We start from the raw sequence: 72,089 nt of genomic DNA on the forward strand, positions 1-72,089 counted from the left end.
GCAAACAAGTGGACGTCACCCCTTGCTACAAAAAAGTCCTATTCGATCCGTACTGGAAAGCATGAAGAAATGTATAATGGCAGAACAGGAACACCCACTGTACGCAAATTCGTGGTTAAGCCAGTGGACGCAAATTCTACCCGAGAGCAATATTTTGACAAAATAAAAGGCTCTAAAAAGACGTGTGAGTGAAGAAAACCAATAGATGCATTCAACAGCGCACTATGTGACGTAAGGCACATTATTACACAGCGTGAGTCAAGACAGGTTCACTGTTCACTGTTCGATGATTTAGAGGTAAAGGTAACACTAACGATATCTAAGGGAGCTTAGATGTTGACACGTGTTGTTCCTATAATTTTCGAGTTTCGTTGCTTAAATTATCCTCGCTGATTCGCTACTGCAACGTCTAGTGGAGCTTCTACGATTATGTCCCTTCTTCGGCGACCTGAGAGATAATTGTTTGTTTAAATGAAGGGACACTATGCATTGTGAATCGACTATGGACGCTAACAAGCGATTACGTGACGTTCGTTTTGCCAAACCAACACACCAAAGAAAATGCGCTGTCAGAGACATCAAAATCGGATGCGTTTTAATTAATAGAACTACAGACCCTTGACACATGTAAACTATTCTAGTAACACTACACCCCATGGTGATGAAAATTTTGTGAATAACTCGAAAGTTGCTGGATAACTAGATTCAGAACTGTTCGTTTCAGTTGTAAGTACGGCTGAAAGTCAGTTGTGAGGCGTGCGACCATGTCTAATGATTTCCATCACGATTCTAGAAAAGCTGATAGGTGGCAGAAGGAAGTCGCTATATGTTGACGGAACTTCTTTGTTTTCATAACGCGTTTCGGCCTTAGCCTATCATCCTATCATCAGGTGAGCTGCACGATGCAATATGAGTACAATGCTGTGGGAAAGAAGTCTTCGAGTTGTAAGAAATGAAGTTATTATATTCACATAAGGAATGAAATACTGATATGACATGTAGACAGCTAGGAGACGGTTGAAAATAAAGGATTTCCATTAATATGTGGCGACTACTTCTTGTGACCTATCAAATTTTTTAGAATCACAATAAAAAAGGTTCATTTTAACTTATTTTTGAGATATGGTAGTATTCTTTGTTTTTTTTCAGTAACGAAAACATATTTTAGTACGCTTAAATTTCGACAAAATAAACCGAAGCTCAATACAAAGGAGTTTGTGTGAACGAGAATATTTCGCAGCATACTTATTTGGTTAACACTAAAGTTCAGTAATTAACGGTTTGTCCATCTTCAAGGAATTCTAACGTCCAAGAAATTTCAAGGATGTATTTCTTTTCAGGAGCTTTGTAGATGCTCGTAATTACCTTTTGGGTTCCGTTGAGAACATCGGTATTAGTACATTTACGTTGAAACCAAAAATATGAACTGTGGCAAGAGTTTGATTGTGTTTACGAACTAAAAATGGCGAAGAGTCATATTAGTATTACCGCGGGTCTGCTACGGTCGCAGGTTCGAATCCTGCCTCGGGCATGGGTGTGTGTGATGTCCTTAGGTTAGTTAGGTTTAAGTAGTTCTAAGTTCTAGGGGACTGATGACCATAGATGTCAAGTCCCATAGTGCTCAGAGCCATTTGAATCACATTAGTATTACGAGAGCGAAGCAAGTCACTAAACAAGCGATTTAACTCCTGCGTACATTTATTATAATGTTAATAGAACAGTCATTAATGGTATTCATTACCTACTCTCTGCAAGACTTATTTAACAGACCATGCGAATCGCTGTTAGTACGAGACGGAAGACTGCGAGCAGATGAAATATGAAAATGCATTCCTAAAATTTAAAAAAAAGTGCACTGTAAATTAAGATTAGTGGTTTCTCAATAACAATAGGTCATCCGTAATAGCACTGAAAAACGCGTCGCTTTCAAGATACGAAAAATGCGTTTAGTTACAACCATTTCAAGTCTAGTTTGTTCATTCATTCTCCTAATAGTATACTGGATGAGCTGGGCGATTCGATTTATGATGCATTTCATGCGTTAGCACAAGAGTAGGTGTATGCAAAACCCATTGTATGACCTGAGGCATAGCCACACTAGCTGTTTCTGTGTCTTCCGCAGTGGCGCAAACGCGGACGTTTCCTGCTGATACGCTAGGAAGCGCTACCGCAGCAATGCGCATGGCTCCTCATCGATTGGAGGCCAGGCGGTCACGTGATGACGCAGACTGGCGCATCTCTCAGCGACGCTCCTCCGCCATCTGTCCGCTAAAGCTCCAACTATCACCCCGCCATATTGACCTACCCTACGTGACGTAGTCTGTGACGCAGCGGGCATCTCAGAACGAAGCGCAAATGATGATACCATGTTTCCAAGTTTAACTATGGAAAGGAAATCAATTCAAGCATTTAATGAAGGACTATCACCATCAAAAGAATGCTTACTTCTTTACCCCTACACCGTTTTTGCCTTTTTCTCTACGTTGGATTAAAATTTCTCGTTATTGGTATATACAGCACTTTACTTATATTTGATATATTATTTCCCATTACATTAACCCTTGTGTCGTCTTTTGTTTTGCTTCATTACACTAGAGGAAATTTTCACCCACGAAAAACATTTACTCCTAACCAACGAAAACAACTGATATCTGCAATAAATTACTGCGATTTAGGTATAAGGAAATAAAAGGAAAGCTGGAAAAATGAAACGAACACATAAAAAGCCGTTTCTCTATTCCCACTGGTTCTCCTTTCCTGGTTCGTGTTCTTCAGGTACGTGAAACTACCTAAAAAAAATGGAAACAGATAGAAGCAAGGAACGAAGCCAAAGAGATACGGGCAAGTAAATGCGCATGCTCCTTTAATTGATGTGACGGCGAACTGCGGGGCGCCCCTGCAGTGACGTCACGAACTGCAGAGCTGCTGTGTCGCAATGCGCTATGACGTCACGGACACATTACAGCAGTTCCGCCACTTCCCACTAGATGCCTCCACCTACACCATTGCGCTCCAGCTGCCAGAGGATGCACAACTGTTATCTCTGGAAACACGTGCCTTACAACACTCCCGTACTGTGAAGTTCTCTGCCCATGGAATTCAAACGATGTCAGTCAACTTTAGTTGTTCAAACTATTTAGTCAAGTAGAAATACACGTTACTCTGAGTTAGAACGTTTTTCTCAGCTAAATGTTACAGTGGCGAACACGCTTTGCTTTTTTGCTTTTGAGTTCGCTCCTTTGCTTGATTGTTAAACTACGATTTATATGAGATTCGCACAATAATGATAATGGCGACCTACAGGTCAAACCATGTACTGATTTCTCTTTTATCTTGTCTGGGACGTTCATACAGATAATAAACAAAATAGCAAACTATGAAAGCAAATATTTTGCGACAGTCTGTTAATAATGGAGAAGATACTTCAGACGCAGCAATGATTTGCGGTAATGAAATTGCCCCAAGGTTATAAAAAAAAAACCACTTTTGAGTAACGTTCTATTTTCTTCTCTCTTTGCGAAGGAAGCTTACAATAGTCCGAATCTCGTGAGGAAGTTTCAAAGATCTCTTCTGCCTGCTAAGTTACTTGGGCGAAAGCGAAATGAAAATATGGGTGGTGAACATTTCAACTTAATGTAGAAATTATGGACGAAAAAGATACGCACTTAGGAAATATATACAGTTAACGTAAAAATTTTATGTTGTTGGTATGTTTTGCTATCTTGCGAAGACCTTTGTTCGCGTGTACCACAAAATTTTACGTGGTCGAGTAAAATGGCAGTTATGACACCCATAATAGAGGGCAGTGCGTTACATTGACAAACAGCCAGGGAGGATGTAAAACATCTTTCTACACAAGCGACTATTCATTTGGAACCCCACTCCGTCCCCATTCCCCCTTTTCCCCCGAACAATTCTATCAGTGTCAGTGTTCGCTACTAATTGTGATACACACTGTATACGAATCACACTACAGTTAAGTGGAAAGCCTAGAAAATATGAATTTCATGCTTTATCATAAATGGTAACTGTTTTATCCATAATAGCCAATTTTTCTAAAAAAAAAAAAATCTTTGACTGTTGCTGCATTTAGTACAGATATTGTTACAATATTAAGACAAGAAGCCACTTAATATTAAATAATGTTACTGAGAAAACTATTGCAATTAGTTGTACAACATTAACAACATTTTGCAACGGACGTTACGAATAACATTTTTTTCCACAATTGTATACATAAATTGTCTCTTACAATTCAGTGTTCTCAGCAAATGGCACTTCTTGCGTATCTCAGTGAAACGGCGACTTTTTTCACTTGGTTCTGCATGTGGACCTCATTTGGCTTTTAGTTTTCATCCCGCACCAAAGGCCCCATCGTCAAAAACCCCGGCGAAAGCTTTTTTCTACCTAGCTATAATTTACAACAGCTTACTTTTTCCCTCCATTTCACGGCAAGAATCGAAGCATTCCATCGCACTTCATCAGTGGGAATACCGTATCAGTGTTGATAATTACCAAAGAACTTTCTGAACTCGCATTGTCTACAGGAAAAACTGAAGACTAATTATCATTAAATAAACTTCGGCACAACTGTTATGAGACCGCCGGCCGGTGTGGCCGAGTGGTTCTAGGCGCTTCAGTCTGGAACTGCGCGACCGCTACGGTCGCAAGTTCGAATCCTGCCTCGGGCATGGATGTGTGTGATGTCCTTAGGTTAGTTAGGTTTAAGTAGTTCTAAGTTCTAGGGGACTGATGACCTCAGATGTTAAGTCCCATAGTGCTCAGAGTAATTTTTTTTTGTTATGAGACCGGAGTATAAACACGTAACATTTATACACAAATAAATATTCTTAAACAGAAAACAATTCACAATCAGCTCGGTAATATTACAGCTTTTTTTTTCAGGAAATATGTTAGCATTTTTTTACATCTTAACCTGAAGTACTATGTATTGCTTTATTTCACATATTGTTCTATGCAGTCTAACACTGCATGATATTTAACAAAGAAATAAAAGTCTTTACCGAAAACTTTTCTGTGAATAAATATTAACGCTTACTTCGTAAACAGCCTGCAAACAGTGTCCATCGGTTATCTCATCGAGATGATGGTTTCAGCATAATGACGCCACATGCGGTCAATTGATGTTTTGTCTAAAGACCCATGAATACCGTCTGTCTCTCTCGAATGAATTTGATACTTCAATCAAAGCCTGGTGTGCGTGATGTAAGATTCACTACATTGCACAGTGTTCTTCGACAAGGTCTCAAATTATTAATGTCCTGCGTATAGGAACACAAGAGAATATACGTAATAACTGTGTATCAATATTTACAGTTGTGTTTCTGCAAGAAAACCGACAACGGAAAATACTTAAATGATATGGAAGAAACTGATTTTTCCTCTCATACATTACCAGCGTTTCATTCGAAACGTGACAGTTAAAGGAGTTTTTCATTAATACATGCGTATTTTATTATACACAATTTTGAAAATTTATCTACCTAAAGAGCGTTTCCCGTAACACACGCTGTGAAGACGTGTGCCGGTTTGTCATGAAGCTGCATATGCGGAGTAGTCCCACTTGTCGTTACCAGTTACCGTTTCTGTGGAACAGGCCACCTCCCTCGTGGTGTGTGTGGTCTGTCACGTGCTTCAGTGATGAAAATTCGTTGTGTTTAAGTTGATCATATTTCGTTCTTATTTTTTATTTTACTTCTATTGTTCTTTAGCAGGTTATTCTGAGCGTCGTACGTGTTGATTTTAGTTACATTTTCATTGGTCACAATAGTAGTTTCGATTATATAGCAGAGGGCCGAAACAACAACCATAGACGAAACAAAAAATATCCCAGACAATATATTTCCATCAATTACTCAGTCATGAAGAACAATTTTGCTAGTATAATGGACAGTCAAATTAAAAACAATACAGATGGTAAAAAGTAAGTAAAGCGTTTCTGGTTTCGAAAGTAATCGTCATAACTGTTAATACATTTATAGCACTGTGAAACAGTGAGACTGAATAACCTCATTGTACCCAGGAGTACGTTTCTTCGTCCAGAGAAAATCTATGGCCACGAGCATTTTTCTTCAGGGCTCCACAAATACGGCAACTGTATGGGCTGAGATTGGGACTGTATGGGGGATATGAACGAACTTCTCAGCGAAACGTCTGCAGCGTTGTCGAACAATCTTGAAAACGTTTCCCTCCAACAGGAAGATGCCGTCCGTCAACATTGCTGGGCGTTTGGACTCGATGGTGCGCTTCAGTTTTTGCAAAGTATGTACGTCCTGCTGTGCGTTAGTTGTGGTACCGTGTTGCAGATATTCAGCGAACAGCGCGCTCTTGTAGTCAAAGAAAAAGGTCATGATTACTTTTACGTAGCTTGTTGTTTGGACTACGCTGCAGAAGTTGCGCTGGGAAGCCGTTACACGTCCTTCATGCGGTACCGATCTCACACCATGCGTTTTCGTATTTTATGAACCCTGAATAAACACATTCTTGGCCGTCTATTTGATTCGGACGAAAAGGTGCACGGCTGGGTAAAATAACGATTCCTTAGGCAACCACAAACATTTTTGAACAAAATGTGCTGAAACTGACGTTCATCAACTTCAATGCAAGCATGATATCGGCGAACAGGTTTCTGACGCACCCTGGTGTGTTTCGAACCACATCATAGGCAGCTGCAGTTCTGTCAACTAATACCATCTCTGTACCCACTTTGGTCTCATACACAAGTGACTTTAAAGATCCCCATAGGAAATAATCAATGGGATTCAAATCAGGTGACCTTGCAGGCCATGGAATAGGGCCTCCCCTTCCAGTCCGGCGACCAGGAAATAAAGCATTGATGTGGTTCCGGATATCCACAGTGAAGTGAGTCGGTGCACCATCATGTTGTATCCACATCCTCTGACGAACAGCCAAGGGTACGTTCTCCAACAAATCAGGTAGAACTCTTTGCAGGAAGCTCAAGTACAGGTAGCTATTCCTATTGCCAGGTAGACGATTTGGTCCACTGAGATTGTCACCTACAATGGCAGCCGAGATATTCACAGGAAAACGTACTTGGTGGTGTGAAATTACTACAGCGTGAGGGTTTTCCTCGTCCCACACATGGCTGTTCCTGCTGTACGAAATGCCGTCACGATCATATCAGGCCTGGCCAGCGAACAGCACGATTTGGAGGAAATGCGGTCGATCAATGCATTGCTGGAGCAACCACTGACACAATGCGACCCTTAGTGCAAAGTCAGTCACTATCATTGCATGGACAGTTACAGCTAAGTAGGTGTAACTGTTGTTCCCCCACCACATGTTAGTATGTGCAGCATCCATTTAGCTTGCAATACGACGAGTTCTTGTAGTGGGGTCCACTGTAACAAGTTCCGGCGCCTTCTCTTCAAGATCGGAAGTGCGACAGGGCATCAGGTTGCCAGGTCCGTCGTGTCTTCTTTCCAATGAACAATTCTCCCGCATTCGACCGCGGGAAACAAACACTGATCATGACGGATGATCCCTTTTACAAAATAGTTCCCTGCACAACTTTTCAGCCGCGCGGGATTAGCCGAGCGGTCTAGAGGCGCTGCAGTCATGGACTGTGCGGCTGGTCCCGGCGAAGGTTCGAGTCCTTCCTCGGGCATCGGTGTATGTGTTTGTCCTTAGGATAATTTAGGTTAAGTAGTGTGTAAGCTTAGGGACTGATGACCTTATCAGTTAAGTCCCATAAGATTTCGCACACATTTGAACATTTTTGATTTTTGAACAACCTTTCAGCAGCGAGAGCATCGCAAGTACTTCCCCATACATAAGGCACATGTCAGTGAGTTTTGCGAAACTGTACCGGTACTGCTCCACCGTATTATACTGTACATCTCTGAATAGCTCTGAGTAATGAATGGGTCTGTCGCTGATACGTAGCACGTTCTGTTTGGGACAATGTAAATACGGTACAACAGAGCCACCCTATCAACAAGTAAAGTAAATAAAACCTGCATCATGACTTCCTAGTTATCAGGCTAGGCTCGTCCTTATTTCGTTGCAGGAAATAAATAATGTACATGTAAACAAACAGTACAGTACGTGTAAACTCGTACGCATGTTAGTTGTAAATACGCTAAAAAACAATAATGGAAGACAAAGCGGGAAGCAAGGTTACTTCCGTATCTTCTTCAGCTGGCTTCTCCGACCCCAGATTCCCTACCTCAAAATGTTCATCGGAGCATTCTGTATGCCTGTTACACTCTTGCACGCTCTTGCGGAAACACCCTGTAAATATGCATACACAAGCCAGTAGACGGCACAAGAGGTGATACTCTACGAATGTTAAGCCGTTCAGTCAACAGTAATTTAAGAGAAAGACATCGAAGTAGTAAGTATTTGCGCTGTAGTGATAATTATGAAGACTGTCACTCGGTATGTCGTAAATCATCTGAATACTTTCAGGTCAAAGAAGACGTTACTAGCAGCAACGAATACGGTTTGTATCGCCAAACAGTAATTTAGGCCTCACATTAAAGTCGGTGGTTGGTACGACACAGCAGCTGTTTTGTAAATCGACTACAGTGCTTTTCGCTCCACGGCGGCTGTCAACGTTTTAATGGTTGTCATCATATTTTAGTAGAGGCTGTAAACTTTAGTCAGAACTTATTTGCATTTCAGGACTGACGAGTTTCGATCGAAACCAGACGGTGTCACTTTACAGAAGTCGATAATAGCGAAACTTGTACTCGTGATTAAAACTGAAAAAAGGTGTCGTGGCAAAGCCAGATAGCAAAAGAAATGATTTTGCCCACACACTATTAACTATCAAGTTCTTCATTATCGCCGGTAATGATATTTCTATTTATCTTCAGCTAAATCTCACGCAATAGTATTCATTTACATTTATTGGGATACAAAAGTGAGTGGGTGAAGAAAGCGCGACAAAGACTTTTAAAGTTTTATAACTAGTGCCAACTAACCGTTATATCACTGCCAAACCACGCCAGTCAGTATGAAAATTTCTCTAAATACGAAGTTTGATTTTTGTCCTTTAACATCCAGTATCCGTGAATTAATAAACTACTATTACTACTGCTACTACTAAGAAACATACACTACCTGATCTAAAATATTGTAATGGTACTTTGGTTCAAATGGTTCAAATGGCTCTGAGCACTATGGGACTCAACTGCTGAGGTCATTAGTCCCCTAGAACTTAGAACTAGTTAAACCTAACTAACCTAAGGACATCACAAACATCCATGCCCGAGGCAGGATTCGAACCTGCGACCGTAGCGGTCTTGCGGTTCCAGACTGCAGCGCCTTTAACCGCACGGCCACTTCGGCCGGCTAACGGTACTTTGACTACTGCTCCTCCGCCAGAACAAAGATGTGATTTACGATCGCGCATACAGAAGAGCGCTGCGGCAGCGACAGATTTTCATAAGTAATTTTGATCTTCCTTTACTTTTGCGTAGGTGCTTGTTTTAACAACTAGTTCATTACTCTCTTGTTATCTTGTCTGCATACGTTTAAGACGTGTATTTTTGACGCTGATGTTAAAGAATGATTTTAAATGGAAATTAAAATTATATTATGAAACGAACACACGGCGTCTTCAAGTTATTTCAGTAGTGATTCGCAATGGTTATTGCCAAACTTATAAATTAATCTAGACAATGAGAACTTCAAGAAATTTTCATCAGACGGAGACCAAGAGGACCAGCGAACAGTGAAATAAGGACATCCTACAAGAAAATCAAGATGTATTCGAGATGCAGCCACGAAGACTATATTATAATAGATACTACGTTTCTGACAGAATTGTAAGGTAAATTTCAACTTATTTCTGATGCTATTTCCTTACAGTCGCTTTTTGTAGTGTTTCCGACCCGGTCTGCCATTCACAGTCAAATTACAGCACTATCTCAATCAGTAATACGAAGTCCGCCTTATCCGTAACTTGTTGTTGTTGTTGTTGTGGTCTTCAGTCCTGAGACTGGTTTGATGCAGCTCTCCATGCTACTCTATCCTGTGCAAGCTTTTTCATCTCCCAGTACCTACTGCAACCTACATCCTTCTGAATCTGCTTCGTGTATTCATCTCTTGATCTCCCTCTACGGTTTTTACCCTCCACGCTGCCCTCCAATACTAAATTGATGATCCCTTGATGCCTCAGAACATGTCCTACCAACCGATCCCTTCTTCTGGTCAAGTTGTGCCACAAACTTCTCTTCTCCCCAATCCTATTCAATACTTCCTCATTACTTATGTGATCTACCCATATAAATTTCAGCATTCTTCTGTAGCACCACATTTCGAAAGCTTCTATTCTCTTCTTGTCCAAACTATTTATCGTCCATGTTTCACTTCCATACATGGCTACACTCCATACGAATACTTTCAGAAATGACTTCCTGACACTTAAATCAATACTGGATGTTAACAAATTTCTCTTCTTCAGAAACGCTTTCCTTGCCATTGCCAGCCTACATTTTATAGCCTCTCTACTTCGTCCATCATCAGTTATTTTGCTCCCCAAATAGCAAAACTCCTTTACTACTTTAAGTGCCTCATTTCCTAATCTAATTCCCTCAGCATCACCCGACTTAATTAGACTACATTCCATTATCCTTGTTTTGCTTTTGTTGATGTTCATCTTATATCCTTCTTTCAAGACACTGTCCATTCCATTCAACTGCTCTTCCAAGTCCTTTGCTGTCTCTGACAGAATTACAATGTCATCGGCGAACCTCAAAGTTTTTATTTCTTCTCCATGAATTTTAATACCTACTCCAAATTTTTCTTTTGTTTCCTTTACTGCTTGCTCAATATACAGATTGAACAACATCGGGGAGAGGCTACAACCCTGTCTTACTCCCTTCCCAACCACTGCTTCCCTTTCATGTCCCTCGACTCTTATAACTGCCATCTGGTTTCTGTACAAATTGTAAATAGCCTTTCGCTCCCTGTATTTTACCCCTGCCACCTTTAGAATTTGAAAGAGAGTATTCCAGTCAACATTGTCAAAAGCTTTCTCTAAGTCTACAAATGCTAGAAACGTAGGTTTGCCTTTCCTTAATCTTTCTTCTAAGATAAGTCGTAAGGTCAGTATTGCCTCACGTGTTCCAGTGTTTCTACGGAATCCAAACTGATCTTCCCCGAGGTTGGCTCCTACTAGTTTTTCCATTCGTCTGTAAAGAATTCGCGTTAGTATTTTGCAGCTGTGACTTATTAAGCTGATAGTTCGGAAATTTTCACATCTGTCAACACCTCCTTTCTTTGGGATTGGAATTATTATATTCTTCTTGAAGTCTGAGGGTATTTCGCCTGTTTCATACATCTTGCTCACCAGATGGTAGAGTTTTGTCAGGACTGGCTCTCCCACGGCCGTCAGTAGTTCCAATGGAATATTGTCTACTCCGGGGGCCTTGTTTCGACTCAGGTCTTTCAGTGCTCTGTCAAACTCTTCACGCAGTATCATATCTCCCATTTCATCTTCATCTACATCCTCTTCCATTTCCATAATATTGTCCTCAAGTACATCGCCCTTGTATAGACCCTCTATATACTCCTTCCACCTTTCTGCTTTCCCTTCTTTGCTTAGAACTGGGTTTCCATCTGAGCTCTTGATATTCATACAAGTCGTTCTCTTATCTCCAAAGGTCTCTTTAATTTTCCTGTAGGCGGTATCTATCTAATCCCTAGTGAGATAGGCCTCTACATCCTTACATTTGTCCTCTAGCTATCCCTGTTTAGCCATTTTGCTCTTCCTGTCGATCTCATTTTTGACACGTTTGTATTCCTTTTTGCCTGTTTCACTTACTGCATTTTTATATTTTCTCCTTTCATCAATTAAATTCAATATTTCTTCTGTTACCCAAGGATTTCTACTAGCCCTCGTCTTTTTACCTACTTGATCCTCTGCTGCCTTCACTACTTCATCCCTCAAAGCTACCCATTCTTCTTCTACTGTATTTATTTCCCCCATTCCTGTCAATTGCTCCCTTATGCTCTCCCTGAATGTCTGTACAACCTCTGGTTCTTTTAGTTTATCCAGGTCCCATCTCCTTAAATTCCCACCTTTTTGCAGTTTCTTCAGTTTTAATCTACAGGTCATAACCAATAGATTGTGGTCGGAGTCCACATCTGGCCCTGGAAATGTCTTACAATTTAAAACCTGGTTCCTAAATCTCTGTCTTACCATTATATAATATATCTGATACCTTTTAGTATCTCCAGGGTTCTTCCATGTATACAACCTTCTTTCATGATTCTTAAACCAAGTGTTAGTTATGATTATGTTGTGCTCTGTGCAAAATTCGACCAGGCGGCTTCCTCTTTCATTTCTGTCCGCCAATCCATATTCACCTACTATGTTTCCTTCTCTCCCTTTTCCTACACTCGAATTCCAGTCACCCATGACTATTAAATTTTCGTCTCCCTTCACAATCTGAATAATTTCTTTTATTTCATCATACATTTCTTCAATTTCTTCGTCATCTGCAGAGCTAGTTGGCATATAAACTTGTACTACTGTAGTAGGCGTGGGCTTCGTATCTATCTTGGCCACAATAATGCGTTCACTATGCTGTTTGTAGTAGCTTACCCGCATTCCTATTTTCCTATTCATTATTAAACCTACTCCTGCATTACCCCTATTTGATTTTGTGTTTATAACCCTGTAGTCACCTGACCAGAAGTCTTGTTCCTCCTGCCACCGAACTTCACTAATTCACACTATATCTAACTTCAACCTATCCGTTTCCCTTTTTAAATTTTCTAACCTACCTGCCCGATTAAGGGATCTGACATTCCACGCTCCGATCCGTAGAACGCCAGTTTTCTTTCTCCTGATAACGACATCCTCTTGAGTAGTCCCCGCCCGGAGATCCGAATGGGGGACTATTTTACCTCCGGAATATTTTACCCAAGAGGACGCCATCATCATGTAATCATACAGTAAAGCTGCATGCCCTCGGGAAAAATTACGGCTGTAGTTTCCCCTTGCTTTCAGCCGTTCGCAGTACCAGCACGGCAAGGCCGTTTTGGTTATTGTTACAAGGCCAGATCAGTCAATCATCCAGACTGTTGCCCTTGCAACTACTGAAAAGGCTGCTGCCCCTCTTCAGGAACCACACGTTTGTCTGGCCTCTCAACAGATACCCCTCCGTTGTGGTTGCACCTACGGTACGGCTATCTGTATCGCTGAGGCACGCAAGCCTCCCCACCAACGGCAAGGTCCATGGTTCATGGGGGGGGAGGATCCGTAACTTATTCCATCAAAATTCAAACCCCACTCAGATATTCTATTTTGTATTTTCACGGTAGAACCACGAGGAAAGGAAACACTACAGTATCCAGCCAGCTATTAGTGAACTGTAGTATGGGTTGTGCCTACCCATCGCCTTTACGACGGCTTCACCTCTCCTGGAGACACTCAGCAGGGTGTCTGTGGAGAAATAGCACGCAACTATTCTTCAAGAGTCGAAACAGGTAATGATAGCGATGTTTCCCCCGGAGATCTGGAGCAAAGTCGACCTTCTGACCCGTCCCAAATGTGTCCCATTTGGTTCAGGTCATGACTCTGTGCGGGTCAGTCCATTTCAGGAATGTTATTGTCGATAGACCATTGCCTCACAGTTGCTGCTTATGACAAGCTGCATTGTCATGCTGTTACAAACTGCTACCAACTTCGAACTGCTCCTCTACTGTATAGCCGGGCAAAGTGGCCGTGCGGTTCTAGGCACTGCAGTCTGGAACCGCGAGACCGCTACGGTCGCAGGTTCGAATCCTGCCTCGGGCATGGATGTGTGTGATGTCCTTAGGTTAGTTGGGTTTAACTAGTTCTAAGTTGTAGGGGACTAATGACCTCAGAAGTTGAGTCCCATAGTGCTCAGAACCATTTGAACCATATTTTTCTACTGTATATCGTACACAGTGCTATAAGAATGGTTCAGATCTTATCGCATTTAGCGTTTTATTTAGAGCAATAAGGGAACTACATCCTAAACACCGAAAACACCCAGCACGGTCGCATCCATATTTCACTGTTGACGCTAACATATGATGGCAGGCGATATTCTTCAGGCATTCACCAAACCCAAACCGCCCATCGGTTTGCCTGAGGATATAGCGTGATTCATCAGTCCAAACCACACCACTCGTTCCCAGTCATGCGCTGTCCAGAGACGTAGCTCTTTAGACCACCTCAGCTGTCGCTCAGCATTGAATAAAGAAATGTTATTTTTGGGGAGTTGCTCATCCATTGTAACCCAATGTTTTTAACTCCCTACGCACAGTCCCTTTATTAGCTGTAGTGTTGGTAGCATTTTGGAACTCACGAGTGACTCTTTTCGCTGATTTCAGGCGGCTTTTTAAAATCTCTTTCTTGAAACTCGATGGTCTCTGTTCGTCGGTGATTGAGTGCTGCCTGGTACTGGTCAACATAGAACTCCCCACCTCCTTTTGTAGTGGCGAGTCTGCCTCTCGAGAGGGCTAATGGTCAATTCCACGCCCAGAATTGCTACAGAATGTCTCCAGGGACGCTCTTCTGAGCTTAAACACTTCAACTGGCCACCAGACTCCCCGATCATGAACATTATTGAGCATATCTGGTATGCCTTGCAACGTGCTGTTCAGAAGAGATCTCCACTTCCTCGTACTCTTACGGCTTTATGGACAGCCCTGCAGGATTCATGCTGTCAATTCCCTCCAGCGCTACTTCAGACATTAGTTAAGTCCATGCCACGTCATATGGCGGCACTTCTGCATGCTTGCTGGGACCCTACACGATGTTAGGCAGGTGTACCAGTTTGATTGGCTCTTCAGTGTACATCTTTATTCTTCATGTCTACATATTTACTTCTTAACACAGTCATCGTGGCTAATAACACGCTTCTCCCAACGACAGACCAGCTTGTTCAGGCTATCACTGACGAAAGTTTGACTTACTGCTTCATCGCTATCAAAGTGATGTACTCGAAGGAGGTCCTTATTTTTTGGAAACAGATGAAAATTGTATGGGGAAAGTCGGGACTGTATGGAGGAGGGTCGATGTCACTGAACCCAAGGTGACGGCTTGTTGCAGATGTGCAGCGCTCGTGTGGGGTCTAACATTGTTGTGGTAGGTGAACTCTTCAATTCGAAGCTCGATTACAAAACGCTGTTCTCACGCACTGACATAGTCACATTCCACACTGCCTTGTTATACGCTACAATTCGAAGCCGTCTAGCGGCAGAGGACTGCGTATATGTAGAAATGAAGAATAAGGTGTGTAATACTAGTAACGCTTTTTTTATTTAAAACGTTTTAGGAATTTTCATATCAAAAATTTGGAGGCGTTACTTTTCAGCACTCCCTCCTACGTACCGCCACTGCCGAGGAAATGAAAAACCTCACGAACGCGTCAGATCTGCTGTGATGGCCATTGCCAAGATGTTGCTACACAAGGTATGGAACCAACTTGACCACCGCATGGACAGGTGTCATGTGAGCAGAGGAACACTCATAGAACATGTGTAGAGTGCAAAATGGAAATGTCACGAATTTACTGTCTTATTCAGGCATCAATTATATTTGTACATGCAGTACTTTGGAAAATGTAGAGCTTTGAAAACGAACAAACCATTATTAGTAGTCCTGTATTCAGTCGGATTTTATTAAGATTTAAAAGTTGTGCAAAGTTTGGCACACTGCTTTAAGTGGTCAGAAAAGTGAAAATTGTGCACTTTACACACGAAAAAACGTAGTATTCTATGAGCGCAATACCAGCGAGTCACAGTTGGAATAAGACAGCTCATAAGCTCATACGTAGACTTGGGTGTAACAATCTCTAAGGACATTAAATGGATTGGTCACGTAAGTTGAAACATGTTCCAGACTTCGGTATCAATGAGCTTGTCAGTTTCGCGGCGTGTTATGTAACAAGGGCTAAATTTTACAGCTGATATTTTATAGCTCATACGAAAGAATTTAGATCCTACGGAACTGATGGCTATGCACTCACATTTAGAATTTTACGAGAATCCTGTAATGAATTAAAACTCTATATTCTATATTTCAATTCGTGGCAGTGAAATGGGGGGGGGGGTGGGGGGGGGGGTGCAGGGGTAAGTGCCGACGCGACGCCTCTGGCTACAAAACACTCGTGCGACCCACCTTGGAATACTGCTCATATGTGTGGGACTTCCATCAAACAGAACTAATATGGGTTATTGAGCGTATAGAGGGAACAGCACGGATGATCGCAGGGTTGTTTCACTGATGGACGAGTCGTCACGAGGATGCTGAAGAAACTAAACTGGCAGATGCTTGAAGACAGGTGGAAACTATCCCGAGGAAAGTTACATACAACACTTCAAAAGCCAAAAAGCCATCTTTCGCTCCAGAGGGGGTTGCGAGGACAAGATCAGATTATACATAACGCCCATAGAGACGTTAAAATATCATTCTGCCGACGCTCCATGTGTGAATGGAGCGAGAGGACCCCGTAATAACTGATACAACGGGAAGCACCATCTGCCATGCACTTAAAAGTGGTTTGCATAGAACAGCTGCAGATATAAATGTAGATATTTCTTAATAATGAAAATGGTCTGGTCCCTTTTTGTCATCGTAGCATTTACAGAGCGCCGAATCTCGGTCCAGTTCTTTACAACCACATTTGCTGGCATTAGTAGCAAGCAACAGCGAGGTCAGTGTCATTTTTCCCCTTGTAGAAGTTATCATTCAAGAACACGGCAAGGCAGTGATGTGGAGCTGTGGTTAAGACACAGGGCTGGTATTCATAAGCTGCGCAATTTTATTCGTGGTTTAGGGTGCCGGCCGCAAGCCTTAGCCATGACAAAGAGCAAGCAAGGTATATGCAGGTAAAATAAGGTGGGAGGCCGTCTCCTGGTGAGGATAAAATTTGCAGACACCCTGGCACGCCGTGACGTCTTTTTGAGGATCGTCGTGGGTGTGCAGTCGGCAGAACACGGAAGCATAAAAAAAAAATAAAAAAAAAATCTCTCATGCCAATCATGAGCAGGGGTTAATGTAATTGACCTGAGACACAAAGCATTAATACTACTAGGAAGACGACAAACGTTATTTATCATGGTTTTCCCAGAGACGGACACTTACAGTGTGAACTGACAGTTCGATGGGAAAGGGTGAACAAAATGAATGTGAAAATTGCACGAGTATGTTTAATTTATTTCCGGCCTCAAGAGTGTGAACGAGATTTGAGAAATGACGTTCTAGGGTTACCTTCGAGAAACAAACTACTGCCCACAGTGATCCCCCGCGTAATCATTCCAAACTGGAATTAGGAATAAATTACAGAAAGGGATCCAAGAGTAAAGATAAGAATTCAGTACATAAACAACACTCAAAATAATTTTTACTCAAAGATTACCTTAAAACAAATTAATTCATATAAATTTAATGCATTTTTCGTTCGGTACGAATTATTCTACGATAGTGAATAAGTCGCTTCATCGTGTAGAACATAAATGCTGTTCCTCACGTACATTACCTTTCGCTCCTGGATATTACGGCTTCATTTCCCATGTAAATAGCCGTTATTGTTTTCGTATTCTCGAGATGAGTTAACTATTTCAAAGTAAGAATATTGTACAACTTGCAATTGAACTATTGTATACCTGCATATTTCGCGTGACGCACTATAGCGTTAGCAATAACAGATTTGTGGAACGGTAAGATTCCTGCTTGATGTATTCAATGTCATGAGATCGAATTCTGTTAACATCTTCGACTTTTATTAGAATATGCTTTCGTAGTAATTACTGTCACTGGTACTTTATAGCTTTTGTCTATTATTTGTTTCATTACTAATGAGAAATTAATGTAGTTGTATGGTTCTTGACGTATAGTTCCAAGAATAATAAAAGTAAATTCATTACTTAGAGATCTGGAAGTCATGCACAATGCTGCGAAGCAAGTAACCGTAGAAAATAGAAAATAGACTAGACCATAGTGCAGAGCCAGTTCATGAACTCAGTCAAATAGTGAATAAGGATTCAGAGATTAAGGAAAAGAGGACACTGTACATAAAAAAATGTACAGAAAGAAGCAGCGCTAAAAAGATGTGATGTAGCTTTACGAAGTAAAACAAATGCTATTCGCCGTGTTCTTTCGTCAAAGCGGACAAAAATGTCATCTGACACGAAAGAAAAAACCAAATAAAACAAAAATGTAAGCAGTGTGTTATCAATATGCTTTATACGGTGCAGTTGTTACGACTGTTGAACGAAAACAAATGGGTAAAGCGGAATTATAAAGACTTTGCCCCTGCACTGATTTTACGAGCTGTATCACCTAAAGCATATGTGCTTACTTGCGAAGCGAGAAATACCGCTGCCGTGAAGGACAAGGCTTCAGAAATGGATGAAGGTATTTAAATACAGACTGGGTATTCTCGAAGATATCGGTGTATTTATTGGAGGCTAAGTCAAACACTTTACTGCCTAACAGAAACTAGCTGTTTCATTAGACGAAATGAATGTAGATGTACACAGAATAGTCGGAAAACAGAGATAAAGCTTCAGACCTAAACTCCAGTTGTGCCAGTAGGGGTTAGCTTTAAACAGCCTGATAAAAAAAGGAGGTTTGTTAAATATCAGTAATTAGCGGCCGTCCTTTCCCAACAGCTGGAATGCAGAAGGCAATAATTGCATTCCAGACGAGGTGAACAGCCGACATGTCTGCTCAACACAGAAGGCTGGTAGTAGTGGCGGAATGTTGTGCAGATTCTCGCTTGTAGCTCACTGTCTGCTGCGTAGGGTTTTAATCTGCACCATTTCTAAATACGTAAAACCGACAGACAATCACATAAACACAGTTATGCGAATATTCGCAATATTTCAAAGATTCAAAATGTAAAAACATAGTTTTTCGACCGTTTGTATTACATTAATGTGACGAGAAATTTGCAACACACATACTGTAACAATATTTATACAGAATTTAACAAAATTTCAAATTTCGAGAAAAGAAGAGTACATTGTGAATGTTTGCTGGTAGTATTTTCCATAAATAATCTGAAATTTGCTATAAGCGAACGAAAATAAGAATGGCGATACAGCCCGTATTCAGCAACAACATACAACGCTGTTGTAATACTTGTCCAAGCATTATATCACTTCGATTCACGATGTTCTTCATCGTGCATTTGTTTGTCATTGATTCGCTGCAGGACTTTTTGGTCTGTCACCGTCCTTGAACAGTATACTATCACAACACATTTCAAACGATTGCAATCGTTTCATTCCCTTTCCCTCCCATTGCCCACGTTTCGCACCTGCGCACCTGTGCACCTGACACAGCTGCCAATAATTTTTATCTGCTCTCTAGGTTTAAATCTGTGGATGTTCGAAGCAATTTCCTTTTACAATAAGTCCACTTTGATTGTTCAAACTTTGCTACTATTTTTTTCTTACAGCTTTCTTCATTATCTATTCTACTTCCTGGATAGTAAACTTAGTCAACATTTACAACATTCCTTTCTCGAAGATGAACATTTAACAGTCGAGCATATCCACCTCCTGCATGTAACATTACCTTATATTTATTTTTGCTTATGAGCATTTTATAATTATACTCCTATGCACATTCCATTTCATTAAGCACTGAAATCAGTTCTTGTTCACCACTGCTATACCGTCAGCGAGCCAATCATGTTGATTTACTTTTCACATCAGCATAGTGGGCGCTCGTTAGCGTTCCTAATAGACTTGAAGTGTTAGCGTCCATCGGCATGTACACGAAAAAAATACTTGTGAGTAGCCTACTTTATTTGTGTGCAATACATGTCATTTCACTATAGTCACAACATTCCGCAATACTAAATGTAACTACAGCTTTCACATATGCTACAACTGTTGACTATCGGGTCCGTTTTTTGCCCCATTGATGTACTGAAGATCACAGAATACTAATCGCAAACATGGTTGCTTTTGCGATAATTTTAATCTGTGTTTCGCATTTTGTGTCGACGTGCATTCACCATGTTTTCACATTCGGAATACCCTGTAATTGTTTTTTATGGGATCTATGTCGTCATAATTTTTTTCTTCTGTCTCCCTATACCGGTGGTGTAAGTAGGCTGTTTATGTTTTCCTATTGCCAATGTTACGTAGCGCTCTGTATGAAAATCACTGGTTGTGCTGTGTGCAGTCTGTGGCTGGTTGGCATTGTTGTAATACTCGCCATTGTAGTGTTAGGCAGCTGGATGTTAACAGCGCGTAGCGTTGCGCAGTTGGAGGTGAGCCGCCAGCAGTGGTGGATGTGGGGAGAGAGTGGCGGAGTTTTGAAATTTTTAAAACTGGATGTCATGAACTGATATGTATATTATGAGTTTTCAACATTATTAAGGTAAATACATTGTTTGTTCTCTATTAAAATCTTTCATTTTGCTAACTATGCCTATCAGTAGTTAGTGCCTTCAGTAGTTTGAATCTTTTATTTAGCTGGCAGTAGTGGCGCTAGCTGTATGCGGGAGTTCGAGTAACGAAGATTTTTGTGAGGTAAGTGATTTAGTGATTTGTGAAAGGTTTAGTTTAATGTTAGTCAGTGCCATTCTTTTGTAGGGAATTCTGAAAGTCAGATTGCGTTGCGCTAAAAAATATTGTGTGTCAGTGTAAGCACAGTCCTGCATAATTTTTCTAAGGGGCTGTTTCATATGGCCACCCTGCCAGGATTCGAACCTGGAATCTTCTGATTTTTTTCTTGTAGTTTGTGTAATTAGTGTAGCTTTTGTTTATTGCTAGCGCGTAATTGTAGAGAAAATCTCCTTTGTAGTTGCAGTTTTTCATTGTTGCACAGTAAAACAGTTGTGGCATGTACGTAGATTTGCACTAAGTATTTCGCAGCTGCGCTTGCAATTAAGTAGACATTATTTCCATTGCTATGTTATTTTATTTTGCTCTTCAAATTGTGCTTTTCTGCGTTATCATGTGAAATATTGTGACAATTATGGCGTGTGAAAAACGTAATACTAGGCTCCAAAGTAAACTGAGAAATGACAGTGAAGACGAAAGCAGTGTGTTAGCGCCGCAGAGTAATGAATTAACTAATGTTCAAAGTAGTAATTTGGTAATTGCACATAGGGAAATGGAGCGGGTTACAAATAATGGTGTACACAGTGAAACAATTAGTGAACAGGGAAGCATTATCGATCGATCGGTCGGCAACAGCTCGCCTCAGGAATCCGAAATGACAGGAAACAATCTCGGAAATACTGTAGATTCAGGTTTTGGGTCCTCACCGTTTTCTCAAATGAGTCAAGACACATTTTCTGCTTGTCAAAATGTGAATGTTGCCGGTAAAAATGCACTGCCAAAAAGCGTAGAGAAACAGATTCCAGACACTAATACAATGTTATTGCAATTAATGCAACAAATGGAACAAAATCAGAGACAAATGGGACAAAATCTTCAAAAGTTAGATACAATGGAACAAAATCTTCAAAAGTTAGACAGAATGGAACAAAATCTTAAAAAGTTAGACACAATGGAACAACACCAGAGACAAACACAGCAACAGTTAGACGCAATGGAACAAAATCTTCACTCCACGCTTGAACAAACACGTGAAGTTTTAACTACTGAGTTACATAACATCGAATAGAAATGTCAAAAAGTCTGTAATGACGTAAAAACACAAATTTGTGAGCATTTCCAACCTATTTTTTCGCGTCATGAAAATGCATTACAGAATCACGAAGCAGCCATAAAAGAACTGCAAATTATTGTTCATGAAAATCATGAGACCTTCCAAGCTAAAATTGACTCAGTTGCATCTACCGATTCGGTTACGCAACTTGCAAAAACTCAGGAAAACTTAAAGGACACAGTAGATACTCTGAAAATTGGTTCAGAAAAACACATGGAGGAAATTAGTTCATTATCAGAGAAAGTAGTTGAACTTTCGGATCAGCTAAATAATTTATCTACGAAGGTAGATGATAATCTGAATGACACAAAACCGGTAGTCTTTAATGACACAGAAGAGTATGAACAAATTAGGAAATTCAAACAAAATCAGAATCAAATCAATATGCAACACAAAAGAGAAATCCGCGAAGTACAAGATCAGCTGACACAGGTAATACAAGAATTACGTATTTCAGAGGTCACTCGCGCCCCAATACGGGAAGAGGGACATAGAAATACGGAACAGCCACAAAATAATAACACAGCGCATTTCGGAAACTATGAAAGAAATTGGCAAGGTGCACCGAATTTTGAAATGGAACCGCCGAAACGACGTAACAATGACCTATATGCGACTTGCCGACATGATGACTTTGACTATAAGCTGTTCATTACTACACGTAAATTCAAAACATTTAAGAATTCTGGCAACGACATTCATCCACAAGCATGGCTCCATCAATTCTCTCATTGTTTTCCTCCCAACTGGTCATTAGAACACAGATTAGAATTTATGTGTGGCTATTTAGAGAATGAACCAGCTGTAAGAATGCGATCAGTCATTCACGATTGTCACAGTGAAGGAGAATTTTATCATGCCTTCCTCTCAGCATATTGGTCTCAAGCTACACAAGACCGAGTAAAACATAGCATCATAATGATGAAACATTTCGAACAATCTGAATTTTCCAGTCTTGTGAAATATTTTGAAGACATGTTGCACAAGAAACAGTACCTGTCAAAACCATACAGCCCCTCAGAACTCATCCGCATTTGTTTAATCAAACTGCCTGAACATTTACGACATATTATTTTAGCAGGACGTTGCAAAGAAGACATTGAAGCTTTTCAGGGACTGTTACAAGAACTGGAAATTGACAGTGACAATCAGGGAACGCGAAAACAGGAGCACAACAATTACAGATCACATTCGTCACAATTCTGCGATGACAGAAATAATATACGACAAGGCTATTCTTTCGATGTAAATCGTGACCGAAACAGACACCACCCATATGACAACCATTGGCAGAGTAGTAATAATTAAAGGGAAAGATCACCTCTCTGCGGTAATGACTATCACAGAGACAATCAGAGAAACACGCAATATGGGAACCAAAATAATTATTATCAAGGGAGACAGAATAACATGAGATGCAACGGTCCAGCGTGCAGTTATGATTCAGGGAGAAATTCTCCACCACGTGACCGACAAGAAAGAAACTATGGAATCTACCGACATGACGACAGACGATATGATCGTAACGACAGACCTGAATTGCATCAGAACTGGCGGGATTCATACAAAGCAGAGCCCTCTCGACAAGGTGAATTTGTAGAAGCTAGGTCTCCAAATCGCAATAACGACGCGCGCCAACAAAGATACAATAGGCAATGACTCATACCGCTGACAGCCACAAAACGCACTTATGAAACTGACGACGCAGCTGCCGTAGCTAGTAATTACGTAAAAATGGAAGACATTAGGGACATCTTACTCCAGGAACACGACGTAAAAAAATAACAACATTGCATATCCTGTGATTCACATTACAGTAAATGACGTAAAATTTACGGCAGTACTTGGCTCTGGCAGTCCCATTTCAGTAATTAGTGAAACAGCTTTTAGAAAATGCAACATATCGAACGATTGCCCCACACTTCCGTTACGTAAGATTAAATTACAAGGTGCAATCTTTGGAAAAAGTGTAGATGTACTCCAACAAACCAATTTAGAATTCTTTTGCCAAAGCCACAGCTTCTCTATGAACTTTCTTATTGTTCCATTATTGTCGACGGAAATTATATTGGGAGTAGACTTTTTGAATGAATACACAGCAATCTTAAACTTTCACGATGCTGATATAAGTTTAGAGAAGGAAGGTAAGTCAATAGCTTTGAAATTTGAAGATTGGCTCTCAAACCATGACGAGGAAATTAATCGGCTTTACCTTCTGTTAGACAACAGTTCGGAATTTTCTACGGAACTAGACACTAAAAATTACTCTGCAAGTACTGACAGGGATGATGTCGACGACATATTTGATACTAATGAGTTAATTCAGAATAAAATTCGAACAATTGAGAATTGTAATGACACTGATAGGCAGGACCTTTTTGAGATTTTACAAGCATATTCCACAGTTTTTACTCACAAAACAGGAACAATCAAGGGATTTCAATGCCAATTTCGTGTTCGTGAGCATACTAAATTTTATGTTAGACCATACGTAATTCCAGCACATTATAGGGACCGTGTTAGAACAGAAATACAATCTATGCTTGACGAGGGCATTATTCAGCCTGCAGTAAGCTCATACAACAACCCATTACATGTTGTTGAGAAGAAAAATGGATCGATTAGGCTTGTCTTAGATTCGAGACAAATCAATACTATCATCATTCCTGAAACAGACAGGCCGCAAACGTTGGAAGAACTTCTTCAAAATTTTAATGGTGTAAAAGTGTTGTCTTCCATTGATCTCAGATCCAGCTTTTATCAGATCGAACTTCGTCCAGAATGTAGAAAATACACAGCTTTCCTTTGTTTCGGCGTTTGTTATCAGTTTCGGAAACTTCCTTTTGGTTTGAACATTTCTTCGGCAGCATTCATTCGCGGGCTAAATTCCATATTACCTGAGTTCTTAAAACGTCACATCACCTTATATGTGGACAATATTCTAATAGCAGAAGCTTCATGGGAACAACATAATCGCATCCTCAACAATTTGTTACGTTTTTTTGCAGAATCGGGAATTACAGTTAACTTGGAAAAGTCTGAATTCGGTAGGTCAAAGGTGAGGTTTTTGGAACATATTATTTCCTCCGAAGGCATTCAGCTGGATCCTGAAAAGTTAGGAGCAATCAGAGCCATTCCAGTTCCATCCACAAAAAAACAAGTCCGCAGTTTTCTAGGTCCCGTAAATTTTTACCGTCGTTTTCTGAATATGCAAATTCTAGTTACACCAAAACTTTGTTCTCTCACTGGAAAAAATACTACTTGGAACTGAGACGAACAAGCACAGTTGGAATTCAATTCTTTGAAAGAATCGCTACTTAACGCGCCAGTATTAGCTCACCCATATCTGTCACAAGATTTCTGCCTTAGCACGGATTCTTCTAAAGTTGGTCTTGGTGCCCATTTATTTCAAGAAGCCATAGAAAATGACACTACCATTCAGAAAACCATTGCTTTTGCTAGCCGAGTGCTAACAAAATCTGAAAAAAATTATTCTGTTACTGAATTAGAAGCTTTAGCTATCGTTTGGGCATTTGGCAAATTCCGTTTCTTTCTTTCTGGTAAGCACGTAAAAGTATACAGTGATCATCGTGCATTACAATTTCTTATGTCTTCAAAATTAAATCATGACAGGTTAAAACGTTGGGCATTGTTTCTGCAAGAATTCCGCTTCACAATAGTCTACATTCCCGGCAAGGAGAACATTGTTGCGGACGCACTGTCACCCGCACCAGCTGGGCTTTAGAAAAGTAACACAGAAGGCAACCTCGAGAAAAATTTCAGTATTCTTTACATTCAGAAAGTCGCCTTTGAAAACTTCATCACCACATCTTTAAAGGACATTGCTCATGAACAAGATAAAGATCCGATTTGGAAAGACATCAAGAGCAAATGGCATGAAAAGACACACACACAGATTCGGCATTATTACCTGGTTAGAAACAACATACTCTTCAAACGCTGCACTGTTGATGACAAGCTATGGGTACTTTGCATTCCAGACGATTTTGTTAATAAGCTCATTTGGTACATTCATTTCAGCTACGCACATTTTGGTCCACGAAAATGTTATCATATTCTCTGGACGACTTGTTATTTTAACAATATGGAAAAGAGAATTCGAAGAGTCTTGTCTATTTGTAAACATTGTCAAATAGCGAAACCATCTACTATCTCCCATCGTGCTCCGCTGTTTCCTATCATTCTTTCTAAATTAAAAGAATTTGCTGCTGTTGATCTCTTGGGACCGCTTGTCAGAACATCTAATGGATTTTCGTACGTTCTAGTCGCTGTTGAACTTACTTCAAAATTTGTTTCTTTCACTCCGCTACATAAAGCCACTGGACGGTCTGTATCCAAGGCCTATGTTAAAAATTTCTTACGTGAAGCTGGACACGTTAGTAAAGTCATTTCAGATAACGGACCGCAATTCAGATCTGCTGTTTGGTCACGCATGCTTCGGAATCATAAAATCAAACCTGTTTTTATTTCATTGTACTCACCACAATGTAACCCGTCTGAACGGATTATGAAAGAAATCAGTAAGCTTTGCAGACTTTATTGTCACAGAAAGCATCAGCATTGGGACAGATATTTACACTTATTTCAAAACGTGCTAAATGAAATGCCTCACGACTCCACTGCTTTACCACCTACTCTTGTACTAAAGAATGAAGAACCACCGAACAGAATCAGAGAGCTTGTACCTTTCCCGAATACACGTAAACTTCGACACAAAGACATAATTGATTTGGCTATTAAAAATATAAAATCTGCAGCAGACAAAAGGAGTAAACTACACGGTAAAGCAAATGCAAAGATATTATATATTGGTCAGAAAGTTCTCATTAAAGCTCATTCATTGTCACATAAGAAGAAACACTTGAGTCACAAATTCTTTCTAGTTTACAATGGAACTTACAGAATCCGACGTATACGACATGATAATTGCGTTGAAGTTGAAACTCTGCGTACTAGGAAGAGTAAAGGTTTACACCACATTTCACATGTAAAACCGTTTATTGAAAGGTAATCTGCTTTTTAACTTTGTCTTTGCCATAAAACTCTTCACTTCACATTTCTAGTATGCATTGTCAGACTTAGAAACTGTTACCATGCAACAATGTTTGAAGTTAAATATCCAATCAAGAACCAAGAGAACTTATTTAAACTGAAATTACGAATGCATTGTTATAGTGAACAGACGTCACAGTGTAATTGTGTGTGTACATTCTTGCTTGTTAGTTGCACGATTACGTAACAACTATAAGGCTTACATACTTAGAACATTTACCAACACTGCTAATGAGATTTCAATGCAACATTTTGGTTTACTTGAAAATACATTCTGGATTTAAAGAACTTTCTGTGAGATACCAGATGACACAGTGGTTAGTTTATGTGACAGTTACACGATTTTATCACGATGCTACTAATGAGTGACAATATACAATGTTGCTTTTGCAGTGTTTCTGTTTTATTTCTGCACAGTTTTTCTGTATTATTCTGGAAAGTAAAACATGTTTTAGTACTAACTTTTGTGGTATAGCTACAATGAGACAGCCTTTTTCGTAGCACAACAATACGTTACATTATCGTATTTTCTTGATCACGGTAAGGTAGGTAATAACTATGGTACCCATACGCAAAGCATTTCACTTTCGTTTATGATGAGGTAAGTATATTGATTTCAGCAGAACTTTTCTTACAGAGGACGATAACTACGACACTTCAACAGAATTGTCTTACAGCAAGACGCACATTTAGCGCTACAGGACACGAATTTGAGAGATTAATTTTGTTCTTAAGCCATTTATTTTTCAAGGTTTTTGAATTACAAAGAAAGTTTTCCATGATACATTTCATTCCATTGCTGTAATCTGTAACACCTGAGGGTATAATTACATTAATCCTCAGGGGGGTACACGCTTACTTTGTGTACCATGAGTTTGGCAAGCACAAGGAGCCCTAGCTAATATGGTATTTGCTTATACAACTTTACACATCAATACCATATTTCTCTAACACGCAAATTACACAGCTATCTGATCATTTAACAATTACACAATTGGATACTTTCACACTTACGAAATTGTATTTTGTCTGTACTTTGTGAACTGTTCATATTTTTTCGGAACCATTGTGATACTATGAGAGCTTTGAATGATGTATTTGGTATGGGATCATGATTTTTAAAGTACGTTTGAGGTAGATAACGCTTTTGAAATGAGCAGAGAATTTTTTTTAGGTTTTAAAATATTCAGAAAGCTACGACGATTTTTAGATGTGATTGATCTGTTATGATGTTATTATTACAACGACAATGTGTATTATGCTGTTGAGGTATGTTTATGATCAATAAGCTGATGCTATATGAGGAATTTGATTATGCTATGTATTTATTATGATGAAATATTGAAGAAGTGTCGACGAATATGTATATGTGTAATAAGATAAGGAATAATGAGTAGTGTTTAGGGACTCAGATTTGTGGAAAAGGATGTTGGAAACCAAGAATCGTACTTTAAGAGTTATGAAATGTGTGTAAATGCTTGAATGTATCACAATGCCGACGAAAATTTCTTGGACACTGTTATATCAATAGGATTTTGTTTCTACACATTTGTAACGCAAATTCTCAACCTGTGATTTTATTTTATATGAGACTGCCACTGTAGCAGAAACTGCTGTCGTAAATATCTCAGTAAGAAAGGTAAGCGACCTTGACGTAATGCGTTTTGGACGCCCAGCTGAGAGGTAGTCGTCTGACAAAAGAAAGCCATTAGGTAAAAAAGAAAAAAGGGGCCATTATCCTCGCTATTGACATTTCTTTGTCGAAAGCATCGCAAATACGACACGCTCAAACTTGAAAACATATGATAACACTGTGGCGCTCTTAATTTATTATATTTACTGAAATTTCTAAAGAAATGACGAGAAATATTTTATGTCTATACACCTGATTATGACTACTGTCTTTCTAGTTGAGAGATTTTCAGTACTACATTATGAAATGCCATATGGCTAATGAATGATGTTTCATGCCTTCCTTTGTACATATTTGCTCGTTTTCTTTAATATCTAGTTTCTAGCTGCACTGCTGCATTGGGTATTATAAAATTTTATAGATGTACTAATATAAATATTTTCTGTCTACATATCGAGTAAATAATAATTTTTTTCAAGAAAATTAGGGAGCACAAAAAGACATTCACCTTCACAGGAACTGCATTCATAATTTTCTTTTCAAGTACTTGGTAATATATTTTGTAGAATAACTTCTTGTGGTGCACCACTTTAATTACATAGTCATTAAGATGTGAATAGACATTTCCCTTATATTCATTGTTGTCTTTAGTGTACTATTTTTTCTGCTTGAGCTTTATCATGTTTAGGTACTAGTTATAGCATTTGCTGCTGCTGTTTGCCAGGCATAGTGCTACTAAATTTCACTTTACATTACTCTGTTAAGCCAGTTTTACTACTGATTTATCTTTCTTGTTTGCTGCTCATTGCATAATATTAGTTGTAATATTGCTGCTTGCTTGGCCAATTTGAATATTTTGTCATTGCTGTTTGTGTTAATTATTTTGTACTGCTGCATTGCCTCGTCCCTTAGTTTAGCATCTGAGCTCAGTAGATTTAAGTTAGCTTAAAATGGGGTAGGCTATATAAGAGCATGAGTTATGACGAATTGGAAGAAATGCATTGAGAAGCTATAAGAAAATGGTTTGGCCAAAAAAGTAATGTACAGTCGGGAAAAACTATTTTTGAAAGAGGATATGAACAAAAAAGTAGGGTTTAGAGACAACAAGTTTAGGTAGGATTTTCTTGGAAATAAATGATGTAAGATAATGGAAAATAAATAATGAGGTAAGAAATATGTGAACATATAAATACAGAAAGCATGCTTGGATAGGATGTTTTGGTGGAAACAAATGTTGAAATAAGACGAAAGATCTATGGAATGAAGTTTTGGGTTGGTCTGCAGTACCAAATGTCACACTGAAAACGAACCCTGTCTTTCCTTTTGTATTATTCCGCTATGTGTTTATGTACCCTTGTGTATTTGTGTTTTTCCTGTATTTATGTGTTTAGCTAATAAGATTTATGTTGCAGAATTTTTCAAATACAATGTTATTTACTTTGTAAAGATGTTTAGACATTATTAATTCTGTTCTGTTTCAATGCTCATGTGTGAAATTAATGTTTCCAAAACTATTCTCATTATTTTATGTATTTCCTTATTTCATAATTCCTGTAACACTGATGTATATGTTTATTTCTATTCTTTTGTAAAGTCTGTATTACTACAAATGTTATCTGTACTGTTATGTTCTTTAATGATGTATTTTGTACCTTTGTTATTGTATTCTTATGTTATAAAATTGTAATTGACACCAGTTCATCAAATTAAGTAACTGGTAAGTTACATTTCCCTGCACATGTTTCTGTTGGTCATAGTATTTGGACAATATGTGAGAAGTAGGGACTGTTAGTGCTTGCACGTGTTTAATAATTCAGCAAGGGACTGGATAACAGCATTGCTGGTTCTATGGACAGTTCCAAAAACTTTGTGAGTTTACAAGTGGTGGTTATGGACTTGCTATATTGTCCGCAAGACTCTTCGATGGTGATTGTGCACCTACACAGTCGCAGCAGATGGCTGCTGGCCATCTCTACAAGGACTACAGTGGGTCTACACCTTTGATGACTCACCAACACCATTATTTCTACAAGGACTGCAGTGGGTCTGCACCTCTGGTGGCCCACCAATAACGTAATCTCTAACAAGACTGCAGTGGTCTGTTCTGTGATGACCTACCTAACTACCAATCTTCTTCAAAACGTCGAATGACTCTGCTGTGGGTTTGCTCCGTTGTGGCCCATTACCTGTCTGCATGTCAAGAGTCAGCACTGTCTTTCCGTTGAAAGGACAACACTACTTCTTCAAGACAGCATGGAAATCCACTACTTCCGTGTGCATTGTCTTTTACTGCTCAGACTTTGAGAAAAGAAACGGCAGTTTTACTGTGATGAATGATCAGGACTGTCTTTATGGACCGTGAGAAAATTTTAGCTTTTACCTGCACATTTGCAACAGACGGCTGCTGGCCGTCTCTACAAGGACTACAGTGGGTCTCCGTCTTTGCTGACTCACCAGTACCATTATTTCTACAAGGACTGCAGTGGGTCTGCGCCTCTGGTGGCCCACCAATACCGTAATCTCTACCAGGACTACAGTGGGTCTGCTCTGTGATGACCTACCTACCAGTATTCTTCAAAACTTCGAATGACTCTGCTGTGTGTTTGCTCTGTTGTGGCCCATTACCTGTCAGCATGTCAAGAGTCAGCACTGTCTTTCCGTTGGAAGGACAACACTGCTTCTTCAAGACTGCATGGAAATCTACTATTTCCGTGTGCATTCTCTTTTACTACTCAGACTTTGAGAAAAAAAAACCACTGTAATTTCACTGTGATGAATGATCAGGACTGTCTTTACGGACTGTGAGAAAATTTTAGCTTTTGACCAACATTGTATTAATAAGTGTGTGCATTGGATATCTTTGTTATTGTAATTATGAAAAATTTTATCAAATCATTATTGGCCACTGCCCAAAACAATTTGTAAATTTTTTTGTGGGGAGCATGGGGGCTATGTAAGTAGGCTGTTTATGTTTTCTTATTGGCAACGTTACGTAGTGCTCTGTATGAAAATCACTGGCTGTGCTGTGTGCAGTCTGTGGCTAGTTTGCATTGTTGTCTGCCATTGTAGTGTTGGGCAGCGGCAGCTGAATGTTAACAGGGCGTAGCGTTGCGCAGTTGGAGGTGAGCCACCAGCAGAGATGGATGTGGGGAGAGAGATGGCGGAGTTTTGAAATTTGTAAGACTGTCATGAACTGCTATATATAATATGACTATTAAGCTGGTAGTAGTGGCGCTCGCTGTATTGCAGTAGTTCGAGTAACAAAGATTTTTGTGAGGTAAGTGATTTGTGAAACGTATAGGTTAATGTTAGACAGGGCCATTCTTTTGTAGGGATTATTGAAAGTCAGATTGCGTTGCGCTAAAAAATATTGTGTGTCAGTTAAAGCACAGTCTTGTATAATTCTTCAAAAAGGGGACGTTTCATGTATGAAAATCGCTGGCTGTGCTGTGTGCGGTCTGTGGCTGGTTGGCATTGTTGTAATACTCGCCATTGTAGTGTTGAGCAGCTGGATGTTAACAGCGCGTAGCGCTGCGCAGTTGGAGGTGAGCCGCCAGCAGTGGTGGATGTGGCGAGAGAGATGGCGGAGTTTTGAAATTTTTAAAACTGGATGTCATGAACTGATATGTATATTATGAGTTTTCAACATTATTAAGGTAAATACATTGTTTGTTCTCTATTAAAATCTTCATTTTGCTAACAATGCCTATCAGTAGTTAGTGCCTTCAGTAGTTTGAATCTTTTATTTAGCTGGCAGTAGTGGCGCTCGCTGTATTGCAGTAGTTCGAGTAACGAAGATTTTTGTGAGGTAAGTGATTTAGTGATTTGTGAAAGGTTTAGTTTAATGTTAGTCAGTGCCATTCTTTTGTAGGGAATTCTGAAAGTCAGATTGCGTTGCGCTAAAAAATATTGTGTGTCAGTATAAGCACAGTCCTGTATAATTTTTCTAAGGGGACGTTTCAGTGGATACTATTCGAAAAGTCACATAAACGTAATGTACTGGCAGTGGTGCTGTGCGGAGTCCTATTAATTGATTTTTTATCACGTAATATTGTCAGTCGCATCGTTAACGATGTGAAACGTATTTCTGTCGCAATTGGTTTCTTTTAGCGCGGTTCATGTTCGTTTCAGTTTCATTGTTGGGTAAATTTAAACAAACGCAAAAAATTCTGAACATGCAACTATTCCTGCATTTTGCGCTATGCTCGATCTTTCACAAAGCTGAACATTTTTCCACATTGCTTGTGATTATTGCATATTGGCTTTTGAGGCCTCGATGACAAAAAAAGAGGAGAAGATAGCGTGCACTAGCGCACACGTGAAAATGTTTTGATAGACTAACAACACATTGCCATAGATATGAAATTGGGCTGAAATACTCAATTGGGCAAATGAAAGAGACAATTTTTTGACAAATTATACTTTGATGATTCATAACTTATTTTCCATAATTGTATGACAAATACCATGATTGAATGGCCAGCCGCAGTGGCTGAGCGGTTCTAGGCGCTTCAGTCTGGAACCGCGCGACCGCTACGGTCGCGGGTTCCAATCCTGCCTCGGGCATGGATGTGTGTGATGTCCTTATGTTAGTTAGGTTTAAGTAGTTCTATGTTCTAGGGTACTGATGACCTCAGATGTTAAGTCCCATAGTGCTTAGAGCCATTTGAACCATTTTTAACTGAATGACAGACACATTAACAATTTTCTTATGACTCCTTAGTGGTAGTTGATAATGAAGTCCAAAATATTGGGTACTGAGGGAAGGTCAAACATCCATATTTACGAAAACTACGAAGTCCCACAAAGCTCTAAAAATGGTTCAAATGGCTCTGAGCACTGTGGGATTTAACATCTGAGGTCATCAGTCCCCTATAACTTAGAACTATTTGAACCTAACTAACCTAAGGACATCACACACATCCATGCCCGAGGCAGGATTCGAACCTGCGACCGTAGCAGCAGCGCGGTTCCGTACTGAAGCACCTAGAGCCGCTCGGCCTCAGCGGACGGCCCCACAAAGCTATCGTAGCTTTTATGAGCCACATAAATTCGACAGATCTGTGAATAAAACTGCTTTGTGTTCCGTGTTGGTCAATTTGGGAATCCTGGCAATCAAATTCTGTTTTCAAAGTGTAAGTAATTTAAGTGAGGAGCGAATTTCTAGTGTAATGGATCTCATATCTCTGACATGTTTTCTTCCATTGAGCTCTCTTGTCTTGCGATCACCCTATATCTCATTTTTCCTTGACCATACAGCCTAAATCGGATAAATCATAAATGGTATCGATCGGCTTTGAAAACCTCTTTGTATATTATTTCATTGTTTTATGTCAATTTGTGTTGAGTATTGAAGGAATGTTGTCTTCCAGTATAGAGAACTCTAAGTTGTTTCGCAAAATCATCCTCCAGCACTGATTTATCTAGATCCTTCGGAATATAATTTTACACTGTCTGCAGTTCCTGTCCCCCTCGAGTCAGAATGTAAACGAGGAAAGTGGTGTCAACTGATCAGCAATAGTTTCTCTGTTCTGTATAATTTACTTCATTTGTTCAATTTGTAACACTACGTTACAAATGGCATCTATAACAGTGTCAAGCAGCACACACTTACACATCTCATGTGAGATAAGTAGCATAAATATGCACAACAACTTTCTGTCGTCGAGACACATATTTGAACACAAAGCCATGAGAAGGGCGTCATCGTAACCCTACGGATTATTAGCGCATATAAGTCTTTTTGATATTAATGCTCGTTAGCAGATCTCATCTTTTTGAGGAAGGGTTATTTTGCATAAATGCACTACTGTACAGTGAAATAAGCAGTTGTCAAAATGGATATCGTAACCAGAAATCGAAAGCAAACTGTCTGCAATTGTAAATAGTCTTCAGAGGTTTGCCACCGGATGACATTATCCAAATTCCACAATATCTCCTCGTAGCAACTGTCCATCTTCAGGCTGAACCATGCTGGTGGCTAGGTACGACTGACGGTACCCGCACGTCGACGCCCTTGTGTATAGATCACACGCGCGATGAATATGCAGGCGCGGAAACCACGCATGCGTAATGATTTGTAGATAAGTGGCGCCGTACTCAAACGCCATCTGCCGAGAATCGCACAGCAGCCCTCCTTCGGGCAATGCAAGGTAAATGATCACTAATAAAGAAAGCGTAAGAACCACAAAGACTGCAAGAACACTTGAAACTGACGAGCGTGTGCTGACAGCCAGGCATCGAGTAAACTAAGACGCATTCGGCGCATCACTTTGTCCAGTTTCATAAAAGTCTAGAAATGTGTTGTGGATGTCATTCAACGAATAAAATTTCTTTCTCTGTTTTCCCTAGAGTTTACCTCGTATACTGATGGGTCCACATTTTTTAAATTTTGTTATTTAACTTTGTGATCAATGCCCTTTCCGAAGCTACAGTCGTAAGGTAACCCAAGCGAGGGAAGTGGCGAGTGCCATTTGCTTGCGAATCGTGTAAGCTTTGCTCAGTGTCTTATCGCATTTTAACTGTTTGTGTATCCTATTTCCTGAGGCGTAAGTTGGGAATCAGCCCAGTATTTGTCTAATATACCATGCCACGGACGTTAAACCGCCGCGTGCATTCGAACCGGCTCTGGTTTATATCTCCATCTCATAAGGTAACGTGGTGCGCGTAACGATATACGACTAAGTCATCAACACATTAAAGATTCACCCATATCAAATTCTTATCTTTCAGTATTTAAGGGAATTGGAGAAGCATGATTTCGGGAAACTTTACCTCAAAGTTTCATAACAACCCGAAGTTTAATTAGGTGTGTTATACCTGCTTTTGTTGAATACCTTGTGCAGTGAGGAAAACATTGGATAGTGGGCGAGAGACAACATAATAAAATGCCCGGAAGATCCATATCGATTGAAATGATTGTGACTAGATGCGGAAATTATCCGAATTATCGGATCAAGATTATCATCAAATACTGACCACCTAAGCAAATTCAATGTTACAAGTAATTGTCACCCCAGCGTTTGAACTTTGGACAATTACGGTATATGTATTTATGCCGTGATGCAGTCGGTCTCGTTTCAGTAGTATAGCTGTCAGCTGTTGCGTTCTATCCATTTCTCCAGTGCAAGAGTCTTACAATATCACTGGGGATAAATACTCTGTCTCATATACTTAGCAACATCTATGTCTTATTTTGCATTCGAGAAGAAATTGAGTAATCACTTCTGGAAACAATTCTTGAATACGTAACAACCTTCCTGATTTCACATGCGGTCTTATTTGGAAAAATCAGATCACCGGTATTAGGTACCACGCTAAACAAGCTTGGTATCGTGGAGTTCTAGAAAAGATGTTAGCAATAGCCGATTCAGAATTTCAACATATCTGCTTGTATCGAAGGCTCTGCTCCATTTGAAAGTACAAGACGGTGCAATGCCAACGATCATATACTCTCACTTGTCAGATTTGCAATTCAATTCGCAATCCGGCTGCCTATATGTAGGCATTTGGTGCTTTAGTTCTTTTGAAAAGTGACAGTCCCGCTTTCGTTTCCTAGACCTGTCCAGTCTGAGCTTGAGCTGCATCCATAATTATCTTTTCGTCGACGAGATGTTAAAGCACAGTTTCCCTTGTCTCTGTTCACAGTAAACAAGGAATGCTATCTGTGAACTACCCTTAGTGGAAGATAAGGAGAGACAAACGGCCATCTGGAATTCACAGAATTTCAGGCAAACTAACATTCCAATTCCCAAGATAGGCTTATTAGCCCGGCATCGAGGCCGAAACATCACCGAGAGATTCTGAGGGAATATGGCAAGGACTATTGTAGGATGTCACGGTGCTGGTTTTGGACACCAACGAAGGTCTGAACTCCTGCTGTCTGCAAGGTATATTTTTGCTCGGTTAACAATGTTTGGAATAATATTCAGTCTCGCCATTCTTATTTGTCTGAGACGTTCATTTGAATTACATGCTTAATGCGTTCTCCGGAAAATATCATCAATGTTGCAGGTACCATGACAGAGGTATCTTTCGAAAACCAGGATTTCCTCATCCTCGGTAGTCACATTCCTCTAACCTTCTCATTATGCATTATGAATTAGCTCGAATTAAACGGTATATTGACACACAGCCAACATGGGTTTAGAAAACATCGTTCCTGTGAAACACAACTAACTCTTTATTCAAATGAAGTGTTGAGCGCTATTGACACGGAATTTCAGATCGATTCCGTACTTCTGGATTTCCGGAAGGCTTTTGACACTGTACCACACAAGCGGCTCGTAGTGAAATTGCGTGCTTATGGAAGATAATCTCAGTTATGTGACTGGATTTGTGATTTCCTGTCAGAGAGGTCACAGTTCGTAGTAATTGACGGAAAGTCATCGAGTAAAATGGCTCTGAGCACTATGGGACTCAACTGCTGAGGTCATTAGTCCCCTAGAACTTAGAACTAGTTAAACCTAACTAACCTAAGACATCACAAACATCCATGCCCGAGGCAGGATTCGAACCTACGACCGTAGTGGTCTGGCGGTTCCAGACTGCAGCGCCTTTAACCGCACGGCCACTTCGGCCGGCGTCATCGAGTAAAACAGAAGTGATTTCTGGCGTTCCGCAATGAGGTATTATAGACCCTTTGCTGTTCCTTATCTATATAAACGATTTGGGAGACGATCTGAGCAGCCGTCTTCGGTTGTTTGCACATGACGCTGTCATTTTTTGACTAATGAGGTCATCAGAAGATCAAAACAAACTGCAAAATGATTTAGAAACGATATCTGATCGCCGCGAAAAGTGGCAGTTGACCCTAAATAACGAAAAGTGTGAGGTAATCCACATGAGTGCTAAAAGGAACTCGTTAAACTTCCAAAAGCCGTACATTCAACTAAATACCTATGTATTACAATTACGATCAACTTAAATTGGAAGGAACACACAGAAAATTTTGTGAGGAAGGCTAACCAAAGACTGCGTTCTATTGGCAGGACTAAGGAGACTGCCTACATTACGCCTGTCCGTCCTCTTTTAGAATACTGCTGCGGGGTGTGGGATCCTTACCAGATAGGATTGACGGAGTACATCGAAAAAGTTCAAAGAAAGGCAACACGTTTTGTATTATCGAAAAATATGGGAGAGAGTGTCACAGAAATGATGTAGGATTTCGGCTGGACATCATTAAAAGAAAGGCGTTTTCTTTGCGACGGTATCTTCTCATGAAATTCCAATCACCTACTTTCTCCTCCGAATGCAAAAATATTTTGTTGACACTGACCTACATAGGGAGGAACGATCACCACGATAAAATAAGGGAAATCAGAGCTCGTACGGAAAGACATAGGTGCTCATTCTTTCCGCGCGCTATAGGAGAATTGTGAAGGTGATTCGATGAACCCTCTGCCAGGCACTTAAATGTGATCTGCAGGGTATCTATGTAGATTTAGATGTATATGTAGGTAAATATGTGGATAACTTCCAAAAACGATTGCTGTAATTAATTAGGATGCGTATCGAGATGTAAGAGATTACTTTTCGTAATAAACTATCCCTAATGTCGTGTAATAGCATATCTAGTTTCATTCAGAAGCATGGTAAAGAAGGTGGATTCCTTGCCGTGAAGGAAAACGAAATTTCATTGTTGATTGAGTAAATAATCATACGCAATGTCAATTGCAGGGGTAGTTGCAGTGGTCACATTGTAGTCGACTAGACGCATATAAACTGTAACGGCAACTTGTGTGCAATAACTCAGCGCGCAAGATTAAATCAGAAACGGCGACGAAGTTGTCCGAGCTGCGGCACGCCAGTCGATAGCCGTAGTGGCGCTCGCGTCCGGAAAGCAAGTTGCGACGGAAGCGTGCGGGGCTACTCTGCCCCTGCGGGCTGCGGCCGCAGCAGAGCCCGCATCTGTGGCGAGCACACCCAGCCCGTACAGTCAGCACACTAACACCGACTGCCTAAACATGCTGTCCTGGTATTTTCGGTTTCTGCGATGTACAGAGTGGTCACCAAGTATGCTGCACGTGCCTGGTTGTGAGCACATCGAAGCCTTCGGCACAGCATCGCCAACTCAGAACCTGCCACCCTTCTGTCTAACCTAGACCTCGGACCACTCTTCAAATCAATTCTGAAAATCTACACTTCGCAAAGGAATATAGACACAAAAAACTGTTATGTTCCATTCTTTTTCTGTTTCTATTTCTCCATTATAATACCACAGTAGGAAAGGCTAGAGGAAAATGACTTACAAGCATATTTCACTAGGGAAAAGAAAGATACCGTCTACAGGAAAATGAAAGAGGCCTTCGGGGAGAAGACAAGCAGCTGTATGAATATCAAGAGCTCAAATGGAAAACCAGTCATAAGCACAGAAGGAAGAGCTGAAAGGCGGAGAGAGTATGTAGAGGGTCTGTGTAAGGAAGATGAACGTGAAGGCAATATAACAAGGAGGAAGAGGATGTCGAAATAGATGACAGAGGGATAGAAAAACAATTAAAATCGCTCAAAAGAGGAAAGCCTCTGGAGCTGATGGGATACCAGTCCGATTTTACACATAGTACGCGAAGAAACTTCTCCCTTCTTGCAGCGGTGTACCGTAGGTCTCTAGATGAGCGTAGCGTTCCAAAGGATTGGAAGAGGGCACAGGTCATCCCCGTTTTCAAGAAGGGACGTCGAACAGATGTGCAGAACTATAGACCTATTTCTCTAACGTCGATCAGTTGTAGAATTTTGGAACACGTATTACGTTCGAGTATAATTACTTTTCTGGAGACAAGAAATCTACTCTGTAGGAATCAGCATCGGTTTCGAAAAAGACGATCGTGTGAAAATCAGCTCGCGCTATTCGTCCACGAGACTCAGAGGGCCATACACACGGGTTCCCAGGAAGCTGCCGTGTTTCTTGACTTCCGCAAGGCGTTCGATATAGTTCCCCACAGTCGTTTAATGAAAAAAGTAAGAGCATATGAACTATCAGACCAATTGTGTGATTGGATTGAAGAGTTCCTAGATAACAGAACGCAGCATGTGGTTCTCAATGGAGAGAAGTCTTTCGTAGTAAGAGTGATTTCAGGTGTGCCTCAGGGGAGTGTCGTAGGACCGTTGCTATTCACGATATACATAAATGACCTTGTGGATAACATTGGATGTTCACTGACACTTTTTGCGGATGATGCTGTGGTATATCGAGAGGTTGTAACAATGGAAAATTGTATTGAAATGCAGGAGAATTTGCAACGAATTGACGCATGGTGCAGCGAATGGCAATTGAATCTCAATGTAGACAAGTGTACTGTGCTGCGAATACATAGAAAGAAAGATCCTTTATCATTTAGCTACAATATAGCAATTGGATGCAGTTAATTCCATAAATTATCTGGGAGTAGGCATTAGGAGTGATTTAAAATGGAATGATCATATAAAGTTGATTGTCAGTAAAGCAGATGCCAGACTGATATTTATTGGAAGAATCCTAAGGAAATTCAATCCTAAAAGAAAGGGAGTGGGCTACAGTGCACTTGTTCGCCCACTGCTTCAATATTGGTCACCAGTGTGGGATTCGTACCAGATAGAATTGACAGAAGAGATAGAGAAGATCCAACGGAGAGCAGCGCGCTTCGTTACAGGTACATTTTTACCGAAAGCGTTACGGAGATGATAGATACACTCCCATGGAAGACTCTGCGAGAGAGACTGTAAGTAGCTCAGTACGGGCTTTCGTTGAGGTTTCTAGAACATACCTTCACCGAGGAGTCAAGCAGCATCTTGCTCCCTCCTACGTATATCTTGCGAAGAGACCATGAGGATAAAATCAGAGAGATTAGAGCCCACACAGAGGCATACCGACAATCTTTCTTTCCACGAACAATACGAGACTGGAATAGAAGGGAGAACCGATAGAGGTACTCAAAGTACCCTCCGCCACACACCGTCAGGTGGCTTGCGAAGTATGGATGTAGATGTAGATGAAGATGGCATGGGAGATAAGATACCGTGAGAAGAATTTGAGAGAGCACTGAAACACCTGTGTCGAAACATGGCCACCGTACTGGACGACATTCCGTCAGAGCTACTGACAGCCTTGGGAGAGCCAGTCATGACAAAATTCTCCTGTCTGCTGTGCAAGATGTATGAGACAGGCGAAATACTCTCAGACTTCAAGAAGAATGTAATATATGCAATTCCTAACAAAGCAGGTGGTGACTGGTGTGAATATTAACGAACTATCAGTTTTATAAGTCATGATTGCAAAATACTAACACGAATTCGTTATAGAAGACTGGAAAAACTGGTAGCAGCCGACCTCGGGAGAGATAAGTCTGCATTCCGGAGAAATGGAGGAACACGAGAGGAAATACTGACCTTACGGCTTATCTTAGGAGATAGGTTAACAAAGGCAAACCTACGTTTATAGTATTTGTAGACCTAGAGACACCTTTTGACAATATCGACAGCAATACTCTCTTCGAAATACTGGAGGTATTAGGGGTAAAATACAGTGAGCGAAAGGGTATTTACAACTTGTACAGAAACCATACAGCAGTTATAAGATACGATGAGTATGGCATGAAAGGGAAGCAGTGGTTGAAAAGGGAGTGAGACAAGGCTGTAGCCGATCCCCAATGTAAATCAATCTATACACTGGCCAAGAAGTAAAGGAGTCCAAACAAGAAACTGGAGTAGGAATTAAAGTCCAGGGGGAAGAAATAAAAACTTTGAGGTTTGAGGTTTTTTCAAAGTCTGGAAAGGACTTGTAAGAGCAGTTGGAAGGAATGGACAGTGCCTTGAAAGGAGAATGTAAGATGGACATCGACAAAAGCAAAACAAAAATAATGGAATGTAGTCATATTAAATAAGATCATGCTGAGTGGACCAGATTAGGGAATGAGACCCTTAAAGTACTAGAAAAGTTTTATTATTTGGAAAGAAAAGTAACTAATGATGGCAGAAACAGAGAGAACATAAGATGTAGACTGGCAATAACACGAAAAGCTTTACTGTACGAGAGAAACTTGTTAACATCTAATTTAGATTTAAATCTTAGGAAGTTTTTTCAAAAGTATTTGTGTATAGTTTAGTCATGTATAGGATTCAAACATGGACCATAAACAGTTGAGACAAGAAGAGAATAGAAGTTTTTGAAATGTGGTGGTGCTCAAGAGTGTTGAACATCAGGTCGGCAGATCACGTATCTAACGAAGAGTTACTGAATAGAATTGGGGAAAAAAGGAATTTGTACCACAGAAGAGAACAGATAATATGACACACACTTATACGTTAATGTATCAGAGTGTGTCACAACTTTGTATTAGAGGGAAGCGTGGGTGGGGGGGGGGGGGGGTTAGGGTGAAATCTAAGAGAGAGGACAAAAATACATACAGCAAGCAAATTCAGAAGGATTAATTATTCGAAGATAAAAAAATCTTGCACAGGGTAGAGTAGCATATAGAGGAGCGTCAAACGTGTCTTCGTACTGAAGACCACTACCAAAATCAACAACAACACAAGCCACCATATCGTTACGTCACAGGACAAAAGTGACATCCTGTATCTGTAGTATCAGTTGACCCGAAACAACTATTTGCACCCTCCCATATCCCCTCCATGATTCGACGAGCAACAACTGTTTCTGACGATAGTGGTTACGGTTATCTATGAAGAACGAATATATTTAACTTCGTTTACGTGGAAGTGCGGGTTTGCTAGGCCTGACTTGAAGGAGCAACGTGTCTATGAATGTCATGAATCTCAAAAGTATGTAATGTGGAAAACGTATGGTTGAAACTAACATTTCTGTTGATTCCCAACTGATATCAGCAGATTTTCTCCTTTCAGTTACCTTCTCTTAGCAGTGCTTCAAATGAAATTAAACAGACGAAAATTTCATACAGATAGTAAAGACCAAACAGAAAAGCTGGCATGATAATATTCACAGAGTCCGGGCACATTTGGAAACCGCACACTGTTACATACAAACGAATATATGGCAATAGAAGTCAATTACTTATTTTGATTTCCTGTGTAATCAATGCTAAATATCACCAATCGTATCTGTTCTTTTGGAATTTGTGTGTGTGTGTGTGTGTGTGTGTGTGTGTGTGTGTGTTTACGAGGTTACAGAAATCGTGGTTCACTGATGGACAGAAGGAAAACAGTTGAGATATGTTGAGAGGGAAACTACAGCGAGGTGAAAAATAAATCACCAATCTCCTCTTAAAGTCAGATTGGATTTGGATCACGTGCATGCTACAGGATAATTATGAAACGGTGATGGGTATTTGAAATGTGAGGAGAGGTTCTGAGGACCACGTAACAGCGTGCTACAAAATATGCAGCTGCTGGAAACAAGCTGCGGCACTAACATAAATCCAACTCAAGTGGCGCCGAGTAGCAACACTTAACAAAATGACAAAAATAGAAAGAATTATTAAAGCGTCAGTCGTGGTAAATATTACTTTTTACATTGACGTTTTTACGCCTGAAGGCACTTTAGAAGTGGAGGGTTCTTATATTTCTCAGTAATTAGAATATAGGTTGCGTGGAAAAGATAGTCTCAAAAACATTTTACCATTTATGGCTGCTGACTACAATCTTAATAACGATAGCGTTTTTAACGGAAAGGATGTGCACGAATAACATAGTAAAGAAATAAATTTACCGTCGAAAGCATAGTGAATATTAGCTAGAAAACAGTTTGAAAAACACTGTTTTCTGTAGGAATTTGTCATAGAGAATTCAGGCGGGATATATTTCTTTTAATGTCAAAGCTTTGGGATTCTTTCACAAACTACTTCAAAGGTGATTTGTCAGAATGAAAATAAAAAGTCAAACTGGATACGTTCCTGCCCAAGTGAGCTATAATACTTTTTAAATACGACCGTAAGCACATACCCTGTGAAACATAACTTACCTCAGTCTCCGGTAAGAAGCACAAACGCAGCTGCTCGAAAAATAAATCGCAAAGGAAGAAAGTAACTCATGGCAGTGTGCCACGCAATCAATAAAAATTCTATAAAACACCGACATTAAAAACATTGTAACTACTATAATCACTGATAAGAACTCAACAATAATTAGTACTGTCTCTCACTTAAGCATCAGAAAAATATGTAAAGACATTTACCACCTACCATGATGATGCATAATCTTTGGAGCGTGTGTGTGCGTTTTACTCCCACTACACAGCAGTAATAGTAATTCTTCTTGATATTTAGTGGTAACGAAATCACCTGTATGGAAAAATATTACTTATCAGTTTACACAAACCGCTTCTATCGCTGTTACTGGTGAATCCCGAAACGGTCATTTGCCGTACGAGTGAACTGCATATCGGAGCTGTGAATATGATTTCACGTCCCAGTTTTGTCGAGCTGACTGCTAAGTGGACGAGGGTGGATTGGAATTAACAATTGAAACTATAATTGTTAAGAATATTTTTGACAACAAAATATGAATCTACTACATTCTAACGGTAGTACGATTTTGAAGTTGGATTTTACCATCTGCAAATTTGTAATTTTACCACGGCCGTTGGCGTTCAAATGTGGATCACTGTCGTTAATCTGTTACTTTCAAACAACCAGATTAAATTGGCGCTAAACGTCACAGTAATAGCAGATTACGAGATGTGTCGATATTCGTATGGCGTCGCTGGAGAAGTTGTGTGGCGTGACGAAACAGTCTCAAAATCTTTGCATTTTAACAAAGGAAGAAGCTTGGATTCTATCGTAGTCGTGTATTTCATTCAGAAAAATTTTTCGTTGCGTTTTAGTTTTTTCTCGTGCTTTGTTTGTCACTCTAGATACCAGTCACTTGCGGCTTATAGTTTAACCATGGATATTTCACAGTATATCTTCTCCCGTGCCAGTGCACTCACCAAACAGAAAATTGCATTAAAAGTATTTGCTATAGTTTGGCCTCTTAAAAACAGAATTTCCGTGCTGTCTTTGAGCAATCAGGTTACTGAGAAAGGTTCCTTTTTTTTAAAAAAAATTGTAGGGCTTCTGACCAGCTTACAAGAGAAGTTCTCCAGCTTGAGTGACTAAAAACGAATAAATAAGATTTTAAAATGCGGAGACGTGTGTATCATACTATGTATGTTGTTGCTTCGGAGTCTTGCGCTTCAGCAGGCTTTGTAATTTGTTAACCCTCAGTCATCAGTAGTACACAAATTCAGGGTTTTACAAGTAAATGATTTTCTTTGGTGGTATATCAGACACATATCCGTATTTCAAAATAATTTTTGTTTCGTTTTAGCCGTTAGAGTTGAGTAGCTTTCGTTATTTGCAGTTACAACTAACCATAGTAGCAGTCCCCACACATACGGCGGAATTTGTAAACGTTGCTTAGTTGTAGTGTTAACCAATTGGATTATTGGTAAATGTTAGTGTTATTCCAATGTCGCCTGATCCTCTTTTTTATAGCACGTTGTTTTTATTAAATCTGTAGACTCATGTTGTATTTTTCAGTCATCATGTTTTTTCACATTTCAGTCAATATATTCTGTGCTTTTCAGTTTTCAGAGGCCAGAAAACCTGTTTTAAACTGATGATTTATAATAATTTCATATTTTGTCAGTAAGTTAATCAGTATCGTATGAAGGTACTATTATGTCAATGCAGTAAACTTTTCCTGACTAAATTGCTAATATTTTACGATTTTACGGAGAGAATCAATGTTTGCCTTCTCTCAAGAATATGTTCATTTTTAAGAAAAACTTGTTTCACATACGTGGCGAAAGCATTACTTTTTTCCTTCTTATATTAAATTTTGAATTCCCAGTCTCAGCCTAACGTTAAGTAGAAAATGTTCTATACGCTGCTTTCTAGTGCTGTTGCAAAGGATGTATCCTGAACTCTGTCTCTTTTTATGTTTTTTAATGGAATAATATAAGCCTGAAAAAAAATCCATTAACTAAATCGAGGCAAACTGAACTGTGAACTACTACAAGGAAACCTTTCTAAAATACGAAAACTGAATTATCATCCCATATAAAAAAAATCTGGCCTAGCAGAGTGTGGCCCCACTGCAGTGTCAATAGCACACTGTTTGTAATCTACAACACTGACTACAGTGGTTTGACGTTTGTGCAAAAAAAAGTCGTAAATGACTGTTCAAAACCGTATGTTCGTTATTAAATAACAGATTGACAAGGATACTTTAAGCACTCCTTGGGAATCTGTTAATACATTTTGTTCCTCGCATGACTCCTTTCCCGAATGTTGTTTGGGCCACAGCGGAAAGCTAAATAAACTGGTCACTGCCAGGAAAATGTTGCTTTTATATGACAGCGTCTCACAGATAAGCACATGTAATATATCTGTATAAAGTGTATGCATTCTGTTACTATAAAACAGTTCAGTTATTATTCGTATTCTCCTTTTGTAGCATAAAAGTGAGCTTAAGTGAAAGTCTGTAAGACGACCAGTTTATCTGTAGGTAGGTCTAAGTGGCCAGAGACCAAGAAAAAGAAAAAATAAGACTCAGATGCAGTGGAACCTAGATTTCTTAGGATTATGTTTGAATGTCTCTTCCTAAAGTGTGCCATTCAATCGTTACCTGCTATCTTTTTCTCTTTGTTTAACGGATATAGTAGATTACTCCACTCAGCAAGCGCAAGTACTAAGTGATGTAAACCTTGTCTCCTTTCTCTTGGCTGATAGCGCATTTGGAGTTCCCAAGAACCTTTTTTCTTCAGTAGCACCACATTTTTTTTTTTAAGAACTCGCCTTTTAATGGTGATGCTTGAGACACTGTATACTTCGGCTGCTGTAGGCAGCCGCGCGGGGTAGTCACGCGGTCTGGGACGTCCTGTCACGCTTCGTGTGGCTCTCCCCATCGAAGGGTCGAGTCCTCCCTCGGGAATGGGTGTGTGTGTTGTCCTTAGACTAAATTAGTTTAAGTTAGATTAAGAAGTGTGTAATCTTAGGGACCGATGACCTCAGCAGTTTGGTCCCATAAATGGTTCAAATGGCTCTGAGCACTACGGGACTTAACATCTATGGTCATCAGTCTCCATGAACTTACAACTAATTAAACCTAACTAACCTAAGGACATCACACACATCCACGCCCGAGGCAGGATTTTAACCTGCGACCGTAGCGGTCACGCAGTTCCAGACTGAAGCGCCTAGAACCGCACGGCCACACCGGCCGGCCTTGGTCCCATAAGACCTTACCACAAATTTCCAATTTTTTGCTGTAGGAAACAATTACGTTTCCACAGTATCAAATGCCCGTTGCATAGATTGGGAATATCATGACTGTTATAGAGATTTTGTTGAATAACATGATGACTTCTTAGCATTTCATAAAAGAATATAGCTTTTCATTCAGTTGTTAATACGATATGCGTTAGTATACTGATATTATGTAATATCCTTGACTCATCATTAACGTTGTCTTGAAACAGGAAACACTAGAAAATTAAGAGTGTTCGGAAATTCTCGTTACAAGTTTCTACTACTTGTAGAGAAATTAAGAGTATTCGGAAATTCTCGTTACAAGTTTCTATTACTTGTAGAGGTGAGTGAGTACTTAATATTCTGAATAGGAATCCATGTCCGAAAACGTGCCGTTTCCCTTGTGCAACGATTTCATTTCAGATGTGTAAAGCGCGCACATATGCTGATCGAAAGAGAAAAGTTTCAGAGTCGCTTGTCATGATATGCGTTAGGGTAGACGAGATGATGTGCAATACGTCAGACGGTCACCTGGTATCACGTATCATCCGCCTTGCTGCGAGACTCCTGCAGAGACAGAGGAAGATGTGCTCTCACGTATTCTGGTCTCTGCTCTAGAAGTTGAAGAGAAATCAGGTGGGGTGGAGAGTGTGTACCAGAACATGCTTCGCAGGTACAATGTCTGTAACAAAGTTGGTGGGCGGCATATAAAGCAGCCGTTCTAATGTTGTTTTGGAATAATGAAAACACGAATCGCGTAAGTCTCAATAGAAACAACTGTGCTTAAGCGATAAATGCGTGTTTCGCTATGTTTCCTTTCGAATTGTCACCTAATAATTGTACTGCGTCACGCCTAATTCAGTTCCTTAAGGGGAAGTGTTTGAGTTACATATCCGGAATGAAATCGTTGTAAAACGGAAATGGTACGTCCCCGCGTATGGGATCCTATTTAAAATATCATGTGCACACTTCTCCCTAGATGTCCTAGAATTTTGTAACGGAACTTTCCGAAAAGCAGGCATGTGTTAGGGCGAAGTCACTTTACCCTCCATACAGTCGTCCTTACCTTACTCGTTGTTTCTCGTATTCCCTTACGTTACTGTCAGACAACTTACCTCAGTCTCGTGAATCTGACATCAACTCTCCTCTCCCCACTCCTGCGTTTCTACCTACGCCAATAACACCAATGAATATCAAGCGTAACAGTATAGGTTAATGTGTCCATTTGTTACAGCAAAAACATATTACAAGTGTTGTTTAATTTCTTACTTGTATTGTAAACAGAAGGTATGTTGATGTGGTAATCATAATATAAATTTATTTCATTACAGTTTTTAATCACCAGTTGCTTTTGAGAAATAATGTTTGCGGTATATGTAAATAGTTCATGAAACATATATAGGCCTACAACTCGACTGAAAAGTACCCAGTAGTGGCAACAGTAGTAGCTAACAATGAGAGATGACAGGTCGACAGTGACATGAACATTGTACAGTCTCTGTAAATTGCAGTGCTTGTTATGGTAATATCTACAACTGCGTTGTGTACAATCAGAAATGGCTTATTCCATCTTACAGAGAAACGTATCAATCCAGTATCACTTTTAAGACAGACGATACCTGTAACTGATACTCTCTAGACCCACTCATTATGAACTCTCGAAATCATTCTTCTCTTGCAGCTGTAAATGCCAAATGGCTGCGGGCTCTAAAAGTTTCCACTTGTGCAAAGTACACTGCAAGCAGTAAGTTCCTATCATAAAGTACTAGCATTGGCATTTTTGCAATAATTTGTGTTTAGTTTCCACAAACATTCCCCTTTCCACGAAACTAACATGGGCTGCCCCCTCCACTTTGCACAGAACTTGAGAACGCTCTAGACAGCTAACAGCTAGAATGAAAGTTCCACTCTGCGGCGGATTGTGCGCTGATATGAAACTTCCCGGCAAATTAAAACTGTGTGCCGGACCGAGACTCGAACTCAGGACCTTTGCCTTTCACGGGCAAGTGCTCTACCAACTGAGTTACCCAAGCACGACTCACGCCCCGTCCCTACCGCTTTAATTCCGCCAGTACCTCGTCTCCTACCTTCAAAATTTCTCAGAAGCTCTCCTGCATACCTTGCAGAACTGGAGTACTTAATAGGCCATACACTTCATTCAACATGCTTTGTACTTCTTCAACCCTTTCACAGAGGAAAGTAATGTCCAAGCGAATCTCATTATCGGTACCCTTCAATTTTTTAATTTTTGCCCGACATCTGAACCTTTCTGTTATGTCCTTCGTTGCTTCTGCGATGTCCAGAATGAATAGCAGAGGAGAGCATTTCTCTCTTGGTCTCCCGTTCTCAATGCCACATACGTACCTGTCTGAGGATTTCAAACATCTTACATTATTTTACGTACTGCAATGCTTTTTCTACAGCGATAAATCATATGAAAGAGTCTTGAAGTTTTTGCTACTATTATCAAGTTGAAGGTCAGAACAAGCTCCTCGTCGCCTTTACCTTTTCTAGAGACAAATTAATCCTCATCAAACTTATACTCAATTTTCTTTTCAGTTGTGTATGTTATTATTCTTAGAAACTAGAATGCATGAGCTTTCAGGATAATTGTGTGGAAGGTCTCGCATTTACATCCCATTTCCATGTTCGGGGCTGTATGTACGAAATTCTTCCGAAAATCTGGTGGTCTCTTAGTTTATTTCTAAAAAAATTTGTCCGTCCCCTCTGCCTTGTTTGACATGTAATCTTCCGAAGCTCTGTTAAATCTCTAACTCTGGTACTAAATATGCCTTCTAAATTTTTCCTCTTCTCTCAGCAGGCAGTTTCTTCCCCCGCCCCCACCGTCTCCCCTCCATCCCTTCCCCCCTCCCCCCACCCAGTGGCATGACAATAGATGCTGGGTGTTCACAAATTTTTAGATTCAGATAAATTTGAGAGTGTGAAACTGATAGCGTCTGCAACAGTTATGCTTATCAACAAGTATACAACTGTAGCCACTGCCAATAATTATAATAGTAATAGTAATAATAATTATAATTATAATTATAATAATATGTATAACTGATCTGACAAAAGAAAGAATTGTTTTTGTAGAATTTTGTTGTTCTGTACATAATTGATTACCGTTAAGGGCAATTACGATATAACTGTAAGCTTTCACAGCTCCCCATTTCCTATTTTTGTATAAGTGGGAGTTTTAGTGCTTCCCTATTATTTCGGATAAATGTACAAGATCCTTAACGGATGTATAAGTTCATGAATTTACTTCCGGGCAGAAAATCAGACTTTCTTACGCTGCACCCACACAAAAACTTGTGCTGACTGTACACTTCCTTGTTAAAAGCTCCCTTGTAGTCACGACTGTTTGATTTCGTCACTCTCTCAACCAAAGGATCTGTTTTCGGAGACCCTAGTTCCTTTGCGGCTAACTTTTCCCGGTAATTTACTTTACTGTTCCAGAATGAGATTTTCACTCTGCAGCGGAGTGTGCGTTGATATGAAACTTCCTGGCAGATTAAGCTTTGTGGCGGATGGCGACTCGAACTCGGGACCTTTGCCTCTAGCACACAAGAGCTCTACCGACTGAGGTACCCAACCAGGAGTCATGACCCGTCCTCACAGCTTTGCTTTTCTCTTAGCATTTAGAATAAATTCAACATGGATCATGTTTACGCTGCACACGAATGCCGATACCTACACAGTAAACAACCAACTCCAAACCCAAACTGCCGGTTGTGGAAATGATTAAATTCGAGTAGTAATGTCTACCAATGTGATCACTTGACTAGAATACAAATGAGGTGCTGAGATCCATAAGGCCTAAAGACACACCGAGGTCGATGGCACATTTAAGTAAATAACAGAGAAATCAATAATACAGCTTTTCGTGAATTTTCATGTATTCAAAGTGAGCCTACAGCATAGATATACCTGCCTCACCATAAGATCAACAGATTTCAGAAGCTCGAATAAATGCTACTGTCTCTCAGTCAACGGTGATATACAGGGTGATCAAAAAGTCAGTATAAATTTGAAAACTTAATAAACCACGAAATAATGTAGATAGAGAGGTAAAAATGGACACACGTGCTGGGAATGACATGAGGTTTTATTAGAAGCAAAAAAAAAAAAATAAAAAACAAAGTTCACAAAATGTCCGACACATGGCGCGTGAAAGATCTCTTGCGCGCGTCGTTTGGTGACGATCGTGTGCTCAGCTGCCACTTTCGTCATGCTTGGCCTCCCAGGTCCCCAGACCTCAGTCCGTGCGATTATTGGCTTTGGGGTTACCTGAAGTCGCAAGTGTATCGTGATCGACCGACATCTCTAGGGATGCTGAAAGACAACATCCAACACCAATGGCTCACCATAACTCCAGACATGCTTTATAGTGCTGTTCACAACATTATTCCTCGACTACAGCTATTGTTGAGGAATGATGGTGGACATATTGAGCATTTCCTGTAAAGAACATCATCTTTGCTTTGTCTTACTTTGTTATGCTAATTATTGCTATTCTGATCAGATGAAGAGCCATCTATCGGACTTTTTTCAACTTTTATATTTCTTTTGGTTCTAATAAAACCCCACGTCATTCCAAACGTGTGTCAATTTGTACCTCTCTATCTGCATTATTCCTCGATGTATACAGTTTTCAAATTTATACTGACTTTTTGATCACCCGGTACTTTAGGCCCTTATGATTTTCAGCGCCTCAAATGGATGACTTAATATAGTATTACTCATTTAGAAACCCACAAAATAGGTTTACTGTTACAACAACTTTAACATATATTGACGTCCGATCTAATTTTACTATATAGTGAGTGAATTTGCATATCTCAGGATTGTGGTATCATCTAGCTGGATCTGTTGTAGTGTCCTACCACCTAGTGGCACCGAAGTAAACTTCTAATTGAGTGGCAAGGACTAGCTGTGCACTTCGTGAACAGTGCACTTTGTTTATTAAATCCGTATGTATTTGGCCAGTAAGGCAATTACGTCAAGCGAGTTATGCATGCACAATGGGTCCTCAAAACGTGCACAACTGAAGGTGTGCTCGAGACACTGATGCCAAGTTACACAGAGCCTACATGAGCAGTATTGAGCTAGATTTAAGTGCCGTGTCTTTCAGATTGCTGCATCTAGTTTTTTTATGTCTCCCAAAATTAATTTACAGTATGTATGTGCTGTATTTGTTCCTCTTATGATCATTTTCTTTCAGAATTTCACATTTCACTATAGTCGTTTTACTTCAGCTTCTATGAATTTATTTTTTATTTCATTTATAAGTACCTTTTAGTGCTCTATGCCTTTCGTTTCTTGAGTATTTCTGTATTTCCTTATTTCACTGATAACCTGAAATAAACCGTCTGTCCATAAGTTTCTAGACATTTTATTACTAGCCTATAACCGACATCGGCGCAATATCTACGGTGGCTGCTTGAACTAACAACTTTAAACAACCTATGTGCATTCAAAAATGGTTCAAATGGCTCTGAGCACTATGGGACTTAACTTCTGAGGTCATCAGTCCCCTGGAACTTAGAACTACTTAAACCTAACTAACCTAAGGACATCACACACATCCATGCCCGAGGCAGGATTTGAACCTGCGACCGTAGCGGTCGCGCGGCTCCAGACTGTGGCGCCTAGAACCGCTCGGCCACTCCGGCCGGCGATGTGCATTCGACCAGTCACTTACGAGCAGGCAGTGTTAAGGACTGGACGTGCGTCCATAGTGTGACAACGTTGTTGTATTAGAAATAGTTGTGGCGCAACATCTTTAATTTAAGTATTCAAGACAATCTCCCGAATCTTACGAAGAGCCGGCCGCGGTGGTCTAGCGGTTCTAGGCGCGCAGTCTGGAACCGCGCGACTGCTACGGTCGCAGGTTCGAATCCTGCCTCGGGCACTGATGTGTGTGGTGTCCTTAGGTTAGTTAGGTTTAAGTAGTTCTTGTTCTATGGGACTGATGACCACAGTAGTTAAGTCCCATAGTGCTCAGAGCCATTTGAACCATTTTTTTTGTTACGAAGAAGAAAACAGGCTGTGCTATGTTAGTCCTGCGCGCATTCGCTCCGAAACAAAAATAACAGTGCGTGGACGACTACTGCGACTTGACTGGAATGCAAAATGCGGAAAATTCATTTCTTGAAAAAAATCAACACGATTGACAAGACTCGGTGTTACCTATAAGGACATACCACAAAAGAATAAGTACAGAAATTTATATGAGGACTCATTGCTTTGACCGCATAACCGACTTCAAGAAAATGTGACACAAGTTGAACAATATGCGAAATAAGGATTTTCCTGACAGTCTCGTGTGGTTGTATGAGTGGTCTGTGCACTTTTATCAAATGGGAGGATACTATGAAAAACACTTGAAGCAATGAAACCAGCAACTTAACTCTGTTCTATTTTTTATTAATCCTTTCTGGAACTCTCTTCGACTAACTGGGCATTTCTTCTGTTACCCACGATATCTTTGCCGTTTCCTCTTTTACACCTATATTTCTCGGTGCAACTTCTGTGAAAATCGTCTTTAGATATGTCCGCAATTCATCCACTGGATCAAGTACTGTGGTAGTTAGCAAAAAGCCCGAGGTCTCCGGATGCAGTTCGCAAGTTGGTGCGCGTCGGCGGCCTAAGAGGCGGTTGCATCGCTGTCTGCAGCCGTAGGCACCCAGCCGTGCGCCATGGTTGAGACAACGAGGGTGTACGGTCTCCATTCGCGCAGCAGCCAGCTCCCTGTATTTGCTGGGTGTCTTCTGCCTAATTAGACCCAGTGCTGGTTCACAAGCCTAGCTGAGTATATAGCCGCAGACCGGGTTGATGAGGTTGCCCCGGTGCGATGGCCTCTCTAACGACGCTGCCTCAGAATTTCGACGTATAAGTTAAAAACCTAGTGTGTTCGTATTTCCTCGCGTGAGTTTGGGATAAACAGTAGCTTGTGACAGCAACTTGTTAGGATATGTTACTGAAGCGCGCCGCTGGGGATCTCGGCGGCAATCATGGATGGTGCGTACTGTTTGTCCAACATATATTTGACGACATTGGCACTATAACTTGTGTACACTGGCCTTTCGTAAACCGGGGTCAGCTCTGATGCTACCCAATAATTCCCTTGTCTCTGAGGACAGGTGCGATTCTTTCCGACAGCACGCCAGTGTGCGGTATAAAGGCTGTGGCTTTCTCTTTCTCCGTTACTTTGCCCGTCTCCTCAGATTGTACGGTAGTGCTGTCCGCCCCTGGTAACTGAGTGGTTAGCGCGACGGAATGTCATACCTAAAGACCTGGGTTCGATTCCTGGCTGGGTCGGATATTTTCTTCACTCAGGGACTAGGCGTTGTGTTCTCCTAATCATCATTTCATCCCCATCAACACGCAAGTCGCCGAAGTGGCATTAACTCGAAAGACTTGCACCAGGCGAACGGTCTAACCGACGGGAGGCCCTAGCCTCACGGCATTTACATTTTGGTTCAAATGATTCTAAGCACTATAGGACTTAACATCTGATGTCGTCAGTCTCTTAAATTTAGAACTACTTAAACCTAACCAACCTAAGGACATCACACACATCCATGCCCGAGGCAGGATTCGAACCTGTGACCGTAGCAGCAGCGCGGGTCCGGACTGAAGCGCCTAGAACCACTCCTCCAAAGCGGCCGGCTATTTACATTTTACCGTAGTGCTAAGGCAGAGAGCGTGCCTAATCTGACGGTCCGAGGAACCGTTTCTCCAGAATACTACTCTGAGGTGTTCCAATTCCCGGAGTAGGCTATCTGCATTCGAGGTGGTGCGTACCTTGTATACTAGCGTTATGAACTTCACACTCCTCTGCGCAGCTGTCTGTGTGTTGATGTAGATCAGTGAATGTTTCCTTCCGTTGTACAGTGTGGTCCACTGTGCCGGCCATCAGCATGTCTGCCGACCATGACGTCCAGCAAACGTAGTCTTCCCACTACCTCGATCTCCATTGTGAACTGACGTTGGGGTGTAGAGAGTTTAGCTGTGCGACAATGTCATTATGGTTTCCTCGTCCTTAGAACCAAATGACGAACGTGTCGTGTCATTATTTATCACAATTTCTACAGCCTTACAGTACCTCAAGCGTTTATGAAAATGAAGTATGGGAACCATCAACTTTACATTTGTGCCCATCGAAGGAATCATTATTAACAGTCTCGCATATCCTCATGCCATGAAACACTAAAAAAAGAACACGCATTCAAAAAAAATCACTTAAATGTGGGAAAAATTTCCTTCGTAGTATTGCTCTGAACAACACTTGCACATTGTACTTACTGTAGAGTCTGATTTATTTATCCAGTGAGTTACATGTTAGGAACGACAATTATTACAGACTTCTTGTTTCTCAGGGTACACTCCACAATTAGGAGATATTTACTTAGTGTCTGGGTACCAGCGAATTAATTTGTGGTGGATTAAAAGGTTTGATTTAACACTAAACTTGGCGGTAGGTTCTCAGAACAGTTCATAGAACTATATTTACCATGTAGATTAAAATAAGTGAAATGTGCAGCTACGAAATATTAGTCGTCTCGTAAGAGAATGTGTACAGTTAAACAATTTTATTTTACAGACCATTGATGATAATACAGAAGGATGAAGCATGTTTGGTTGAAAACAAAATAAACATTATGTTGCAAAATGCAGATAATATTCATTCCTATCTCCATGACAAACGTACTGGAAGTAGCAGCTGAGGAAGAATGGCTGCAAATATTAACAAAATTCATGTCATTTGTGAAGACAAATAAAACTTGGAAAACCATTGGAGTACTAGCAACACGGAAACACCATATCTGAATTCGAGTCGCTCCCCTTTCGAACTTGCTAAAGTTATCTGTCGCTTATACAGTATATGGAGCACATGGTTCAGTTCACACGTGATTCGTACAGATACTTTCTTACAGACCTCAATCTCAGATTGCCCGAATGTAAAATCGCTCTCTTTTAAGGAGGTTCATGGAACTACTCTTTTGCAGGATTGTTACCTTCTGACACCTGTCGAGCAGGCAAGGACGTAATATGACATCACTGGTCCGGGGTGAGTAGCACAGCTCTTTGTAATGCTGCGGCTCTAGCATTAAAGCACTCCGTCTTCAGGCAACAATTGACCTATCGGGACCATCTGACCGCCGTGTCATCCTCAGATGAGGATGCAGATGCAGATAGGAGGGGCGTGTGGTCAGCACACTGCTCTCTCGGTCGTTATGATGGTTTTCTTTGACCGCAGTCGCTACTGTTCGGTCGAGTAGCTCCTCAATTGGCATCACGAGGCCGAGTGCACCCCATAAAATGGCAACAGCACATGGCGGCCCGGATAGTCACCCATCCAACTGCCGGCCACGCCAGACAGCGCTTAACTTCAGTGATCTGACGGGAACTGTGTATCCACTGCGGCAAGGACGTTGCCGGCTCTAGCATTAGTATATGCGAAAACAGTTCAAGCTGAAGACTTTCGTGAATTTCATTTCTGACTATTTTCTCATTATGTCTGAAGAATTTTCTAAGATCACTAACGGAGGCCCCAGTCACACGGTAAATAACGTAATATCTGTCGCATTGGAACTCATAAAAATATTCACTTTCACCGGCAAATTTTCTTTTTTAAGTGTAGATATATCAGAAGTTGAGAGTAGTAGACTGTATTTGTTTGTGTCCGCCACGGTTTAGTATTTTACGCATCGATAACTGCGTTCTTTCTTCTTCCGTCGCCCCATCATCAAAGTTTATACAGTCGATATTGTTCCCCACCATCCCTAAACACGAGATTGTTCTCCATTTCTAGCGAACCCGTCGTCGAAGGTCAATCTTCCCTCCACCCTCCTACTAATACGTCAAGTATATGCTTGTACTCTTACCAGTGCATGTACGTATGCTTTCTTTATGTAATCAGACACTGTAACACATTGCACACTGACACTCCTTAAGTCTTCAGCGCGAGAGCAAGCTGGCTGGCTGTGAGTGACTACGTTTTTAAGATAAAAAGCACTCATTTTTCGATGCAGATATATGAAACTCAATGCATTTTATCCATGTTTCCTTGAACGGTGATTCGGGAACCCTATGATCTCATCGTTTTTCGCACAAAGGTCTTAACACGAGGGCGTGCTGAAAATTAATGCCTCCGAACGTTTTAAGAGGAAACTCTTACGGCTTTTTAAGTGAAAGGATCATTATTACTATTGTACATCTTTATTTTTCGTGTCTCCATATTTGCAGCCCCCTGCCGCGAGACTGCACCGATATGTAGTTTGTAACACAGCAGTGTGTAACGAAATTACGTCCGTGCTTGGGAAACGGTGCGCTGTAACTGAGCTGCAAATTCGAAGAGTTTCTCCGCATATGGAGCACCCTGTCCTTCAGCCTGACAATGCCAAGCCACACACAAGCGCTACGACATTTGCAGCAATCGGACGTTTTGCGCTCATTGTCATCGATCATCCTCCATATAGTCCTGACACGGTGCCATACCATTTTCATCTGTTTCCAAAACTTAAAAAATACCTTTGAGGTCTTCCCTTTGATAGTGATGAAGTGGTCCACGCAGCGGTGAAGTTGAGACTCCGCCATCGATAGTATGAACAAACTGGTGTCTCGTTGCGAGAATGTGTTCGCCGCCAGGGTGACTATGTTGAGAAATAAATATGTAGACATGAAAAAGACGTAGAATGTTAATAACGTGTGTTTTATTTAAAAGCCTTTAAGGGTTTTCGTATAAAATATTCGGAGGCATTACTTTGCAGAACGCCCGCGTGTATCAGTATCAGAGGGTAAAAAAGCCTATGAAGAGGCTGAGTGTTTCAAAAATTTGTACTTCAGATGTATAAGTTTTCAGAGACGTCGTTAATGTACGTGGACGCTTAGTCTTTTTTCTTACATCCTGATAGTCCAAAAAATTAAGAAGTGTTCTAGAAGTACATATTTACCGAAACTTTCTAGCAAATTAAAACTGTGTGCCGGACCGAGTCTCGAACTCGGACCTTTGCCTTTCGCGGGCAGGTGCTCTACCAACTTCTTTTTTTTTTCCAGTCCCCTGCCGGGAATGGAACCCGGGTCCCCTGCGTGGTAAGTGCTAACACTACCGCTACGCTACTTTTTTTACATATATATATATATATATATATATATATATATATATATATATATATATATATATATATATATACACACAAAGCAACAGTTCTTCAAGGTACCAGTTAAACATATGCAAATGAGTGTTAGGTAAACAAATTATTAGAATAACATTAAATACAATAAAATATAACACATCCTGTTTTCTTTGTTTTTTTTAATAATATGTATTGAACAAACTAAAAGTACATATATATTCACTATGCAAGAGTTCTTCAAGGTACCATTTAAACATATACAAATGACTGTTAGTTAAACAAAAAAAAATATTAAAAAGAAAAACATTAAATACAAGAAAATGTAACATATTCTGTCTTCTTCCTTTTTTTAATTTTTTTTGTCGATGCATGAGAAGTTGGATAAGGGTGTTGCATCATGTGGCAGGTAGGCATGGTACACCCCAACTTTGAGGGGGGTCAAGGAAGACGCTGTAGAGATAACCGGCAAAAGTTTGACGGTAAGATGGTTTTAGGGTGAGGGTGCTATGCGCGGTCACAACTTTGTACCAGAAGTCAAGGATTGTATGCGGACCACTCTGAAAGAGGTATTCTAAAGCCGTTCTCGAAACCAGATGAGGGCTTGGTGCTTAGCAAGAGGGTAGTGAAATGTCTGGGGCAACAACAGGAAATCCGGGGTTACCGTCGTTGGCGGGGCACGGAGGTAAAAGCCCACGATTCGTTCGATGAGGAGCCATACGTTTTGTTTCAGGGGGCACGTAAGACGGTGCTCGTCGGTGTCTTCGAGCTGACAGTCAGGGCAGAGTGGGGAGGTGGCCAGTCCTATGCGATAAAGTCGACTATTAGTCGGGAATTTTCCATAGACTAAAATATACCAGAGTGCAGACACAGACGACGGTAAAAAGGGTGCATGCACACACCCCCAAACCATGCGCCAGTGAATGTCAGGATGCTGTAGCACCATGGGGTCGCAAGAGTTGGACAGCATAAACAAACGATAATAATCTTTTGTACGGGGAGGACGGGTGACTGGAAGATTGGCCCGAACGTAGCTGAGTTCTATGAAACAATTGGCGACGTGGTACAATAATGGAGAAATAGGTGCCACATTGATCGGTGGATCGAGAGAAGCTGGTCGGAGGATATCTAAGACACTGCGTGTTAAGAACGGGACCGGCCCCTGCCAGTGCCGCATCAGAGTGTGGACAAAGAGTGCAGAAGATCGTGCCCGCACATAGACGAGTCTGAGGCCACCTTTTGCAGGAGGCAGTGTTAGAGTGTTGTAGCGGATTTTGAAAAGTGCCCCTGCTGACACGAAATATCCAAAGGCTGATTGGATGCGGCGGCCAAGGAGTAACGGCATTGGGAGGATCTGGGCGACGTGTACCAGTTTAGGGGCGACATACTACATGGTGACATAGGACACACGTTGGAATTGGTTTAAGTTACGGTGCGCTTGACCGCGGACGTGGTGCCGAATCGACTGCAAAAGCCGCCGGTAAGCCAGGGCCAATGTGCGGTGTGTGGAGCTCGTAAATTCGATACCCAAGTAACGAAGGGTGGCACTGACTGGGAATGGGGTCGGCACCATAGCCGGGAGGCCGCGCCCAATGTGCATCATAGTCGATTTACGGACATTAAGAATGCTACCAGAAAGACGTCCATACTGGTGGATCCATTGGATGGCGTCATTGAGTTCCGTGGATGAGCAGGTGAGAAAGAGGAGATCGTCCGCATAAGCCCTACAGTGAAAGGTGTAGTCACGCAAAGTGAGGCCCTGCAGTCTAGAGGTAAGTCCAGTGATGAGGGGCTCAAGTGCAATGGCATATAGTAAAGTAGACATAGGGCATCCTTGACGCACAGAGCGGCCTATGGGAATCGGTCCTACAAGCCTCCCATTGACTTGTACCATCGAGACCGCGGGAAGTAGTAACCGGTGAATGGCATCGACAAAAAGTAATGGGAACCCCATACGTGTCGCCACCTTGAGGAGGAATGGGTATCGAACGCGATCAAAGGCACTCGGGAAATCGACGGATACCAGAGCTGCACGAAGGCGACAAACCGACGCCAGTGCAATGAGGTCACGGCATTCTCCTAGGGCTGTTTGTAAGGTGGCCCCACAACCACGTGCAGTCTGCTCAGGTGAAAGGACCGTAGGTAAGACGGTGCGTATACGCGCTGCTAAGAGGCGTGCATAGATTTTATAGTCTGCATTCAGTAGTGTAAGGGGGCGATACGCAGAGACATGAGACCCTCCCTTCGGTTTAGGCACAGGTAGAAGAATGCCAGTGACGAATTCAGGTGGAATTGGGAAGGAAGGAGTAAAGAGTTCCTGAATCATTTCCGTCCAGCGAGGAAGCATTAACGTGGTGAACGCCCGGTAAAACTCCACCTGGAGACCATCTGGTCCCGGTGATTTGTTCTTGGCCCCTTTGTTGATCGCATCTACCACCTCTTCTGCGGTGATTGCAGAGATCATGGACGTTGACTCCGCTACGGTGAGGGTTCGATCAGGGGAAGGACGGAGATCATCAGGAATGGGCGTCGCCATCGGTTGATCATCATAAAATTGGTGATAATGTTCAGCAAAGACAGACACCACTGCCGCGTGTGTTGTGTGGTGAACACCATCGGAGGTCGTGATGTTGGGGACGAAAAGTCGACGTCGACGACTATGGTCGGATGCGGCATGGATTGTGGATGGGGTTTCGCCGTGGAGGAGGTCTTGTCGTCGGGAACGCACCACGACACCATGCAGTAGTGCACGTTGAAGAGAGAGGAGACGAGCTTTAGTACGTTGTCGTTCCCTATGGGTGTCAGGTGATGGAGGGAGCGCATCGAGCTCACGGAGGACGGCGTAGTGAAAATTTGTGGTGTCTCGATGCCATGCTGCTGCTTCCTTGCTACATTGTATGAAGGCCTCTCTGATTGCAGGTTTGGCACATTTGAGCGACCAATGGAACGTGGATGTGTACTGCGGAAGGCGTCTTTCGCAAGACGCCCATGTAGTGGCAACACATTGTTGCCAGTGTGGATCATTAAGGAGGGAGGTATTAAGCTTCCAGTAACCTTTGCTGCGCCACACTGACTGAAATGGCAGAGCCAGGGGGCAAATGACGGCGCAGTGGTCCGAAAATGCAAGGGGCCATCGTTCAGCTTGGGCGACTTTATTGCCAAGGTGGGCAGAGACATAAAACCGGTCCAGTGTGCTCGCAGAATGTGCTGTATAATGGGTAAAACCGGGGGTATTGCCAATAATTTTCTCCCAAACGTCCACTAGATGAAAATCCTCGATTAAGGTGAGCAGCGCCGGGCATGGCGAATAACCAGGCATTTGGTCCTGCAGATGGAGGACGCAGTTGAAATCGCCTCCCATGATAAGGCGATCATAGCGTCCAGAAAACAGGGGCGCCACGTCATGTCCGAAGAAAGTGGACCGCTGCTGACGGTTCGTGGAGCCAGACGGAGCGTAGATATTGATGACGCGCGTGTCGAAGACAGTAACAGCCATGCCCCTTCCACAGGGAGGGATTGTCGTGTCCTTGAGTGGTATTCCTTCGCGTATGTAGAAAGCCACTCCACGCCCTGATTGATCACATGTGGACGTGTATGAGTCGTAGCCGTAGACTGGTGGTAGTGTGGCAACGCGTACTTCCTGAAGACGGGCGACGTCGACGTCAGAGGCCCGAAGCATGTCACATAGGAGTTGCACCTTGGGTGCAGTGACGATCATGTTGATGTTCAGTGTGGCAAACCGGTACGTTTGTTTCAGTGGTGGTGGACACGCATCTACCAAGGGAAGTAAGAGGAGGGCACCGACAGGAAGTCCCGTCCCATCAGCTGCAGTGCCTCGCTTTTGATGTTAACAGGCAGCCTTGTCGGCGGAGGCAACTCATCCGGAGGAGGGGGCGTATCTTCGTCAATGTCGTCGGCCCATGCTCCTGTGCCGTGGATCTGTCCAATGTCCATGGGAATTGCGTCGTGGTGAGAGAGATCTGGAGTTGTCGGCGGGGAGTCAGGCGTCTCAACCGTCGCACCGATCGTTACATTGTGCGTGGCGACCTCCATAGTGGTCCCGTCCTGTGAAACGTCTTGTTCATCGTGAAAGTTGTCTGCCGACCTCTGTGTGGAAATGTCGGCTGGTTGGGTGTCGTCTTCGTCGTCGCGGGTGGCGACGCTTTGAGAGCCCGTGGGTGAACGGCGACGGCGTTTGCGCCTACGTGGCGAGCGTTGTTTGCGCACGTGTTCCTCAGTGTCGGACGACGGCAAAGAGGAGCGTCGACCTGGTTCGAAGGCGTCGGTGGGTACAATGAAATTGTCAAACAGGTGTTGTGAAGAAGTACTGTTCTCCTCAGCGTCCGGTGCGGGAGCCTGTTCGGCGGCAAGGTTGTCAGGTGGGATGTCCGCACCGTCCATAGGTGACTGGGACGGTGGGACGTGCCGATCGGAAGGACCGGGCGACGGACTGGACGAAACTGTAGATGTGGCGAGAGCCGCTGCGTAAGTGACCGGTAGGGCGGTCATCGTGGGTGTGACGGACGCTTCCGACAACGGGAGCTGCGCGACACGTCGTTGAATGCATTCAGACCGTAGGTGACCTTCATTCCCGCAACCGGAACAGGTCCGAGGTTGGCCGTCGTACATTATAATGGCACGGCAGCCTCCGATACGTAGATAGGAAGGCACGTGTTTCTGCAACTCGATGCGGACCTGTCGAACACCGTTTAAAACGGGATAGGTTTTAAATTGTACCCATCGTTCGGCAACATGTTCCCGAACGTTGCCATAGGGACGGAGCGCCTCGATGACGACGTCTGCAGGAAGTTCGAACGGCAGTTCGAAGATCCATATCGTCCGTGTGCCGAGACCTGCGTGATCGACGGTAACGGGTCCGACGTTCCCGTCAGAATGACAGAAGCGCAGTCCATGTTTTGCCGCTTGAAGCACCTTGTCACACGCCGCATCGTTGATCATTTTGACGTAGACGGTACTGCTAACTATGGACAAGTGGATACCAATTAGATCCGTTGGTGGTATTTTAACTTCATCGCGAATAAATCGTTCTACCTCCAGGGCCTTGGGTCGGGCGAAGTCGGAACAAAAGTTGAAACGTAATGTCTTCTTGCGATAGTTGTGCGCCTTGGTGGTCTAGAAGGGAAAACGGCACTTACAGCGGCCGAAGTAAACACAAACACACCGTGCGCGCCTCGCCCGCAGCGCTCTGGCGCGTGGCCGCCTCGCAGCACTGCCGGCGGCAGAAGTGTTCTAGAAGTACATATTTACCGAAACTTTCTGGCAAATTAAAACTGTGTGCCGGACCGAGACTCGAACTCGGGACCTTTGCCTTTCGCGGGCAGGTGCTCTACCAACTGAGCTATCCAAGCACGCCCCGTCCTCATAGCTTTACTTCTGCCAGTACGTCGTCTCCTACCGTCCAAACTTTACAGAAGCTCTACTGCCAACCTTCCAGAACTAGCAAGCACCTGTCCGCGAAAGGCATAGGTCCCGAGTTCCAGTCTCGCTCCGGCACAGTTTTAATCTGCCAGGAAGTTTCATATCAGCGCACACTCCGCTGTAGAGTGAAAATTTCACTCTAGAAACATCCCCCAGGCTGTGGCTAAACCATGTCTCCGCAATATCCTTTCTTTCAGGAGTGCTAGTTCTGTAAGGTTCGCAGGAGAGCTTCTGTAAAGTTTGGAAGATAGGAGACGAGATACTGTCACAAGTAAAGCTGTGCGTACGGTGCGTGAGTAGTGTTTGGGTAGCTCAGTTGGTAGAGCATTTGCCCGCGAAAGGCGAAGGTCCCGAGGTCGAGTCTCGGTGCGGCACACACTTATAATCTGCCAGGAAGTTTCATATCAGCGTACACTCCGCTGTAGAGTGAAAATTACATTCTACATATTTAGCCTTCGAAATGTAATCAATGAGAATAATCCCCCTGTACATCCTAGAGAACTGTAGCCATAACGTTTTCTGAAAATTGCATCGGCTTCGCCAATTTTGATACCGGCCACCGGCTTCTGCTCGCAGCTCTCGATGCTGATTTGCTTGTGGCCTAAAGTGGCTACCCGATTTATCGTTCAATCTACTCATCAAAAATTCGTGTTCACGTTCTTGCCAACCCGCTTGAAGCTTAACGTCCTTTCGTATACCTATAACGTCTGCTGCCACACACACTTCTGAACGCGGATGGTGCAACACTGCATTATGCACCTTCTCGCTTATTCATATGTGGTTTGGTGTTTCGAGACTTATTCCATATGGTTAATTTTCAATAACGTTAACTGTCATCGTCAGAATTCAGTCGCACATTCCTTAACTTGTTGAAAGTAAAACTGATTTCTTGCAGCCGGCCGGAGTGACCGTGCGGTTCTAGGCGCTACAGTCCGGAACCGCGCTGCTGCTGTAGTCGCAGTTCCGAATCCTGCATCGGGCATGGATGTGTGTGATGTCCTTAGGTTAGTTAGGTTTAATTAGTTCTAAGTTCTAGGCGACTGATGACCTCAGAAGTTAAGTCGCATAGTGCTCAGAGCCATTGAGATTTCTTGCATGGGTTCACCAACGAAAGGAAAGCAACGCCTTAGTGGCCACTGACGGAACAATTGGGTTTGACCTACCGCCGAGTCAACCTCGTCCACTGCCGTATTTGAGATGCAGTGTGGAGTAGTGTGGGACCAGCACGCCGATCTCCCGGCCGTTGTAGTATTAAAACTCAGACCTGGTGTCGCTACGTCGCGTTGAAGCAGCTCCTGCGTTGGCACCACTGGGAAAAATACCTGGCAGTGAGGGAAATCGAATCTGGTCACCAGCATGGCAGGCAGTCGCATTAGCCACTAAGCTATGCAGGCGGACAAACTTTACATTAATTACTGGTGGTAATGAAATAAAGAAAAACGTTGTCGACAAAATATTCCAGTTTCTCGAATTCTATGGAACATAAACAACATTTACTATTTTAAGGAGACATATAACCCAAGACTTGATTGAGACTCTGGTCGTATGTGAAGTATGTTAGCGGCAAGAAACAATCAATGCCTTCTCTGCGCGATAGCAATCGAGATACTATCGAAGACAGTGCTGACAAAGCAAAGTTACTAAACACAGCCTTCCGAATTGCCTTCACTAAAGAAGAAGTAAATATTCCAATATTCGAATCGAGAACAGCTGCCAGCGTGAGTAACGTGGAAGTAAGTATCCTTGGAGTAGTGAAGTAACTTAAATCATTTGATAAAAGCAAGTCTTCTGGTACACACGGTATACCAACTTGGTTCCTTTCGGAGTATGTTGATGGCATTAGCTCCATACTTATCATATACAACCGTTCTCTCGACGAATGATCCGTACCCAAAGACTGGAAAGTTGCGCAGGTCACACCAATATTCAGGAAAGGTAGTAGGAGTAATCCACTAAATTACAGGGCCATACCATTAACGTCGATATGCAGCAGGATTTTAGAACTATATTGTGTTCGAACATTGTGAATTACATCGAAGAAAACGATCTATTGACACACAGTCAACATGGGTTTAGAAAACATCATTGCTGTGAAACACAACTAGCCCTTTATTCACATGAAGTGTTGAGTGCTATTGACAGGGAACTTCAGATCGATTCCGTATTTCTGGATTCCCGAAGGTTTTTGACACTTTGCCACACAAGCGACACATAGTGAAATTGCGTTCTTATGGAATATAGTCTCAGTTATGTGACTGGAACTGTGATTTCCTATCGGAGAGGTCACAGTTCGTAGTACTCGACGGAAAGTCATTGAGTAAAACGGAAGTGATTTCTGGCGTTCCACACGGTAATGTTATAGGCCCTTTGCTGTTCCTTATCTATATAAACGATTTGGGAGACGATCTGAGCAGCCGTCTTAGGTTGTTTGCAGATGACGCTGTTGTTTATCGACTAATAAAGTCATCAGAAGACCAAACTAAACTGCAGAACGATTTAGAAGAAATATCTGAATGGTGCGAAAAGTGGAAATTGACCCTAAATAACGAAAAGTGTGAGGTGATACACATGAATGCTAAAAGGAACTCGTTAAACTGCGCTTACACGATAAATCAGTCTAATCTAAAAGCCGTAAATTCAACTAAATACGGTACCTACGTATTAAAATTACGGACTACTTAAATTGGAAGGAACTCATAGAAAATGTTGTTGGGAAGGCTAACCCAATACTGCATTTTATTGGCAGGACACTTAGAAAATGTAACAGACCTACTAAGGAGACTGCCTACACTACGCTTGACCGTCCTCTTTTATAATATTGCTGCACGGTGTGGGAAGATTACCAGATAGGACTGACGGAGTACATCGAAAAAGTTCAAAGAAAGGCAACACGTTTTGTATTATCGAAAAATATGGGAGAGAGTGTCACAGAAATGATGTAGGATTTCGGCTGGACATCGTTAAAAGAGAGGCGTTTTCGTTGCGACAGTATCTTCTCATGAAATTCCAATCTCCTACTTTCTCCTCCGAATGCAAAAATATTTTGTTGACACCGACCTACATAGGGAAGAACGGTCACCAAGATAAAATAAGGGAAATCAATGCTCGTACTGAAAGGTATAGTTGTTCATTCTTTCCGCACGCTATACCAGATTGGAATAATAGAGAATTGTGAAGGTGGTTCGATGAACCCTCTGCCAGGCACTTAAATGTGATTTGCAGAGTATCCATGTTGATGTAGATGTAGAGATGTTTGCACAAAATGCACGAACATAAAAATAGCTTGGTTGTTAACGCTATCTCCGTGGCAGGCCGAGAACGTTTCATATTGACCTCAGTCAATATCACTTCTGGTGTGCCATTAAGGCGATGCATGGTAACTGTGTAAGGTGCACGATGATTTTTCAAGGTCTCCGAAACAACTCAGTACAAATACACGGTAGATAGAATTTATGCGAAAGCTTCCCGCGTTGTACTGTGCGCAGAATGCCGGCAGCTGCGGAACCTGGACCCAGGCGCCTGCCTCCGTATTCTCAGCAAGGGGCACGTGGCGCGCCGAGGTGAATCTGGGAGCAGCCGCCGGCTGCCGGCTGCCGGCTGCGCCTTTCTTTATTCTATTACGGAGGGCGCGGCCCCGCTGTTGTTTTAGTGATACGGCACGGCCTCCAGCGGGCTCGCCGGCAAGTGATTTCCCTAAAGCTTCCGGCGCTACGGAGCAGGGCACGTGTTACATACACTGGAAATGCGGGTTCAGCTGATACGCGGTGTAGAGTGAACCCACTTTTCCGTATCTATCGGAGAAGAAAAATTTGCTAACAAAAGTTCGACGGATGCCAAATTGCCTGTTCCAAGACCTTAAATAAGTTATCGGATCACGCTCTTACACAATCAGCTCAACTGTGTTGACGAAACAAACAAATTGTGTACTGCTTGTGATAATGGACTCGCTCTGGTAAGGATCAGTGCCTAAATCACCATCTAACAGTAATGATTTAAATTTTATGTGGTTTCCATAACAGTTCTAGAAAATAACGCTACGTTTATCTAACAAGTCTAGCTTCCATTCTCGTAATAGTGTTGTAGCACTAAGTGTACTGAAGAGAAAAATGCGAACCAAGTACTGCCCGACCTATTGGACTGTGATGGAGAAAAATTTTGGAGCTTAATGAAACGTCAACGTGAAGGACATCACGAATGTGATGAGTGTCTCGGATCTACCAATAGTACGGAATGAAATTACTCACTGAATCATTGGCCTCAACTGATTCAGGGACAGAATGAAAAATTAAATCCGATTGGCAAGACGGACAATTGAATTCAAAACCGAGACAAGGAAGGCAGTCAATGACGACGTGAAAAATATATGCGATTATGATGACGAAGAAGCGGATGCGTACTGACAAGTTACAAACGTCGAGTAACAAGGCGCAGTGACAGACATTCGGTACTTCACCTGGGTTGAGGGTAAATGATATTGTCGTCGGCTCATCCACATTTAGCCCGTCCAGTGGTTTTCCAAAATCACATACTCATGTGGAAAATGGTGGGATGGTTCCACTGAAATGGATTTCTTCGGTTTCTCTCTCTTCCTTTGACTAGTCAAACATTTTGTTCTGCCTTTAAGGAGCACGTCATTGATGGATGTTCAGTCCTAGCCTTTTTCTCCTTCTTGATATTCAACGTGCAATTATTACAAAATAATCTGAAGATGAAACTTCTTGACAGATTAAAACTGTGTGCCAGATAGTTTCAAAATAGCACCCTCTGCACCAGAAAGTGAAAGGTCGATTTTTGGAATGTGTAGGTAGCTAATTAGCAAGCAAAACCGGCCACAAAATGATTATTGCTATCAAGTCTTTATAAATTCATTAAACAGAGTTAGTCACTAACTATTTCCACCTAGAATAGCTCCGAAAGTATGATAGGAGTTGAAAAGTTTGTGGGACAAATGTTGTATGGGACAACGGAAGCCATAATATCACGTTGGTTTTTTGTTGCTAGGTGGGGTCGCGTCAGAGACATAAACGCCAACTTTGTTTTCTTAACTGGGGTGCTATAGTTTGGTACTTATATTCTGATAGCGGCTATCGAGACGAATACAATGATTTGTAACAGTAAAGTCTTTGAAGGTCAATGAAGGTCAAAAAGGTGCCATGAACGGCCATTTACAGAAGGTGTTCGAAGTGATGACCACTGGTATCAATGCAGTGCTCCAATCTTCTTATCATGGATTGAGTGGTATTCCTTATCGCTTCGGCACTTATCGAAGCACATGCTCTGACAATTCCCTCTCATATATCGTGCAAATAGTAAATATTCGCCGAATACGGCGTATCCATCTAACGTGCCATTCACATGTAAACACCATCGACGGTTTCGCAATACAACACTAATACGAACGTTAAGACTAGTATCGTCGAATAATGCGAATGTGAATGATGTATTCCTTCGGAGAACAAGTCGATACGCTTCTCACTTAAGGAGAACGCCAACGAAAGTCAGTGAGAGCTAGAGACTTATAATCGAAAGATAACCTCAACGTACTCACCATACACGTCGTACATTTAAATATGTGTACGATAAGATGCGAACAACTGGATCTTTAAGGCATCGGAAACATATCCGGCAAAGGAGGAAACGGAAATTGGTACTCTTGACACTGTGGTTCGAGATCGATGTGTTAGTTTGCGTCAAATGGCAAAGGAATCTGGCATGAGCCAGAGTTGTGATGGTCGTGTTTTCCATCGCCATAAATATCATCCTTACCATATCAGTCTCCACCAAGAATTAACTGGTATGTATTGTATGCATCGCACTGAATTCTTCCTACGGGCTCAACTTCACGGGGAACACACATATATTAATTTGATTATATTTACTGACGACGCCCCATTCACGAGCCATGGAAAATGTTAATTTGCATAACATGCACTATCGGGCAACTGAAAATCCATGTTGGCTGTGCCAATTTACACACCAAAAACTGTGTTCGGTGAATGTATGGTGTAGGTTTCTGGAGGACAGAATTATAGGCCCCTATTTCATCGAAGGAAATCTTAATGGTAGAAAGTACACCACATTCCTGAAAGAAACGTTAGGTCTGTTATTGGAAGAAATATCTTTAGGAACAAGAAACAAAATGTGCTATCAAAACGATGGGTGTCCGGCACATTTCTCGCTGAAGGCTAGAAATGAGTTGAACAGACAATTCCCGGCGGAGGAGATATGTTGTGGAGGGCTCGTTCGCTAGACTTGACGCCTCAGGAATTTTTCTCGTGGGGATTCGTAAAAGACGTTGTTTATAAAGACGTTCCAACCATATGTGAAGATAAGCGAGAGAGAATTGTCAGAGAATGTGCTTCGATAAGTTCCGAAGTGATAAGGAATACCAATCAATCCATGATAAGATGATTGCAGCACTGCATTGATGCCAATGGTCTTCACTGCGAACACCTCCTGTAAATGGACGTTCATGGCCCCTTTGTGACCTTAGTTGACTTGTTACACATCACTGGATTCGTCTCGATAACCGCTATCAGGAAAAAAGTACCAAACTATAGCATCCCATTTAAAAAAACAAAGTTGACCTTCATATATCTGAAGCCACCCCCACCTAGCAACAAAACACCAAGGTCATATTAAGGCTCCCGTTGTCCCATGCAGCTTTTGTTCCACAAACTTTTCTGCTCCTGTAATACATTCGGAGCTATTCTTGGTGGCAATAATTAGTGACTCGCCCTGTATAATAGCAGAAAGGGATAAAATTATTTCGTTATTAGATATTACACCTAATAACGAGGTTTACGATTATTTATAGAGTACATTTCATGGTAATTACGTTTAATCTGCAGAGGCTACGTTTTTACTGTATCAGTAACACTTCTTTGTTTTTCTTTCCTTTTTTCTCTGCCTGTGATAACTGGGTGTTGTGTGATGTCCTTAGGTTGGTTAGGTTTAAGTAGTTCTAAGTTCTAGGGGACTGATGACCACAGATGTTAAGTCCCATAGTGCTCAGAGCCATTTGAACCATTTTTTCTTTCCTTTGTTTCTTTCTCTTTGGTTGATGTAGCTTCGTGAGGACGGCAGTTGAGCTTATAAATTCACAGACAATGGAAGGTTTAACTAAGCCTGTCGGTCGGTATCAACAGTACAAAGAATGTTCAGCGAAAGGATGCAATTCGGACATTAACAGATAGTATAACTATTTCCCGCCGTTTATTCTGACAACAAATCATTGAAGTACTTTGGGGGGGGGGGGGGGAATTGGAATATTTCAGGCAGAGTGTTATAAGACAGAAAAAAATATAGTCATGGACGCCTTATGGCTTTATGGGAACTGAGGCGAGGGGTTCGGCATCCTCCCTACCTACAGTCCAATCATAAGCTAGCGCCACAAACCTTACCATGGACGCTTTGTATTTTAAATTGGATACATGTATGGGTCAAATCGTATACGAAATAAATATATTCTATCAGCTGACGTACAGTATGGAATAACTTATTGGAAGTGTTTTCGTACCATTCACTAATTTGACGGTAGTTTAACGCCCCTTTATTGATGGGCTGTGATTTTATAGCCTTGCCTCGAGTGCAGAATATGAGGTGTGACCAGAGAAATATTCCCATAATAAGGAGGTAACTTCATAGCGTTTTGAACACGACTGTATCCTATCTTGAACTATGTCCTGGCGCTGCGATAAATTTCATCGAAATCAATCTACACAATCGCAGTATGTGAAATTGTTTTGAAACTCATGTGCAGAGGAACTAGGTTTGAGTCTAACTACACTACTGGCCATTAAAATTGCTACACCACGTAGATGACCTGCTACAGACGCGAAATTTAACCGACAGGAAGAAGATGCTGTGATATGTAAATGATTCGCTTTTCAGAGCATTCACACAAGGTTGGTGCCGGTGGCGACACTTACAACGTGCTCACATGAGGTAAGTCTCCAACCGACTTCTCATACACAAACAGCAGTTGACCGGCGTTGGCCGTGCGGTTAAAGGCGCTTCAGTCTGGAACCGCGTGACCCCTACGGTCGCAGGTTCTAATCCTGCCTCGGGCATGGCTGTGTGTGATGTCCTTAGGTTGGTTAGGTTTAATTAGTTCTAAGTTCTAGACGACTTATGACCTCAGAAGTTAAATCGCATAGTGCTCAGAGCCATTTGAACCATTTTTTTGACCGGCGTTGCCTGATGAAACGTTGTTGTGATGCCTCGTGTAAGGAGGAGAAATGCGTACCGTCACGTTTCCGAATTTGATAAAGGTCGGATTGTAGCCTATAGCGATTGCGGTTTATCGTATCGTGACACTGCTGCTCGGGTTGGTTGAGATCCAATGACTGTTAACGGAATATGGAATCGGTTGGCTCAGGAGGGTAATACGGAACGCCGTGCTGGATCCCAACGGCCTCGTATCACTAGTAGTCGAGATGACAGGCATCATATTCGCATGTCTGTAACGGATCGTGCAGCCACGTCTCGATCCCTGAGTCAACAGATGGAAACGTTTTCAAGACAACAACCATCCGCACGAACAGTTCGACAACGTTTGCAGCAGCATGGACTATCAGCTCGGAGACCATGGCTGCGGTTACCCTTGATGCTGCATCACCGACAGGAGCGCCTGCGATGGTGTACTCAAGGACGAACCTAGGTGCATGAATCCAGTTCTGTATACAGCCTCACGATGGTCGCATCCGTGTTTGGCGACATCGCGGTGAATGCACATTGGAAGCATGTATTCGTCATCGCTATACTGGCGTATCACCGGGCGTGATGGTATTGGGTGCCATTGGTTACGTGTCTCGGTCACCTCTTGTTCGCATTGACGGCACTTTGAACAGTGGACGTTACATTTCAGATGTGTTACGACCCGTGGCTCTACCCTTCATTCGATCTCTGCGAAACCCTACATTTCAGCAGGATAATGCACGACCGCATGT

The sequence above is a fragment of the Schistocerca piceifrons genome, chromosome 4 (assembly GCF_021461385.2).
Source record: "Schistocerca piceifrons isolate TAMUIC-IGC-003096 chromosome 4, iqSchPice1.1, whole genome shotgun sequence".
Classification (NCBI taxonomy): Eukaryota; Metazoa; Arthropoda; class Insecta; order Orthoptera; family Acrididae; genus Schistocerca; species Schistocerca piceifrons.